Here is a 72,089-nt window from a genome sequence, read left to right as displayed (position 1 = left end):
ATAAAAAAAGAACAGTGTGAAATAGAGATCACTTTCTAGTGGTTTTACACAAAATGGGCGAATGACATGCTTTAATCTACAGATAGATACCTGTGATACAGTCCATTACATCATTTCAAAAACTGTTAAGCATCAAGCTCTACTTGTCATTTTTTGTTTTTTTACCATTTCAAACTTTTACTAGTTTTTTTGCTGCAAACTGTGTTGAGTGTATAATATCTTATCTAGTTAAGGGAGAGAACTGTGAACTCTGACAAGCGATTTATAAACGTTGATTTTATCGGTGAGAACAATCGTTTGATTACAAAAAGTACAAATGCCACACTTTTCATTTCTGAATTTAGAATAATCATTCAGGAAATAGTGTAAACATGTCATTCTTGTTTTCTTAAGGAGCTAAGCAGTTGGGGGAAAGGCACCCTCAGGCCATCCTGAGAGTAAGGATCCTGTGTCTCTCACGGATACCAGTTTGAATCAACAAATTTGACAAATTCTACTGAGAAATGGCAGGTGGATTTTAATGCAAAATTAAACATTGGAATAGGAAACGTGTATATAGTGAGTATGTGTCCATTAACAAAGGAGGAGAAAAGAAAGATTTTAGCATGATTGCTGCTCATCCACTGAAGCTATGAGTCAAAGTAAAGCTGTTTTCAACAATGCAAAACACAAAGTTGCATCTTCAGGATATTTGAGCATGTGTCAAAACAAGTAACTCTATCCTTTCATGCCATATTTGGAGTATTTATCCAGAAAGGCATTTTGTAATGCTCGACTAGATGAAGTAACATCTATATTCAAGCAGCAGGGAGAGGGATTCCATCAAATGATTAAGTACTGGAATACTATATTGTACAGCGAGGTTTCACTTGTTGTATGTTGTTATTGTGTATCTTTGTGTCATTAGAACATTAATGCTCATGGATGAGACAAGGATAATTCAGTGAGATATTGATTTAATTGTGAAGGGATTTTCTTCCGACAGCAAAGTTGTTCCTCATTGGAGAAAAGACAAAAGAGAGATATTAAGACAACAGTGGATCATAAAAGATTCAGAAATCTCGATATAAGCAGATAATTTTTCATAAATCATGATCTTGTTTATAGGTTTACAGGTGCTCTTCGGTGCTTTACTGATGGAATAATATAAATTGTAAGGCTGACTTTTCCCATGTTTTCATTAATTGTCAAGTTCAGGCAGTTTCCTGGAGGGTTTCTCTCCATGCACCCTGGCAACATTGCTCGTGCAATTCTCTGCTGCATTTTAAGTATGCATGACTTCTGGTAAGATGGCGGTGGAGTAGGGCATCTGAGCCTGGAGCTCATCTACTTTTCATTTCATTTCTTTATTTTCTCCCTCCTCTTTTTTCCTCTTTTATTTCATTTCATTTACCTCTTGGTGAAGAACTCAGTCATGATGACAGCGGTGAGTAGACCCGGCAGTGAATTTGGTTTCCCAGCAGCTTCTGCATTGTTGAGGTGGCTGGCGCTGCCTCATGGCTGCTACTGAGATGGAGATGAGTTTGGGTTCTGGTGGCGTCTGTGTCCAGTGCAGATTCAAGATGACCACGACAAAGACGAGTTTTGGCCTTGTACAAGACCTGGCGACATCAGTGATGGCTGCATCGGTGAGGTGGGCCCGAAGCGGACTCATGACAATGGCAGAATCGAGTCTGGGCCAGTACAGTACCTGGCAGCTATGGTGACATCTGCATTGGCGAAGTCCTGCAAGGACTCAGTGGCAAGACCATTGGTGAAGGCAAGTGGGCACTGAAGTATGGGCGACCTTTGTTCCAGTGGTGAAGGGGAATCGTGCTTGGCCACTATGCCCATGGCGGAGCACTTAACAAGAAGAACTATAAAGCTGGACACTTTTCTTTTATTCCTTCATTTTTCTGCCTTTATATTCTGGTTTATTTTTCTGTGTTTTAAGATGGCACCAGAGTGGCAACACTGCATTTTTCACTGTATTTTGTAACAGGATACTGTAACAATCAATAAATCAAATCAAATGTACCTCACCACCACAGTGTCACTCTTCTGCAATCTTGCATTCAGCAGAGAGTTCAACAGTGCCAGGACTTTGTGGTTTTCATGCCTTAAGTGCCTCATTTGAATCCTGCCATGCACCATTTCAAATGTTGCAAGCCAGGAACTGCCCTTGACAGTGTGTTGCTGTCCATTACCATGACTAAGAAAGACAAATTATCACTCCAATTTGCTGACAGTGGACCAGAGGTCCTGGTTGGTGTGGCAGTTAAAAGCAGAGCTGTCCTCTCTCTCTCCAGGACTACCAGAGGAGTTCACAGTACCAAACCTTGCCAGGCTGGTCTAAACCCCAGGTCAATGCAGGATCCACTAGCTGGAGGAATAAGCCACAAAAATGTTATTGAGCTTCTGCATTTTACAAGGATAAGTGCCACCCTCCTCATTCTTAAAAATCACACAACACCAGGTTATAGTCCAACAGGTTTATTTGGAAGCACTAGCTTTTGGAGCACTACTCCTTCATCAGGATTGTGGAGAATAAGTTTGTAAGACACAGAATTGATAACAGATGTTTACAGTGTGATGTAACTGAAATTATATATTGAAAAAGACCCGGCTTGTTTGTTAAGTCTCTCATTTTTTAGAATGACCATGTTCATTTCAGTTCCATCTCCTCATTCTGCCTCCTTGCACTCACTCAAACACGGCAGTTGTACCCAGCCCCCACACCAAGTTTACAAATCACACTATTACAGGAAGTATTTTCATTCAATGGCCACTATCCACTCCAGCTGCCCCAGTTCCTCAGCCCCAGACAGAAGAGGACCTAGTGGTGTCAGCCATTGATAACCTAATGAAAACATCCAGACACAGGAGCAGCACACAGGTTTATCAGAGACACTGGAATAAAGGTAGGAGGAGTTCACCAAAGTCACCGTGACAATGCTGCCTCCAAACCTGTATGTTTCTGGTTATCTCCATGGCCAGATTGTTGGATCTCCTGGAGAGCCAGGTCCAGCAGAACCTTCAGTGGCTGCTCATGATATAAACAGACCTGTATTCATTACTTTGGCATTGGTGTCCAATATCAATGGCAGGTTGACGGGAGACCTCAATAGGTCTGGCAAAGAAGATCTGCTGCAAAAATCTGAACAGTTAAGAGCTAAACTAAGAAGCAAATGCTCCACAGTAATAAAATCTGACTACCTTAGTGATGGGCAAACTGGCATAGGGCAAAGAAAGTCAAAGAGTTAAATGGCTGACTTAAAGATTGTTGTGGGTTTCAGTTTGTGGAGCACCAGAACTAGAGAAGAGAAGCGTATTCTGGTGGATGGGCTTCACCCGAGCCTACTGGGAGCGGTGGCCTGGCGAATCAAATAACTAGGGCTGTAGACAAGGACTTTAAATTATATAAAGGGGAACGGGTTTAGGAGGAGATCATGTAATGGAGCTGAGGTGGAGAGTGTCAAGTTTGTCAGAATGACAATAACCGACTTGTCCTGGACTTCCCATGTAGATTGATACTCAAGAAGACACAATAACACCTCTTCTTCGTCAGGTGGCTCAGGAAATTTGGTATGGCCATAAGGACCATCACCAACTTCTACAGATGCACCACTGAAACATGCTGTCTGGGTGCATAACAGCCTGATACGGCAACTGCTCTGCCCAGGACCGTAAGAAACTACAGATGGTTCTGAGCACACCCCAGATCATCACAGAAGCCAAAGTTCCATCCATGGATTCCATTTACACAGCTCGCTGCTGCGGAAAGGCTGCCAACATCTTCGAAGACCCATCACATCTCCGTAATGATCTCCCATGACCTCTTCCGTCAGAAAGAAGATACAGAAGCTTGAACACATGCACCAGCAGTTTCAGGAACAGCTTCTTCCTGGCCATTATTATACTGATGAATGGACTCTCTAGATTCAAATAATGCAGATCTTTCTAACATTGATCTCCCCTATTGCACGCCCTGTGCAATTTAACTTGTATGCCTTTGTCTAAGTCTTTTTGATCTGTACATCCTTGCTTACTGTGATCTGCTTGTACTGCTCATAAACAAAGCTTTTCACTGTACCGTGGTACATGTGACAATAAATCAATCAATCAATATAGGTTTAGAAAGCAAGAGGGAAATGGTGATATTCCTGAGCATTTACTTTGCTAATGAAACCCAGAGTGAGACGGAACAAGCATTTAGAAAAGCAGTGAATGGGATTAAAGAGGGGGAAGATAGTAAGCAGGCAAAATTCATGGTTCTCTTTATGTATTTATATGTGCATAGTTTTTGGACTAAATAGAGTTAATGGTATGATCATCTAGTTTTTTTGGAGACATCAGTACAAGGAGATCAGAGCTGAGAACAAAATATTTGGGAATGTTTAACTATTAGAAAGGAAAGGCATGAATGGAAGGATGGTGGGGCAATTTTGTTAGTACAAGATGGAAGACTACGATAACAAGAAATGATCTTGACTTGGGTGACGCAAAATCTGTATGAGTGGAGATAAGAATTAACAAGGAGAAGTCATCACTGTGAGAGTAATCTATGGGCCTCCTGACAGTAGCTGTTCTGTAGGGCACAGAATAAATCAAAATATAATGATGGAATGCTAAAAAGGCAGTACATCAATCATGGATGACTTTAATCTTCATGTAGATAAGGAAAATCCAATAGGCGAATGTAATCACAGCAAAGAATTCATTGAGTGTATCTGGGACCATTTCCTGAAAAAAACATATTGTGGATCAGGTGACTTTGGATCTTTTAAGGTATAATAGGGCAGGTTTAATAAATGGTGTCAAAATAAAATATCCCTGATGGAATAGTGACTATACATGGTAGAAATTGGCATTGGGTTTGTGAATGAAAAACATAGATTGGAAGCAAGCATGTTAAAGTAAGGGTACTAGGGATAAGAGCAGTGAAAGATGGAATGGACCGGGAAATGTGTTTAGCAGCAAAGACAGTTGAGGAATAATAGCAGGTCTTTAAGAAAATAATCCAGCAAAGATATATCCCATTGAGGAAGGAGGATTCTAGGAGGTGAATAAACTGACCATAGTTAACTATTAAAGTTAAGGATAGTACCAAATTGTAAGAAAAAAAAACATTGTGGCAAAGAGTCATGGTAAACCAGAGGGTTGGGAAAGTTTTAAAAGTCAATAAAGATAACCAAAGAAAAGAAAATAAGCATACGGGAAAACTAGCAATTAGTAGAAAAACAGCCAGTAAGAGCTTGAGTAAGTGTATGAGATGATAAAGAGAGACCAAAGTGAATATAGTCCTTTAGAGATTAAGGCTAGGGAAATAATAATATTAACAGCAAACCAAGAATTAGCAGATGAATTGAATAAATACTTTGCATTGGTCTTCACGGTAGATGACACTGATAAAGTTACAAAAGTATTAAATAATCAAGGGGCTAAAGTTTGGGAAGGGATAAATTCAATAATTGTCACTAAGAAAATGTAACAGAGAAACTAATGGAGCTAAAAGTCATTATGTCATCTCTACCTGATGTGTTGTATACCAAGAGTTTAAAGGAAATAGCTACAGAGATAACGGAAGCACTGGTTCATTAGATTCTGGAAAAGTCTGAGCACTAACATTTCAAAGCAACATGGTGACTCCGTGGTTAGCACTGTTGCCTCACGGCGCCAGGGACCTGGGTTCGATTCCAGCCACGGGCAACTGTGTGGTGTTTGCACACTCTCCCTGTGTCTGCATGGGTTTCCTCCAGGTGCTCCGGTTTCCACTCATAATCCAAAAATGCGCAGGTCAGGTGAATTGGCCATACTAAATTGCCCGTAGTATTCAGGGATGTGTAAGTTAGGTGCATTAGTCAGGGTAAATGTATAGTAATAGGGTAGGGGAATGGGTCTTGGGTGGGTTACTCTTCGGAGAGTCGATGTGGACTTGTTGGGCCAAATGGCCCGTTTCCAGACTATAGGAATTCTATGATTAGGAAATTATCTATGTAACACCCTTAATTAAACAGGGAAAGAGACAACAAAAATAATTAATTGTCAACCAGTTGGCTTAACATCTGTCATTTGAAAAATATTAGCATCTACTCCAGAAGATATAATAGCAGAACATTTACAATTACAGTAGATGGTATGATCAAGCAGAGTCAGCAAGGCTTAATTAAAGGGAAATCATGTCTGACAAATTTATTACAGATCTTTGCGAAGATAACAAGGAGGGTAGCAAAATGGGAAAGTAGTAGATTTAATATGTTTAGATTTCTGAAAGGTGTTCAATAAGGTACGGCATGTAAAGGTACTTAATAAGAGCCCTCGCATCAGAGACAGTATATTACCACAGACAGAGGCTTGGTTAATTAATAGAAAGCAGAGATTTGGGATAAAGGGGACATTTTCAGGACAACAACACCTAAGTAGTGGAGTGCCACAGGGATCAGTGCTGGGGCCATACTTATTTCCAATATATATTAATGACTTGGATGAGAAAGGTGAATGTACTATGGATAGGTTTGTGGGTGACACAAAAATAGGTGGGAAGGCAAGTGGTGAAGATGATACAAAGAGTCTACAGAAGGATATAGAGAGGTTTAGTGAATGGACAAAGATTTGGCAAAAGACCCATAATATGGTAAACTGTGAGGTTATGCGCTTTGGCAGAAAGTAAAGAGGAGCTGAATATTGTTTAAATGGAGGACAACTGCAGAAAACTGCAGCACAGAGGGATTTGTAAGTCGTCATGCATACATCCCAAAAAGCTAGCATCTCGGTTCAGTTGGTAAAAGGGAAAGCAAATGGAATAGAGTGGAAAAGTAGGTCAGTGTTGTTAAAACTGTACCATGCACTAGTTAGACCACAGTTGGCATACTGTGAACAGTTTTGGTCCCATTATCTAAGGAAAGATATACTCGCATTGGAGGCAGTTCTCTAGGCTAACTCCAGATATGGAGGGATTATCTTATGAGGAGAGGTTGAAGAGGTTGTGCATGTACTGATTGAAGAATGAGAGGACAACTTATTGAAACAAGAAAGATTATTAGAGGCAAAGATGAGAATGCCGGAGAAACTTAGCAGGTCTGACAGCATCTATGTAGAGAGAAACAGAGCTAACATTACAAGTCTGATGGAAGTGTGACACTGTGCCAGGTCTACAAGGGTCTTCTATTTCCAATCATTTCCAAGGTCATCTCCTGACTGCAGCAAATGTTATTGCCATTAACCATGATGATTGGGCAGGTTATGCCAGTAAGGGGTCTTCTCCAGTTTCCACCATGTAGTGAAATCATACTGAAGATGTAGAGTGAGATGAGTCTGTCCTCATACTCATGATTCGAGCTCTTTATTAATGATTTATAAATATGTGAGTAAGAGAGAACATTCCTCGAACAATACTGGCTTGGTTTTAGTTCCAAGTGTATCTATATTGGTGACGACCACTGACATATAATATTCAACCATATAATAGGAGTAAACTATTATTCTACACTCTACCAAGGGCATTGTTGCTATGTTTGTGGATGACACACAGATAGAAGGAGGAGCAGGAAGCATTGAGGAGATGGGAGGCTTCAGAAATATTTGGGTAAGCTAGGAGAATGGACAAAGAAGTAGTTGATGGAATACAATGTGGGAGTGTGTGAGGTTAGGCACTTTGATAGGAAGAATAGAGCCATAGATTATTTTCTAAGTGGGGAAAAGCCTCAGAAATCTGAAGCACAATTAGTGTTGGGAGTCCTGGTTCAGGATTCTCTTAAGGTTAACATGTAAGTTCATTTGGCAGTTGGGAAAACAACTGTAATGCTAGCATTCATCTTAAAAAGCCTAGAACACAAGAGCTGCACTTTTATCAGGCTCATTCAGACCACATTTGAAACACTATAAGCGGTTTTGGGCCCTGTACTTAAGGCTGGCTTTGAAAGGGGGTCTAGAGAAGGTTTACAGAAATGATCCTGGGGATGAAGGGCTTACCATATGAGGAGCAGGTGAGGACTCTTGGTCTGTCCTCGATTAGAGTTTAGAAGAATGAAGAGGGATCTGATTGAAATTTGCAGAACATTGAGAGGCCTGGATTGAGTGGATGTGGAGAAGATGTTTCCACTAGTAGGAGAGACTGGAACTAAGGGCACAGCTTCAGAGTGAAGGATGACCCTTTAGAACTGAGATGAAGAGGAATTCCTTCAGCCAGAGGGTGGGTTAGTCTGTGTAACTCATTTCCACGAAATGCTGTTGAGGCCAAATCATTCAATGTATTTCAGACAGAGATAAATTAGGATCTTGATTGGTAAGGGGATCGGGGTTATGGGGAGAAGGCAAGTGAATGGCATTGAGAAATAGATCAGTCATGATTGAATGGTGGAACAGAATCAAGAGGCTGAATGGCCTAATTCTGCCCATATACCTTATTGTCTTACTGCTACTGGAAAGAACTACTTTCAGGCTCCATCAGGGCAAGGAAGAGACATGTTAGTGCCTGGCTCCTATGGAGGTGAAATGTTTGAAGAGGTTGAAGATGGATCCACAAATAGTCAGATGCTACCCTCTCCTTGGACCATTTTTGCCAAGTATCGGAGAGCTTTCAGATCTGATGGCAGGAATGCTATTGAGAAAGGCAGTCATTAATTCCCTCCATGTTTAATCCAGTTCCTCAGTGAGCCTCTTCATTGAGGCAAATACAACATCTGGCAGGTTAGCAACAGTCTGAACGTTCATGAGAAAATGTAAGGCTTGCAAACGAGTTTCAGCTGTAAGGGATAGCATGAAGAATGGACCTTGTACTGTCACTCAGTCAGACACATTTGTGTGCCTTTGATGTTGTGCAGCACAGCAACCAGGATGTGGACTCCTCCTAAACTGTCATCATCTCTCATAAACTGCTGGATAATGCTCCCAAATTACTGCACCTGTCCATCACACTTCAGCAAATTTCTTATGTTGGGAAAAAGGCCATAGAGGTTACTAACTGCACAGAATTCTGCTCACCTGAGCACTTTCTCCCTCTATATTAATCACCTTTTCTTGCCCATCCACTTTCTGTGAGTCAGCAGCTTCTTGGTATTTATGACCTACATCTGATACCATGTCACTTGTAAAGACCTGTAAAAGCTGACGTATGGCATAGGGTCACATATCTATTGCATTAATGAAGTGTGAAGCAATCTCACAGGATATGAATTTTACACAATGCATTCTTCTTTTATTTTAGCTGGGCAACACCTTTGAACACCTTTATTAATTTAACAAAGACAGAAATCGTTGGAAAAACTCAGCAAGTCGGGCAGCATCGATGGAGAGAAAGCAGAGTTAATGCTGTGTTCGGCAGAAGCGTCACTGGACCAGAAACATTAACTCTGTTTTCTCTCCACAGATGCTGCCAGATATGCTGCGTTTTTCCAGCAATTACCATTTTTTTGAAGCCCAGTGCGGACTTCCGGCCTCAAGGTGAGGCCCAGCACAGACTCCTGGGTTCAGGGTTAGGCCCAGTGCAGACTCCAGAGTTCAGGGTTAGGCCCAGCACAGACACCTCGGTTTGAGGTGAAGCTCAGCATGGACTTCCAGCTTTAGAACGTTAGGACTGATTTGCTGAACCTGTATCTTTATTTCTTCATTTTTCTAAGTTATACCTAGATCTCTTTTTACTTAAGATGGTGCTTGGAGTGGTGACTTTTACACTTTTCGCTGTAGTTATGTATCCCTATACTTGAGTACGTGTGACAATAAATCCAGTTCTGTTTCTGTTTCTGATTTCAACATCCACAGTTCTTTCAGTTTTTTGTTTTATTAATTTAACATCTTGCTGCATTTTGAGTTTTTAATTTGGATGATTTTCTAAACCCAGGGGTCTGTGCTGGGCCTCCACTCAATGCCAGGTTTCTGTGCTGGACCTCACCTCGAACCTGGTAGTCTGCGTTGGGTCTCACCTCGAACCTAGAAGTCTGCACTGGGCCTCACTTGAACCCAGGAGTCTGCACTGGGCCTCATCTCAAACCCAGGGGTCTGCACTGGCCTCACCTCGAACCCAGGAGTCTGCACTGGGCCTCACCTCGAACCCAAGAGTCTGCACTGGGCCTCACCTTGAACCCAGGAGACTGCACTGGGCCTCATCCCGAACCCAGGAGTCTTCCCTGGGCCTTACCTCGAACCCAGGAGTCTGCACTGGGCCTCACCTCAAACCAAGGAGTCTGCACTGGCCCTCACCTTGAACCCAGGAGTCTGCACTGGGCCTCATCCCGAACCCAGGAGTCTGCAGTGGGCCTCACCTCAAACCCAGGAGTCGCATTGGGCCTCACCTTGAACCCACGAGTCTGCACTGGGCCTCACCTTTAACCCAGGAATCTGCACTGGGCCTCATCTCAAAACCAGGAGTCTGCACTAGGCCTCATCTCAAACCCAGGAGTCTGCACTAGGCTGCACCTTGAACCCAATGCTTCTATTTCTACAGTTGTGTCCTTCCTCCATTTGCGCCTTTATTTTCCTCTCCTCTGGACAAAACAGCAATCCCAGAGAATGAACAGAAAATCCTCTTCACTGTATTTTTGCTATTGGATATGTATTTGCACTGTCGTGTGATTGACTTCAGAAGATAGTAAAATAAACACATGACTAGACTGCAAGCTACAAGAAAAAATTCCAAAACAAATTACTGAACCGTTTTCCTTGAAGAAGAGAAGGTTGAGAGGAGATTTGGAAGCAGTACATATTCCAAATTAATGAGGGGTCTGAACAGAATAGGTAGGAGGGGAGCATTCCTCCCACTGGTGAATTGAAACAAGAAGGTAAAGATTGAAAGTAATTAGCAAATGAGGCAATGGAGACACTTACACTTGCACAGACAGCGAGTGATTAAGGTCTGGAATGCACTGCCTGAGAATATGGTGGTGGTCAGTTCAGTTAGGGAATGCCCGAGGGAATTAGATTATTATCTGAAAGGAAGAATATGCAGGACTGCAGAGAGAAGGTGGGGAAGGGCACATGGGCAGTGTTCATTCAGAGAGCTGATGCTGATAAAATAGGCTGAATGGCCTCCTTCTGGGCTGTAATAATTCTATTAAAGCAACAAAGGCATAAATCGATAGAGGCCATAACACCCTGCAGATTTACATTAATTTCTGGCTTAATTGTTCTTGCATGGAAGCTGGAAACCATAAATGTGGAGGGATTGTTTTTATTGCACTCGGTCATACTGTGAACTGGACCAGAATCAAAGACATTAATACAAACCTTTACATAGTTCTCTGTTACTAACTGATTGCATCTCTCTGGCCTATTTATTGCTTTTGGATAGTTTCAGACTGACTGCCTAACTGGAACAGTGTAAACTGAGAATTTATTTTAGATTTCCCTTTTGAGTTATTTGAAAGTTATATTTAAATTTAGCTCCATCATTGATGTGTTGCACTTCTTGGAAGCCCAAAGACTGTGGCCTGTACTGTCATTGTCTCTCTCTTCTATTGGCAAGAGTGAGGAGAGGCTTTTGTCCTGAGAAAGCAGGCCTCTCTTTCATGTTTGAGGCATTAGTGAACGGAAGGTTAACTGCTTTTTAGAAGACAGCGCTCTCACTGTGATGGGAGTTCTCAGCAGGAACGGTCAAACTTAAGAAGGTGGCAAGGCAGGTCTTTCATTCCACAGGAAGCACAAAGGTAGGTCTCTCATCACAAAGCCACGGGGCTGTGCCTCAGTCCCAACTTGCAGCGGGACACAACGAGGGAATATATCTCAGGCGTAACTGCAGCTACCTACCTTCGATTCCTCTTGCATCCTGAAACAGAGGGGTGTTGCGACGAATTCCCGCACTGCAAAATTGACTTGTTGAAAGTGAACTGGCTGCTATTTGCAAAGGATGGGAAAGTCAGTCCTACAACCCAAAAAGTAAATGACATGAATGGCAGGGGGAAGCAATACATTAAGAAGGCAGATAAAGATAACAAAACAAAAGCAAATGGAAACAAGCAAACTATAAATCAAATAATAAACCAATTAATACATATTTAAGAAACAAACTCCCAAAAGCCAAACAGAGAATCCCAGCAATGTCTGATATTTATGGGCAAGCAGCAGGTTTTGAGTAGCTGGATAAAAATTGTCAAGAACTTTAATGTGGGGCTACTATACAGGCCTCTAGTTGCACAGTGATAGTGTCCTTACCTCTGAACCAGGAAGTACAGGGTCACATCCCACCTGCTCCAGAGGTGGTAGTAACATCTCTGAACATGTTGACAATTGAGATCCACAGCAAGAGTGAAAGTCCTGCTTTCAAAACATCTGAAAAACTCCTGGCTGTTGAATTGAACACTTCATCAATCAAGCACTGCCGCATGTGTGGGTGTGCCACAACATGTACTGATGCTGCATCAGCCATAGAATAAAGAAGATATTAAAGGTGAACAATAATTTAAAATGATAGAACCAGACTCCAGTCACAAGGGGATAATATACCATTATCAGAATGTGTGCATTATAGACTCTGAAAACCAACAGGTCTTTTGGCTGAAACTGTTTTCCCTGTTGACAGGCTATAAAGATGATTTATTGCATACTGACAAGATCCAGTTTGGACAGTATTGTTGGCGCAACCATCTACAGGAAAATTTCACAATGTACATAGATAATGCTAACAAGCAATCACTCACAACATTGGTTTCCTGCATATGAAAGTGCACCTGTAACATTCATCTCCATTCTGCCCAGAACAAAACAACCTCAGTTTGAATAATTTCCAAATTAATTATTTTTGTTTCCAATTAATAATACAACTCATTTCCTCCATGTGAACTTTAACCCTGCTATAATAACAGAATTTTACCTATATGTATTACTGTACTAAACGGGTTAATGTTCATGCTTCACCAGCTCCACTCATTCGGTTGCTGTCACACACACAGTTTGGATGGTGATAAGGAGTGTTATTCTACAGCAGATGTATCTGTACAAGCACTCTAAGATACTAATAATTAAGCCTAATCAGATGTAGTTCTACTTATTACATTATGCCAATAAATCTGCTTCACACTGAGGAATAGTATCTCTGCTGTAGGTACACCAGATTCATAGAGACATACAACATGGAAACAGACCCTTTGGTCCAACCCGTCCATGCTGACCCAGATATCCCAACCCAATCACGTCCCACCTGCCAGCACCTGGCCCATATTCCTCCAAACCCTTCCTGTTCATATACCCATCCAATACCTTTTAAATGTTGCAATTGTGCTAGCCTCCACCAGTTCCTCAGGCAGCCCATCCCACATGTGCACCACCCTCTGCATGAAAAAGTTGCCCCTTGAGTCTCTTTTATATCTTTCCTCTCGCACCCTAAACCTATGCCCTCTAGTTTGGACTCCCCACCCCAGGGAAAAGACCTTGTCCATTTACCCCATCTATGTCCCTGATGATTTTATAAACCTCTATGAGGTCACCCCTCAACCTCCGACCCTCCAGGGAAAACAGCCCCAGCCTATTCAATGTCTCCCTATAGCTCAAATCCTCCAATCCTGGCAACATCCTTGTAAATATTTTTTGAACCCTTTCAAGTTTCACAACATCCTTCCGAAAGGAAGGAGACCAGAATCACATATAATATTCCAAAAGTTGCCTCACCAATGTCCTGTACAGCTGCAACATGACCTCTCAACTCCTTTACTCAATACTCTGACCATCAAAGGAAAGCATACCAAACACCTTCTTCACTATCCTATCTACCTGCAACTGCACTTTCAAGGAGCTATGAACTTGCACTCCAAGGTCTCTTTGTTTAGCAACACTCCTTAGGACCATACCATTAAATGTGTAATTGCTGCGAAGATTTGCTTTCCCAAAATGCAGTACCTCGCATTTATCGAAATTAAACTCCATCTGCCACTTCTCAGCCCATTGCTCCATCTGATCAAGATCCTGTTGTAATCTGAGGTAAGCTTCTTCGCTGTCCACTACACCTCTAATTTTGGTGTCATCTGCAAACTTACCAACTATACCTCTTATGTTCATATCCAAATCATTTATATAAATGATGAAAAGTAGTGGATCCAGCACCAATCCTTGTGGCACTCCACTGGTCACAGACGTCCAGTCTGAAACACAACCCTCCACCACCACCTCTGTCTTCTACCTTTGAGCTAGTTCTGTATCCAAATGGCTAGTTCTCCCTGTATTCCATGAGATCTAACCTTGCTAACCAGTTTCCCATGGGGAACCTTGTCGAACACCTTACTGAAGTCTATATAGATCATGTCCACCACTCTGCCCTCATCAATCCACATCATCTATCATTAATCACTAGATATGCCCAAGACAAAGCACAAAGAAGGAAAGGTGATAGTAAGCGACATGAAACAATCTTACAGAGCATTACATCCAGGCGGAGGTGGTAAATACCACAAGCAGTCATCAACTGGGAAAATGCCCCATTGAAGCAGCTGTGCCGATCTGACCCCAACCATGAGACAAAATTCAGATGATTAGGCAAAAAAAATCAAGCAAGTGAATTCACCACTATAAGAGATTAGGGCTTCAAGAAAACACCATCAGTCAGCAGCTGAAACTTACATTCCAACAGAGAGTTAACAGCAGCCATGGAAACAGCAAAAAGCAAAACACATTCCAAATGCAAAACTTCATTTTGAAGCTGGTAAGAATTGCTGGGACAGGAGTATGGGTGAGGAGCTAAACTCCCTCTGATATCCCCGGACATGCAACAACAGATTGGCGGTTCCAATTGACATGTTGACACATTGGCTTCCCCTCCCAGAAGCTGCTGCCACATACTTACCTTGGGAGGCCCTGAAGCAGAAAAAAATACCACAGGGAACATTGGCTAGAAGAAGAAAACGATGCTTAGAAAATACAGGAGCCTTAATGAAGGAGGATCTGTAAGGAATAACTGAAAGCTATAGCAGATAAAGTTAGAGATGCCTAAGGGAAAAATGAGTAACTTTATGCAAAACAGCACAAAATCTAGAATGAGAAGGCAAGGGATTGTAAACATGAGTTTCCTCCCCTCACAAGAACCTGACCACCGTCAACATTAGACTCCATCGGGTGTAACTACAAGGACCAGTGAAAGGGGCAGAGAAGAAATTTTGACTGGGGCTACATAATGAGGAAAGTCTCAATTTATTTATTAAAAAATTAGCAAAATAGTGTAAGAATTTAGCAGAAGAAAAATCAAGAAAAGCAAATTCAAGAATTTAAAAGGACCAGTATTCCATCATCAAGGTGCAATTTCAGCAGGAAGATTTACAAAGACTGCAACCTGAAAACTTAATTTTAAAAAAATGTATATAGAAGCAAGTGTTTCATATTTTAGACTGGAAAAGGCAGGGAAGCATGCATTTCACCTGGGAATAACCTGGAAAACTCCATCTTGGTTGCTGAAGATGGGAAAATCCTGGATGAAGTAGGTAGCCACTATTTTGATTGTTACACAGAGCTGGAAATTCTTTGAAAAGGCCAGAAAATCTAATGAGCATTACAAAGATATGGCATTAAAAGAAACAGATGTATCAAACTTGAAAGCATAAATTATGACAAAACTGTCAGATAATACATTTTAAAATAGAAATTGCTGGAGAAACTCAGCAGGTCTAGAGGCATCTTTGGGAAGAAAGCAGAGTTAACATTTTTCATCTATTGACTCTTCATCAGAACTGAGAGCTGCTGGAAAAACTGGTACTTATGCTGAAGACATGGTTGGGGGAAGGTGGTGTGGAAAGGGAGAGATAAGTGGTAGGTGGAGATGAAGCCCAGAGAGATGTAGATATGAATGGGGTAGGTAAACAAAGGGATTGTGGATGGCAGGCCAGGACAGAGAAGAAGCTGAATAAGTGACAATGAAGCTGAGGGTGGTGGAGAATGGGTAATCTGTGCTAAAAGCAATTCATTTCAGAACTGAACTCGGTATAAGGATGGGTAAAGAAACATGGAAGGACCTAAAGTTATTGAACTCAGTGTTGAGTCCTAGCGGCTGCAGGATACCCAAGTGGAAAATGAGAGCTGGTCCTTTTAAATTCTTGAATTTGCTTTGAGCTCACACTGAGGATCGCTGGAACACTGTAGCGCTGGAACACTGTAGCAGACTGCGATAGAAATGTTGGGAACAAGAACACAATGGTGTGTTGAAGTGGCAGATGCCTGCAAGTTGATTATTGATTATTGATTACATTACAGTGTGGAAACAGGCCCTTCGGCCCAACAAGTCCACACCGACCCGCCGAAGCGCAACCCACCTATGCCCCTACATTTACCCCCTACCTAACACTATGGGCAATTTAGCATGGCCAATTCACCTGACCTGCACATCTTTGGACAGTGGGAGGAAACCGGAGCACCCGGAGGAAACCCACGCAGACACGGGGAGAATGTGCAAACTCCACACAGTCGCCTGAGGCGGGAATTGAACCCGGGTCTCTCCACTGTGCCACCGTGCCGCCCACAAAGTTCTGGGTAATTTTTACAGATAGAGTGTAGATGTTCTGTAAAATGGTAACCCAGTCTATGTTTTGCGTTTCCAATGGAGAGAAGACCACATGGCAAACAATCAACACAGTGAACTAGATTGAATTAAGTATTCTACTTCAGTACAATTTAAAGTTTTATTGCGGAATTCTATACAGTATCACAGAAATGCAGCTTGGAAGAGTGGCTGGTTAAAACAGGGTAATGTGGCTGTAGTACAGAGTCTAGCAGGCTTCAAAGCTATTCAGTTCCAAACAGCAGGGGTTAATACAAGAATACCAGCTAAAAGAACAGCATTTTATAACAACATTGAAATGACACAGATTTAAAACTGATTTCCATTAATAAGATGAATTAATAAGATGAATCTTGAGATGAAATAGAATGCTAGATAATACTTCCTAGCAGATTCTAATCAGAAAAGGAACATACAGAACACAAGATTGGACTTCATAGAGGTGAGAGGTTTTAATAACTGTATGGTTCTGCATGGATCAGTGTTGGGGCCCTTGCTTTATACATAAAAGACTTAGACTTGAGGATGTAGGTTTGCTCGCTGAGCTGGAGAATTCATTTCCAGACATTTCATCACCCTACTAGGTAACATCTTCAGTTGGCCTCAGGCTAAAAAAGCACTGCTGAAAATTCCTGCTTTCTATTTATATGTTTGGGTTTCTTTGGGTTGGTGATGTCATTTCCTGTGGTGAAGTCACTTCCTGTTCTTTTTCTCAGGGGGCGGTAGATGGGGTCTAACTCAATATGTTTGTTGATAGCAGTGCTTTGCCTGAGGCCCACTGAAGACTTTACCTAGTAAGGTGACGAAACATCTGGAAATGAATCCTCCAGCTCAGCGAGCAAACCTACATCCAAAACCTCAACCTGAGCTACAAATATTCTCAAAATTTAGACTTGACTATAAAAATTGGTGGTGTGGTAAATAGTGGGGAGGATAGCCTTACATTACAGGAGGATATAGACAGGCTGAATCATGGCAAATGAAATTCAGTCTGGATAAATGTGATACACTTGAGCAGGGCAAACAAGGTAAAGGAATAAATGATGAACGTTAAGGCCTTGAGAAGCACCAAGGGTGCCTTTATTAGCAGGGACATAGAGTTTAAGAGCAGGGGTGTTATGCTAGAACTGTATAAAAGGTTGGTTAGGCCACAGCGAAAGTATTGTGTGCAATTCTGGAATTCACATTATAGGAGGGATGTGATTGCACTGGAGAGGCTGCCAGGAGATTCACCAGGATGTTGCCTGAGGTGGAGAATTTTAGTTATGAAGAGAGATTGCATAAACTTGGGGTTATTTTCCTTATAGCAGCAGAGACATAATTGAGATATCTGGAATGATAAGGGTCATTGACAGGTTGGACAGGAAGAAACTGTTTCCCTTGGTATCAATGACGTATTTTTCAGATAAGGCGAAAAATGTGAAGAAAAACCTTTTCACTCAGAGGGTGGTAGGAATCTGGAGCTCACTGCCTGTAAGGATGTTAGATGCAGAAAACTGTCCTAACATTCAGGAAATATTTAGACTACACTTGTAATGCTAATGCATACAAGGCTATGGGTCAAGGGCTAGAAAATGGGATTAGAGTAGTTAGGTGGTTGTTTTTGACCGGCACAGATTTGATGGACCAAAGGGCCTTTTTCTGCACCAAAGACTTTTATGACTCTCAGAATCGAAGATACAACTTTGCCTCAAAATCAAACAATAAGACTAAAACTGAGCAAACTAATACACTATTATATTCAGTGCAGCTGATAGCACATGGTCTTATTGACATTATTAACAAACAAAATATCAAAGAGAGTATAAACATTTTTGATTACTGGTGGCCCCACTGGGGGTCAGACACTTAAAAAGTTTTGCTCAGTAGGACATCTATTACTAATTGAAAGAAGTAACTGCAAGAAATGAAATACCTTAATTGGAGAAGATACTCGAGGCATTATTTGGAGAATGAGCTGAACCAGATGAACCAGAAGAGACAGAACCTATCTACATGAATGGACATCCTGTTGATTTTCTGCTTGACTCAGGAGTATACGTCAATGTCCTATCAGACCAGTTACCATGGCTGAAGAAGCAGCCTACAGAAGTAAGACTGTAATGTATAGGTTGAATAACCGTCTGGAGCCATAAGAATGATAGAAGTTATATTATAATGTAATGCACATAAAATAACAGAAAATGCATAGATTATTATTTCTAATCAACTTTTGACTTTTTTTTAAGTCTGCAGACATATCTCATCCTCAACTTCATCTGAAGAGTCGGAAGGGATTGACAAACTCCCAGAGAACAACTGATTCAGAAGCAAACAGTAGTCTAAACACTGATCCAGGAACAAGCATATTGATGACCACATCCAAGGCAACCAGAAGAAGACATCATTGGGCTTCCCAGACTCATGATAGAACCCAAACTGAAGAAAGAATTTAGTGAGATTTCTTATGTTGGTATAGAGTTGACTTAACATTGTCAGCACAGAGGTAGTGAACAGACTTCACCAGACCTGCTGGAAACATTCAATCCTCTGAAACAGTCAAGTACCAGTGAGGAGATAATGCTGGGTGACTGACATGACTGAAAGTCTGAAAAACATTTACTTCACCAGTGAAACAACCACAATGGGTGACTGAAGGTGTAAAGACTGATCATGTATGTGTGGGAGATGAGCTGCTTGTGAGCCAGAGCAATGTCCACTGATTCAGCAAATGGTCAAGATGAAGAAACTGCCAAGATCTAAGTATCCAGGAGACCACTAAACAACACCACCTCCTGCAATTAGAAAGTAATTGTCTGATCCAGAAATCCAGGATGGCGAGAGAAACAGAGCAGCTGTCTACCCAGCAGGAAACTCAGGAGATTGACTGGTCCTCCAGACATTGTAACCAACCAACAACATCTACAAAGAACAACATCCTCTATGAAGGATGTCCAAGAGCTTACAAAAAGAAGTCATCCACTGATCAGAACCAGGGACCACAGAAGTTTAGACAGATACCTAGCATCTTTCCAAGTCCAAAGAGAGTGCATTTTGAGCAAAGTGTGAAACATCCATTCTGTCTGCATTTGTTTAGTGAGAGACTGGGAAAGATGGCATGGTGTTAAATGTAATATAGTTTTGTACATGATTGCATATTGATTTAACTATAGGGAAATACAGTTTGGAGGGAGTTATTGTGCAAGGTAATGTTTCTGAAGGATTAACTGTACATATTACATGAACTCAACCCATCCTACTTTTGTCACAAAGTGTATGAGACAATGAGTTCTACTTTAGCTTTCTCGGGAAGTAGATGTATCTGTACCAGTCCCCTTAGGTTCTTGTAATTCAGCCTGACCAAAAGTAGTTGTTCTTATTGCTGTCATGCAATAAACCTGCTTCTCACCTAATAGCATTGCCTCTCCTGTAGCTAGACAATGGTGGAGTATCCTCTATCACTAATAACTGGGCCCAAACTGAAGCAAAGGAGGATTAGTGACAGTGAGATGCTCAGACAACCCATGCCTGATTCCATATTCTGGTAGAGGTAGCAAATGCCATAAGATGCTGGGAGTCATCATCTGGGAACTTATCAAAGGATCATTAATGCAGAAATTTTAAAAAGGGGTGATTGAAAATAACAGAAACACAATCTTCTTCCTGTGAATCCTACTGTCCAGAGCTCCAGTGAGAGGAATCCCCCTGCCCAGGAGGGTAACACCCTCAAAAATAATCTTGCTTTTCATCCACATCTCAGCAAGAGTTACTGAATAGTCATTGATATTTTTGACCCCTTTTTTTATTATCATACTGTAGTGACCAACTCTAGTATTCCCACCATTGCTGTAACTGAGGTCTTCCAAGAACTGAAACCAAACATGGGATTATTAACGTCCAGCTGAAAATACAGACCAGCCTTAGTGACACGTCACATGAAAGTCAGTATTACTAAAACTGAAGTGCTCCTTCAGTGTAGCATAGCTGCGGTGCAACACAGTTTCAACTGGATGTTTTGTCACTTAGCTCTTTTTGAATGGAAATTTATTGCACCAAACCAACTTTTCGGCACAATTTAGGTGTCCTAAAATGTCATGCTGAAGACTGCAGTGTGATGGGGAACTATCTGATTTCAATGTCAAGATTGCAGCAAGCTGAAAGCACTCGCCTCACATCACATCTATTGGCTGTGTATGAAAGTTTTTTGCTATTAGTTGCAGAAACGCAATCGGAAGATGCTGACATTTACCTTTATCTGCAAACTCTCAGTGCCACCCTGCCCTCCCCCTCCCCCATGACCTGCAGCTGGGGGCCTTGACTCAGCAACTGAGGAGGCTTGCTACAAACTGAACCCATGCCAGATGTCACACAAGTGCTAAAAGATGAAGACACTCTTTTGTTATTGAGACAAGGCAATAGTGAGACTCCAGTAACAAACAGTTTTGGGATATTGAGAGAAAGAGGTAACTTGAGACAACATCAAATTTATCTTCCTCAGCTCTGCCTGAATCATTTATGAAGAGGACAATGCCAGCACAAGGCAATGTGTCTCTCACAAAACCCTGGCTGTCACTCAGAATGTCTAGCTAATAATACAGTTTTTATCTGCTCTTACTGAAGCTAGGATGAGAGAGAAACATAAGCTTGCTCTCTTTCTCACAGGATATTCTCAAACCCGCAGGCACTACCAACTGAGATGGAAACATAAGAACAGAAGAAAAGCCAAGAACATGAAAAGATCTTTAGCTCATCAAAGCTCATTCCTCCGAAACACTGTCATTTTAGTATTCTGAGTATCCCTAACAATCATTACTGGCAGATTCTTCCAAACATTTATCATCTGTTGAGTTATTCCCAATACTTGCTGTAAGTTTTCTTTTCAAAAATTTAAGTTTACATCTTTGAGTCTTATTTATTTGTTAGTCAACTTTGAAATGTTAATCTAACTTTCTGTTCTCTGGGCCATTTAATATTGTTATATCTTAGTAAGATATCCAACTTCCTTATTTCTACAATATGGAGTTTATCTAATCTCTCTTTGTGGTTTATTCGCTTGCCATTAATTGTGTTACTTTTCTGTAAACTCTCAAATGCTTGTAGCTTTTTGCGGTGTTGTAGCTAGAACAGATTAAAGCTGCGTGCTGTGTTTTACAAAGACTTAACCTTCTCTCTCCCTTACATGCTATTCAAAATTTGCCCTTTGCAGAGTCTCAATCTTTTTGATTCCACCCCTCCAACCAACCTCAATATCCCCTAATACAGGAGAGGAGAAGACCATATGCCTACTCTGTCCTTCAGTATAATCTTAGGTTTCTTAAGCTCCACTCCTCTGCCTGTTCCCCACATCTTTGATTTACTGATGGAGCCAATATCTGTCTTTTTCATACTTAAATATTCTTGAAAGCACCATTATTTTTCTTTTATTTTTCTCATTTTTATTTTAGATCTGGAAGTTGAAGTTGACAATTGAACTTTGAACAGCAGCTTAGTGTTTATTTAAAAAAAAAGAGACAGAGAACAAAAATCAAGAACAAAAGACAGATGTTTGCTTTTGAGAACTGACCTGGAAAGATAGTGCAGGTTAATTACTGCTCTAAGAACACCGTGGATGATTCAGCACTGTTGTTATGCTCAGAAACTGTCAGTTAGTTGGATATTGAGTTGGTCAGTTAAAGGAGGACCAGTCAACCACAGAGAATGTTGAAAAAGTTTTAAAAAAAGAGTGAACTCATTCAAACTGAGTTTTGGGGAAGAAGCAGTTTTTGTTTTAGAAGCTTGAGAAACTGGGCAACTGGTTTAGGCTTTGGTCTCTCTCATTATTATCCAGTTATTGACTTGTTAAAAGTTCTAATAAAAGAATCCCAGTTGTAGGAAATAAGAAAAGTCTCCAGAGGTCTGCAGAACCTGTACGCATTCTCTGTTAATTTTGGAATTCAAGAAAGAATCAGTCTTACATGCCTATAATATCACCGACTGTCCAAAGATTTCATGAAGGTCTGGCATTTATCATTGAAACAGTTATTGAGCTGGCAAATTAGAAGGCTTTTATTTATTAAAAATTTGCCCCTTAACTGTGTTAGTCTGTCTGCCAGTATGAGAGTGAGGGGTTTGTGATTGAAGATTATTGAGCTTAGATTATAAATATTAATTAGATTGCCATTTTCTTCTTCATTTTACTAAAGTTACATCATTAACATTACATTGGTTTTGCTTAAGTAATAAACTTGGTGTACAAGATCTGTTATTTATAAAGTCTGTTTAGGAACAATTGGGAATCTTTGAGGGTCATTGAATGTTTTAATTTCATTGTGTTTCGAATTCCGTGATAGTGAGGCTGATTTGGTTTGGTTTGCTATCCCTGTGTTGTAGCAATATATTCAATGGTAGCACACCAGAACTCTGCGTTAGAGAACCAGTAAAGAAATTTCTTCTTAACTCAATCCTAAATGATCCCCTATCCTGAGATAGTGTTCCCTTGTTCTAGATTCCCCAGTCATGTGAAACTATGTCTCAGTATCCACACTTGCTCAATTCTTCATAATCTTGAAAACTTCAATGAGATCACCTTTCATTTTTCTGAACTTCAGAGAATACAGGCTCAATTTACTCAGCCTATAGGACAATCGTCTCACTCCAGGGACCAGTCTAGTAAACTTTTGCCGTACTGTCACCAAGTTCTTCCTTAAACATGGGGAATACTGAAACTGCACACTGTATTTCAGGTGTGGTTTCACCAAAGTTACATCAGTTGTACCAAGGCATCTAATATTCTTGTATTCCAATTCCCTGCAATAATGGCCAATACATCATTTTATTTTCCTAATTGTTTTCTGTACCCAGATGTTATTTTTTGTATTCTTCATGAATATACGCAAGTTACTCTAAACATCAACATTTACAAGCTTCATATTTTTAAAATTTGCCACTGTTCTATTTTTCTGACTAAAGTGTATAATCTCAGGCTTCACTATATTATATTCAATCTGTTGTTGTGCTGCCATTCACGTATCCTGTCTATATCACTTTGCAGTCTCTCTGAGTCCTCCCTGCGGTTTGTGATCCCACCCAGCTTTGCATTATCAGCATATTGAGATGTGTCGAGGCCTGTTGCACAGCAGATATACAACACATCTTTTATGAACGTATTCATGATTTCATCACTGTATTATAGATTGTGACCTAATAGTATCAATCTCTCAGTCTCCAGTTTACTGAGCTCTCTCCTCTTTCGGTATGACATGCTGTGGAAGTTGATGGAGCACATCTAATTTGCTTAGCTTGAACGCGGACGTGCAAGTGCTTGTCATTACAGTGCACATATGCAAATACACAGGTGTTCTAAGAAACGTTCAATGAATTCTTCAATACGACATGACCCATATCTCATCCTTATGTTACAAGAGTTAACACAGCACGATAGTGGCTGGTCTTCAGTAGTATATCACACCACATCATGTCAAGACATATTATGCTCTATCTCTGTGACCCATTGCACTGAGTCTCTTTAATTAACTTATAGATTGTAAATTGTTGAGACACAGCACTAAGGTTTGCGGATTCCATTAGTTACAGCCGCCAATTGAAAATGCCTGATTTATCCTTATTCTCTGCTAACAAATCCCCTATTCATTTGATATATCACTGACTGCCGCCCCCTCACCCCCCCCAACTGTGTCATGAGTCCTTATCTTGTTTATTAAACATTTGTGCAACACCTTATTGAACATCTTTAGGGAAATCTAAATCTATCACGTCTATTGATTCCCTTTACTTGGTTGTCCCTACATCCTTAAAAAATTCTAATTAATCTAACAAACATGAGTTTCCAAAATCTCATCAATTCATCCAAGTTATAATATGCTTTCCTAATATTGTTAGGACATCTTTAATGTAGGTTCCAAATTTTCCCAATGACTTATGTAAAGCTAATTGACCAGTAATTCCCCATTTTCTCTCTCCTTCTTTTCTTCAATGACATTTGCTAAAGTAAAGGCAAAATACTGTGGATACTGAAAATCTGAAATAATACAAGATGCAGGAGAAACTCAGCAGGTCTGGCAACATCTGGGGTCATGGGCAGGAATATCTCAACTGTAGTAAAAATATTTTGTTGACAACCAGGCTACCACGCCTCAGAGTGATTTTCTCACCCATTCTCCTGCTCTTCGTCTCATTAATTATCTAGCAGATTGTTCTGTGCCCTTGTCAAATTTGGCAATGCAAGAAGTGTAAGTGTTTGCCAGTGCTGGGACCATCCCGTGTTTACCTTGTTGGCACCATATAGGCAGCCAGCTGCACATCACTTCAGATGCTGCAGACTAGGAACTGCCCCTCACATTGTGGAGCTCAATCATTATAATTAAGTTCATGGTCCAGAAAGGAAAACTCACACCCGCCTTCAAGGACAGGTACCAAGAGATACTAGTGCATGGAGTGGTAGAGGGGAGGCTAGTAATTTTTCTTTTGGCCATAATAAAAGTACACACATACAAGATACTGCCAGCCTGGATTCGGTTAACGGCCCACGCTAGTGTTGTGTACCAGTTCACAATGTAGGAAGAAGGTCAATGATCATCTGCACGCAGCAAGGGTAAGTGGCACCATCTTCTCCCTGCGACCTCACACCTGCCGCACCACCACCCACTCTAACTCTGCCACTGCACACACCTCTCACCAAAGCTCGTGGGCTACAGCTCTCAGTATGGCATGCATCATGTAACAGCTCTCCCTTACTGGATTCTTCCAAATTACTAACCCTTCCTGCTCCCTGCATTTCCTACTCACTCACTGGGAACACCTCAGCGCCTCTCCTGATCCTGCATCCCCCCCTAACTGCTCTTCCATCTATCATTCTCAGTCCCTCCCTTCGTCTCTTTGCAGGAAAAGTGGCCCACAGCCTGGACTGACATCTCTACAGCACCCCAACTGACCTATCTGTAACCCTTAGACTGGCTGCATTGGACTGACCACAATCCCTGGATTGCAAGGACACGGATCCCTGGAGTGTGGTAGGACCAAGCTCCTGACTGATGAGGGCCAATTGGAATTGAGAGAGCCCTTTGATTGACTAGTGCTATTCTCAGACTGTAGACCTGTTCACCCCACAACAGACTGCTTCATTTATGAGATGAGGGCATCACTGGCTAGGCAGCATTTATTGCCCATCCCTAATTGCCTAAAGGCAATTTGAAGTGTAAGGGAAAAATTGGGAATGTTTTTCTCAGTGTAAAAATTCTAATCTTTGTCATTCCATCTGCAGTTTTCCACATTTCTCCTCTTGGCCTGTGCCACAGCAGGGTAAGTTCTATCCATTGTTTCCAGTCCATTCTGAGTCTTCTTTAGAATGTTTCTCCTCATGACCTGTGCCACAGTGGGGTCAGTTCTATCCATTGTTTCCAGTCCATTCTGAGTCTTCTTTAGAATGTTTCTCCTCATGACCTGTGCCACAGTGGGGTCAGTTCTATCCATTGTTTCCAGTCCATTCTGAGTCTTCTTCAGACCAAGATGAGGGTTGAAAAGAAGAATCATAACAGACTTGAAGTGTTACCTCTATCTCTCTCTTCTCCACAGATGCTGCCAGACCTGCTGAGTTAATTTTTGAGAACTTGCTGTTCTTGTACTACATTTGCTAACTGGCCTGGTGTTACTGGACCTCACAGCTATGAGTCCTTCTAAGCTGATTTGTGACAGTTATTGAAACATTGTTTCACAACAGTAATTCAGAGTCCAACTTGAGCAAGGGAGAAGTACATAGAAAGAATTGGCCATCCCTGTTTAATAAATATAAGAATGACCTATCAGTGACCATGTCCCGCAGGTTTGTCCACACTGATACATCTGCCATTATCATTCTCTGCACCCTGGACCAGATCTTAACAAACATGTTACAATGTTGACAAACTGCTGCAGCACATGATATCTCACATATCCCTCAAAAACAATATCTAGCTTATTCTAACTCCTCAATGATAGTGTCCAAAAAGAATTGCAGGTCTACATGGGTGGCCAGAGTTTTAAAGTATGATTCTAATCCCACATACTTGAGAGTACAACTGATGAAAATCCATAAGCTGGTTGAAACCAATGGGAGTCCGTGATGAATGGTAGGACCCTGGATAGCACTGCGGATCAGTGAGAACTTGCTGTGCATTTACATAGAGTCAATATAGTGTGGTGCTGGAAGAAAAGGAGCAGGAGAGCGAACCCTTCCCAAAACATCGACTCTCCTGCTCCTCGGACACTGCTTGACTTGCTGTGTTTTTTCCAGTGCAACACTTTATTAAGTCTGACTCTCCAGCATCTGCAGTCTTCATTATCTCCTAGTGCATGTATATAGATCCTTGAAGGCAATAGGACATTTGGACAGCATGGTTAAGGCGGCTTATGGGATGTTTGCGTTTATTAGTGGGCGGCACGGTGGGACAGTGGTTAGCACTGCTGCCTCACAACGCCAGAGACCCGGGTTCAATTCCCGCCTCAGGCGACTGACTGTGTGGAGTTTGCACATTCTCCCCGTGTCTGCGTGGGTTTCCTCCGGGTGCTCCGGTTTCCTCCCACAGTCCAAAGATGTGCAGGTCAGGTGAATTGGCCATGCTAAATTGCCGTAGTGTTAGGTAAGGGGTAAATGTAGGGGTATGGGTGGGTTGCGCTTCGGCGGGTCGGTGTGGACATGTTGGGCCGAAGGGCCTGTTTCCACACTGTAATGTAATGTAATCTAATCTAATCTAATTATTCGAGGCATTGAATGCAAGAGCTGAGAGGCTATGATGGAACTGCATAGGCATTGGTTTGATCATAGCTGGAGTAGTGTGTGCAGCACTGTAGCAAGGATGTGATTGCCCTGGAGAGGGTGCAGAGGATATTCACCATGATGTTACTGAAGCTGAAGCATTTTAGTTATGAAGCAAGACTACATGGGCTAGGGTTGATTTCCCCAAACTGGAGAAGGCTGACAGGGACATTATTGAAGTCTACAAAATTATGACGGATGGAGATAGTGTCCATAGGAATAAACATTTTCCCTTAGTGGAGGGCTAATTACCGTGGGGCATAGATATAAAGTTAGGAGCAAGACGTTGAGGGGATTTAAAGTGGCATTGTTTCCCCCAGAGGGTGGTGATTTTCTGGAACTCACTGTCTGAAAGGGTGATAGAGAAGGAACCAGTACAACATGAAAGAAACATTTAGATGAACACTTGAAACACCACAGCATATAAGGCTATGGACCAAGTGAAGGAAAATGGGACTAGAATAGATAGATGCTTAATGAGTGGTATGGACTCAATGGGCCAAAGGGCCTCTTTCGATCCTGAAATACTTTCTGATTCAGAACTGCATTCCATACGTATTTGTTCAACCCAAACCCTGCACACCTTCTGTCTTAGCACTTCATATGGAGCAGCTCCCTGAGCAAGATCTGTCACACAATTGGCTAATCACCTCATAGAATCCCCACAGTGCAAAAAGAAGCCATCCAGCCTATCAAGTCTGCATGGATACTTCAAAAAACGTCACACCCAGACCCAGCCTTCCATCCTATCCCCATAACTTTGCATTACCATGACTGATCCCCTTAACCTTTAGATTGTGGGATGAAATCAGAGCACCTGGAGGAAACCTATACAGACAGGGGGAAAATATGTGCAAACTCCACACAGTCACCCAACGCTGGAATCAAACCCAGGTCCCTGGAGTTGAGAGATAGCAGTGCTAACCACAGTGCCACCCAAGATATTAACCGGGAAAGACAGGGTATGTAAAGATAAGCCATTTCCACTGGTTGTAGATTCTACAACCAGGGGACATACTCTAAGAATGAGGGCAGGCCATTCAGGGGGGGTGTTAGAAAGCACTTCTACATGCAAAGTGTGATGGAGGTTTGGGACTCTCTTCTTCAAATGCTAACCAATTCTGATTCAACTGTTAAATTTAAATCTGAGGTTGGCAAGTTTTTATTCAGCAAGGGTGTCAAGGCTTATGGGCTCAAAGCAAGCATATGGACTAAGGTCACAGATCAGCCATGATCATATTGAATGATGGAGCAGGCTTGAAGGGCTGAATGGCCTATTCCTGTTCTTATGATCCTTTGTTATTAGGTTCTCTTTTATTATCAGGATTGCCCCAGCTTGTTTACTATTTGATTGTCTTTTTCAAATGTTGTTTGCTCTCGAATATTCATTTCCCAACCTTGATCACTTTGTAACCGTGTTTCTGTAATGGTGATCCGATTGAAATCATTTATCTCTATTCAGGTTTGAATCACTCTTCTTGTCAAAACCATGATGTTTTCTGCTCCAACTATGGTATCCTGTATGGTAGACTCTCCACTTGTCCCTGAAACATGCCATCTCATCTGAGGTTTCAATCACTCACATGACCAATTATTTATCCTCAATAAACACACATAACTTTATCCTGGTTTTCTGTTAAACTTTGCACCCAGTTCCTTCATTCTCAAGATCTGAACTTCCCACCTTTTGGTCTCCCACCCATTATGGCATTATTATGGTTATTAACCTGCTGTTGATCTTCTTCTTCAGCCTATTTATCACCATTAAATAAACCATCATCCCTAATGCTGGTTCTCTGGTAGCATTCCCATTCCAACACTGTCTAGCTTATGATGCCATTAACTTCACACAATTATTCTTAGGTTGAATATTATTACCAGGTCTTCCTCAGCACAGCCAAAACCTCCTGGAGGCCAAAGACATGACTCTGATAGAACATAGAACATAGAACTTTGAACAGTACAGCACAGGACAGGCCCTTTGGCCCTCAGTGTTGTGCCAAACAATTATCCTATTCTAAGATCAAACTAACCTACATACTTTTCATTTTACTATTATCCATCTGCCTATCCAAGAATCACTTAATGTCCCTAATGTATTTGACCCTACTGCCACTGCTGACAGCGCATTCCACACACCCATGACTCTCTATGTAAAGAATCTATCTTTGACGTCTCCAATCATCTTAAATTTATGCTCCTTCATGATAGCCAATTCTGTCCTGGAAAAAAGTCTCTGGCTAACCATTATATCTATGCCTCTCATTGTTTTACTGACCTGTAACCTGCAACTCAAGCAATGTGCTGTATTTCAATTCCCATATTCTTCTCATGACTTTACCTGACGAGAGAGTAGTGCTCCAAAAGCTTGTGATTTCAAATAGATCTGTTGCACTATAACCTGGTGTCATGTGACTTCTGACTTTACCCATCCAGTCCAACACTGGCACCTTCACATCAATTCCCATACTACACTAGATCCTTCTCATTCTCGCTCCTTAGCCTGTCCTTACTGATCCATGCCAGATCTCTACCCACCAATGCTTGGCTCTACCACACTTAACAATGTTTTCCTGTTTTGCAAACCTTCTTATGACTTCTAATATGCTTTCTATGTGTGATACTATAAACCTTAAAACTTTAATAACTTTAGGGTGTAGGTTTGCTCGCTGAGATGTAGGTTTGATATCCAGACGTTTCATTACCTGGCTAGGTAACATCATCAGTGGCGACCTCCAAGTGAAGCGAAGCTGTTGTCTCCTGCTTTCTATTTATATGTTTGTCCTGGATGGGGTTCCTGGGGTTTGTGGTGATGTCATTGTGGAATTCACCACAAACCCCAGGAACCCCATCCACGACAAACATATAAATAGAAAGCAGGAGACAACAGCTTCGCTTCACTTGGAGGTCGCCACTGATGATGTTACCTAGCCAGGTAATGAAACGTCTGGATATCAAACCTACAGCTCAGCGAACAAACCTACACCCTAAATCTCAACCTGAGCTACAAACCTTCACAAACCTTGCAAAAAACTTTACTAACTGTTCAGAGATCAAAAGAATCATCAATAACTCTCTCTCTCTGGAATAAACTTCTTCCTGAGATGAAAGGGACAAAGAGAAACTGTGATAAAGGAATGAGAAGCAACATGCTAAATAACTGTACCTAGGAAGAAGGAGTCAAAGTAACATAAACAAGCTGTTTCCTGGGAGAGAGGAAGATAACATTGCTTGATAACCTGTTGTCTCGTGACAAATTAGCAATTAAAACTGGGTGCACAGGAGTGACCTGCGGTAAATGGATTCATTTCAGGAAAGTCATGTTTTGAACAGACAGTTAACGCCAAATGTGATAAGGAACAGGAAAGCTAAATCTCATAAGAAAGCAAGCCCAAGACTTGAGGACTCCAGAAGTGTTGTGAATGATGGAACTAAAGGATCATTAATGATGTCACATCAGAAATTTTACACGATAGGAATTTCATAAGAATTCAGCCTCAGGATTCTTCAGTTTCAGAACATTATACAAGGATGGAACCTGGACATCCAGTGACAGGCATTGTTGTCTGGAGCCATAGGTAAATCCCACCATTAATCAGGTAATAGCTAAGTTGAATTGTGAGACTTAACCTGCTTACTTGAGGAGTCTTACTTTGGTTGCTACATGCAATAAAGTTTAAGTAATTATTTCAGTATTTGTGACATTTCTTAATGAATAGCTGTTAAAGATAGCTTGTAGTAACTTACACACAACATATGCATAACCCCCTCCCTCAGCTCTGCCATGGGTGGAGAACTTTCAGCTGAATTGATGCTTCAATTATCTCACTCAAACCATCTGTCTTTAAAAACATTCTGGTAACCCAAATCTTTAGTAAAGCTTTCAGTCACCTCTCCTGACTCTCTTAGAGATGTTCACCATCTGTTTATCTCTTCCTTTCTCTGCCATTTGTCTGTCCAATTGTACAACTGATTTAAATCCTTCTGCCAATTTTAGCTGTATAAAAACATTTGGTTTTTATACAGGGGATATCCATAAAGCTGAAGAAGATCAGCAATCCACTTGCCTCCCCCAGTCACTAATGAATACTCCTTGTTCCTAACTTATTTAGACAACCTCTTATCCATTAAACAGATTTCTTTTGGACTCCTGTGGGTTTTAGTCTCTTTACAATCCTTTTGTTTAAACTCTTTCTATAAATATTTGAAAGTCTAAATACATGACCCCACAGGAAGTCTGTTGAGAAGGGTTAGAGATAAATCCACTTACTTTTTTTCTATGATATTGTCAAAGAACATGAAGTCGACGGAGGTTACCTGTTTTCAAAATGGAGAACTTTCCAAACTTCAAATCACTCCCTCACACATTGAAATGCTCAATGAAATGCTCCAGCTGATATTAATCCAGAATCATCTCTAAGGTTTTCAAGGCTACAAAACACCCACAATGTTCCCAACCCTTCCAATGGAAAGGAGAGCTGGAATGTAAGCATATCCCGTACATGAAAATCTCATTTGGTCTTATCTGGACAAAGCCACCTCCACCCAACCCAAATAAGGTCAGTGGCACAGGAGAGCTGGCACTCCTAGTAACAATCAGATCAATAGTGGCCTGAATGCTTGATGAAATCACCAAATGGTATTCTGGACATGAAGGGGTCAGTTTGTGATCATGGCCTAGATCGTCCAAGGCTTGAGGTGAGAATTTATTAATAACATGTCTCCAAAGGTCAGGAGGGATTGAGCAGGCCAGAACTGGCAACAGACACCACTCTGTGTAACCTGTTCTGTTGATGCCCAAGCCGTGTCCCTAACAGTGCAGGAAACCACATTGGAATCGAAAACAGTGAATCCATTTCTGGTTGAGTAATTTCTAAGTTGCAGAGATTCTACACCTCACCAGCATGAATGGATGTTCAACCTCAGAGATTTTAACCATTGAGCAGATGCTGTAACAATCTTTTGCTTTCTGGTTTGTTTTCATAAACTTGTAGAACAACAGAAAGTGAGATACTTGATGGAACCCAGAGAATAAAATATAATTTGAAAAATGAAAGCAGTTCCATTCAATTATCCACAAAGAAAAAGTTCCATGTATTCTCCTCTCCATTTCAATTTGGTTCTTTCATTCAGTTCCACGTCACTTACTTCTCTCTTCATTCAGCCTAATGACTAATCACAGGAACAAAGGACCAGGAGCACTTGCTGAACAAAGAAACCTTGGAGTGCAGGTTCATAGTTCCTTGGAAGTGGAGTTGCAGGTAGATAGGATAGTAACAAAGGTTTTTGGTATGCTTTCCCTTATTGGTCAAAACATTGTGTATACAAGAATGTTGCCAGGGTTGAAGGATTTGAGCTATAGGGAGAGGCTGAATAGGCTAGGGCTGTTTTCGCTGGACCGTCAGAGGCTGAGCGGTGACCTTATAGAGGTTTATAAAATCATGGGGGCATGGATAGGGTAAATAGACATAGTCTTTTTCCTGGGCTGGGGGAGTCTGGAACTAGAGGGCATAGATTTAGGATGATAGGGGAAAGATTTAAAATGGACCTAAGGGACAACTCTTTCACGCAGAGGGTGGTGTGTGTTTGGAATGAGCTGCCAGAGGAAGTGGTGGAGGCTAGTACAAATGCAACATTTAAAAGGCATCTGGATGGGTATATGAATAGGAAGGGGTTGGAGGGATATGGGCCAAGTACTGAAAAATGGGACTAGATTAATTTAGGATATCTGGTCGTCACAGACGCGTTGGACCGAAGGGTCTGTTTCCATGCTGGACATCCCTATGACTCTGTGACTCTTCTGCTATTTGTTGAGATCCTTGCTGATCTATGTTTTAAATCCAAATCCACTCTTGCTCATTTCTATCGATGTCATTATCTAATAAAAATTATTTAAAATAACAACATCTATTGCTGATTGTGGAAAAGAAGCTTCTATTAGCTTACCATGATGAATGTTTCCCTAATTTCACTGCTGTTAGGTCTGGATGTAATTTTCTCCTACTCTTTTACTCTCCCACTTTTGGGAGTAGTTTATGCCAACTTCTGTATCTGTTCCCCTTAATTCCTTTGGACTTTCAATCTCCAAAACAGATACTAATGAGGTAAATATTGAGAGCAGAATTGCTCATTCTTTAGGCACAAGGAGAGATTTCATTTCTGTGTGAGCTAACATCAGGTTGTAAACCTCTCCCACATAAATAGGTTTAGATTTTGCAACAACAGCACACAGCTCTTGTGCTGGCCAGAATGACAGCTGCTCAGTGAAACAAGGACTACAGCAGCATCTTCTACCAAAAGAAGGAATTCCATCAAGGAAAACAATTTATTTATATGACAGAAAATGTGCATATTGTTTTCAATCTTTAGTTAACATGCCTCTGGAACAAGCACATACAGTTTTACCAAAGAGAACACCATTAAAGACTGGATGTTGCTTTCTGCTCCACTGACCTTGGCTGACGCACCCATTCCATCTGAGCATGCAGCGACACATGCTCTTTGTAGGAAGGACTTTATACTTAACTATTTCCGACACATAAGTGCACTGTTTTTATACAGACCACAAGCACGCTAACCATTGTTAGCCATCATTTAGAAGTTCCAGCATATGGGTTTCTGGCAGGATTCAAGAGGGTTCTGTGGTACTATGCTCATGTCTAATCTCTGTACCAGAAGGTTTGAATATTGGACTTGAAACTCCAACTCTGTTTCCCTCTCCACTGCCACATCTGTTGAGTTTCTCCAGCATTTTCTGCTTTTAGTTCAGATCTCCAGCATCTGCAGAATTGTGTTTCCATTGGACTATTTCATAAAACTCTTGTTAGTAATACAATAAACTGTCCAATATAAGTGTGTATTATTGAAGTCATTACATACAATTGTGCGACTTGTTGCTGTGAAGAGTACCACTTTTATTATGGAGCCTAATCCACCCTGCACCATACATGCACTCCAAGTCCTTGCAAGATCAGGTATGTTGCACCTGACAGACTTTCAGCTAGGGCTCAAAGGAGACCTACTCAAGTGTCTTTTGGTTGAGATGCACATCTGCCTGTTTGGGTGAATACTAAAGCTCCTGTGAAATTATTTGAATGAGTTTTCATGCTCTCCTGTTCAGTATTCCAGTCTCAATGAAAAGCACCAAAGAAATCAGTTCAATTGTTCATTTATCTAATTTACTGACTGTGGAATTGCACTGTGCACAAATGCACTGATCTACATAAAAATAGTGACTGCATTTACCAGAAATTCCTTGATTGAGGACTTTGAAATGAACTGAGGACATGATTAGCTGCTACATAAACTATATTAATCCAAGTTATTATTTCTAATCAAAGATATAATTTCAGTGGGTGAATTATTTTTTGACTTGCTTGAATAACCTAAGAATAATATTAAAACTTTCTAAACTATACAATGTAACACTTTATGAATAAATAAAGGAGTTATTTCTCAACAAATTGATTTACCAATTCATCACCACTATTGTTACACAAACAGTTCAGCAGATAATTCATGCACAGCATATCTCAAGAACACAAACTGAATGAGCGACCATCTAAGCTGCTTCTTGCAGTCTTGGTTGAAGGAATGCTGCTTTGGAGAGCACTCAGCTCTTTTCTCAGCCCTGTCTCAATAATAACTCTCCCACTTCTCAGTCAGAAAGGTGTAGGCTCAAGTCCCACTCTAGAGACTTGGGTGAACAATCTACACTGACATTTCAGTGTCACGTCTTGAAGAAGTGTTGGGAGGTGCCATCTTGTGGATAAGATATTAAACTAAGGACTTGTCTAAACTTCTCTATGTTACAAGCCATGTTAGGGAATTCATTTCAGGGCATCCTGGAATTGTCCTTCCTAACTTGGGAATTCTGATGCATCGTACCATTGGCATTTGTCAGCTATCATTATAAAGCTGTTTGTTCCGTCCTTTTGGTGAAATTAATTATCTTATTTAGGCTATTTCTGGTTGCCTTATATTACCCTGTTTGTTTGGAATGGAACGCTATTGTCTTAGAATAAGTGGTCATCCTGTGTTCTGTACATTAGCAAATACCTGCCTTATCTCAAGTCCACACAACACAAGATATCCATCAACTGTGGTTTCCCATTGGTGCTTGTTCCCATGATATCCCATTCTTGCTTGGCTTGGTTGTCTGGCTGTATGAGCTGCTGTTCATAATGAAAGTTGCTGCCACCATCCTCTTTACTGAAGAAGGGCTTATGCCCGAAACGTCGATTCTCCTGCTCCTTTGATGCTGCCTGACCTGCTGCGCTTTTCCAGCAACACATTTTTCAGCTCTGATCTCCAGCATCTGCAGTCCTCACTTTCTCCCACCATCCTCTTTAAGACCTACTTGGTGAGTGGTAGAAGAAACTATGTCCTGGTCTAACTAGAAGAGTTTCTTGTAGCAAATAAGATACCGTTTACAATAAAAGCAAGATACTGTGGATACTGGAGATTGAAAAAAAGCAAAATCATTATCTCTGTTTCTCGCCTCACTGATGCTGTCGAGTTTCTCCAGCACTTCCTGTTTATTAGAACTTATTGCATGTTAGCAACTTGTTACAGGTTGCCTTGATATAAGAGACATTAACAAATAGATTTTCAGGAAGACGAGATGTTAGATCTCACTCTGAATCATACAGTTTGGAAACAACTATGTTCCCAACTAGATTAGATACACCTGCCTGTGCTTGGCCCATATCCCTCCAAACAGTTCTTATTCATGTACTTATCCAAATGTCTTTTAAATGTTGTAACTATCCCTGTGCCATCACTTCTTCTTGTAAGTACACTATTTACTCTCAGTGTAAAAACAAATTGCCACTCCTTCCAGATTCTGCCTGCCATTCCAAATGACATTGTCCATAGTGGTACTTATGGCATTCCTCAGTATTAACCCATTCAAGACCCATAACAACAAAAGGAGGATGCACATCAGACTGAGAATGCAACAGCACCAAAGAAGTGAGGGAACTGCAAAGAGTGCAGGGCTCTTTCCTCAGCGTTCCAGGAGTAAAAATGTACTGACACCAACATTGCAGTCAATGTTGAATATTAACTGTCACTTCCAGATTTGTTTCAAAGCAACATTCTGCTAACTCTACTTACCTCATCATTTATATGTGGTGATCCAATATGTTTTTGTCAGTAATGCATTCCATTTATCTGTTCAATTATATAACAGTTTCAGGTTTATGGAAGTTTGTCAAAAAGCATTTTTGGAAATCCAAATAAACTTTATTTTAAGAACTGTGATTATCTGTTTATTTGCAATGTCACCTAAGAAATGAAAGGGTTGGATCAAGCTAAACTGAACCAAACTAGCTGACATATTTAACTATCATTAAGCAGGTAATCCTGTAGTCTAGTTATTATGGTTTCTGTTATTTTATCCAAGTTGATGTAAGGCTGTGGGACTGTAGTTATCTGATCTGATTATATAAACCTGGTGAAACCAGATTAGGTTTTGTGGAGTGTGTCCATTTTGCATAGGAAATCTATTTCAGATCTTTATTCTTGTAACTGATGTTTTCTCGGTCATGTATGGTTCAGTCATTCCTCTAGGATGAATTTGCATTCCTTATAATCCATTGCCTTGTATCTTCTCTTCCCATTATTATCTAGGGACACAATAGTGTATCCAGGGATCACAACAGGAACCCAGGATGTATCAGATAGCATGAATTCACCTTTCTACAAAAGATAGACTGGATAAACACAAATTTTCACAGAATCTTCATGAAGTTTTTTTAGAAATCTTGTCAAAAAACAGTATGAGTGGCTGTTTTATGTTACTTTTCTGGGGATTCTGCTGAAGTTACATCTCACATTACCTAAGAAAATTCCAATGAAAGCAAAACAGTGCAGCTACTAGAAACAGAGATAACATTTCAAATGTGGAAGAAGTTATAACTCTGTTTGTTTCTCCAAGGATGCTACCAGACCTGTTGAGTTTCTCTAGCATCTTTTATTTCTATTTAAGGAAGTTCCAACAGCTGACAAAATCAGGACGTAAGCTTTCAGGCAACAATTTATCTTTACTTTTGGTACATGAACAAATGCAATGCATGGTTTCACATAATTAGAAATAAATTTCTGTGCACTCTTGGTATTAAAACAGCATAGGCACAATTTGCCTTCTTATTTGACAGGGACCTTTAAATGCAAATGCATTTACTGCAAACTCACTGTATCTCAATTCCCCGTATTTCAATTCCCCTCAGTTTCTGCAAGTACAATTAGCTTTACCGTTGTATTCCAAAACACTGAATACTGACTGACATACTGTCTGAAATGAGCTACTGAATGCCAATTTACCTGTAAAATGAACACTCTGCTCACTAAACTGTCAACCACAGAAGACTTTGTTCAACTTAAGGCCTTCCATCTTCTCAACTCTCTTAGAAGTAGCTGTGAGTAAAAATCGCCACTCCACACAAGAGTCCTATCTTTTTGATGAGTGATCATTGGTTGGGTGGGAGGGGGCTAGGCTTCTTATTGTGATGGGCCAAGTGAATGAAATGACATCTGAAGGAGAATAACATTCGAGAGAAGATCTTAGGAAAAAACGTAGACTGTAAAATGTATAGGAGTGCAAATTGTGGGTTCCGAGAATGATTGACAAATTAAAATTACAAAATGTGTGTCCCAAACAAGCAGATTCTTCGACACCTCCTTTCTGAAATGATTGCTGTGGGTTGTGCTGATAGTCTTCTGCAGATAAGATATTGTGTGACCTTGGCTAGTAATTCTAGGTGCATGTCAATTCCAGCAATACATATATCCATCTAAGATACATTAAAAGCCGGCATGCTAACTTTCCCATTGTCCACATTTGTAATTAAATCTTCCAGAGCAAATTTTTCACCCATGTTACCAATGCAGGCTGAGGAAACTGTAGTTACACTATGGTAAAGATTGTAATTGCTGTAGCCCAGTGCATGGAGTCTTGGGGTATGCATATTGTCACAATCACATAAGAAGGGGCACTCTATCTCCCATCCTTCTAATCCTTTCTCAGTTGTTTACAACAAATATTTTAATTTATTGTTAACATGCAACTATCACTCTTACATCAAATTAGTACTGTACTCAGTATTTGTGGATGTCACTGGAGGTGTAAAACATCTTGGTGTTATAATGGTTGCACTTCACACATACCAGCACGCATTATTATCCATCCTGTACCTGCTCCACCTGATGCCCCAGACTGTATAATCTAATCCTGGAAAAAGCCTGTAGGTAAGAATGATTTGAGGGAAAGGCTGAGAGGTGGGTAAATGAGGTGGAGAAGATGGATCAGAAATTGAGTTGTTAGAAATATGAGTGAAGGTAGGCAGATTTTAGGAATAAGAGTCAAGATTAGAGTGGTGCTGGAAAAGCACAGCAGGTCAGGCAGCATCCGAGGAGCAGGAAAATCGACGTTTCAGGCAGGAGCCTTTCATCAGGAATGGTGAAGGGCTCCTGCCTTAAACGCCGATTTTCCTGCTCCTGGGATGCTGCCTGACCTGCTGTGCTTTTCCAGCACTACTCTAATCTTGACTCTGACCTCCAGCATCTGCAATCCTCACTTTCCCCTAGATTTTAGAAATAAGAAAGGAAAGAAGGTAGTTGAGGGTGGCAGATGTGGTGAAATGATGATTAGATGGAGCTGAGTGAAATGGTAAGATGGTAATTAAGTAGAAGAGAGATGATTGGGTCTTTTATTGTTCCGATCAGTTCTTGCCACCTTGCATGTTCCCTGAAACTGTCTGGGTTTCAATCAACCAGAACATACATTACATACTTAAATAAAGATACCGATGTGCAAGTTTCTGTTGATACCACTCAAGTAAGCGAAGAAACTGCAGAGGAACATGAAGAATTTGAATGAACAAAGCAAGGTGGAATACAATGTGGCAAAGTGTAAAGTTATCCGCTTGTGTAGATTTTTTTTAAAAAGCAGCATATCGTTTGAAAGGTGAGAGAATGGGAAATGTTTGCATTTCTGGATGCCCATTGTGCGTGAATCAGAAAAAGATGAGATGCAGATACAGAAAGCAATTAAGGGACAAATGTCAGATTTTCTCATGAGTGGGTTGGTGTAAAAGGGATAATAATTATAGAGGGCATTGGTGAAACTGCACCTGAAATGGTGTGTGCAGTTATAATTTCTTTATCTAATAAAGGGTATGTTTACTTCAGAGGGAATTTAATACAAATTTTGCATTCTGGTTCCTGGGAGAAGGGGATGGCTACATGAGGAAAGATTGAGTAGGTTAGGTCCATCCTCCCTGGAACAAAAATGAAAATAGCTGGAGAAGCTCAGCAGGTCTGCCAACATGTGTGGGAAGAAAGCAAAGTTAACGTTTCAGGTCCAGTGACTCTTCATCAGAATCATTCAGATGAAGAGCCACCCGACCTGAAATGTTAACTTTGCTTTCTTCCCACACATGCTGCCAGACCTGCTGAGCTTCTCCAGCAATTTCTATTTCTATTCCAGATCTCCAGCATTGGCAGATCTTTATTTCACTATATTGCCTGGAGTATGGAGGAAAGAAAGACAATCATATATCGTGCTATAACATTCTGAAGATAGGGTTATAGCCCTATAGGTTAGGTTTGACAGGACATATGCTGAGACAATTGCCAAGAAAATTAGACCAAGGGTTTACAGTATCAAAACTTAAAAATGTGTTGCTGGAAAAGCGCAGCAGGTCAGGTAGCATCAAAGGAGAAGGAGAATCGATGTTTCGGGCATAAGCCCTTCTTTGGCTTATGCCCGAAACGTCGATTCTCCTTCTCCTCTGATGCTGCCTGACCTGCTACACTTTTCCAGCAACACATTTTTAAGCTCTGATCCCCAGCATCTGCAGTCCTCACTTTCTCCTTTACAGTATCAAAAGGTTGGCCACTTAAATTTCATGTAGCAAGAAATTGTTTTGCTTAAAGAGTGTGTATTTTTGGCATTATCTCACCTCGAAAACTGTAGATGCTTAATCCTTGCAAATATTCAAATTCAAGGTTGAGAACTTTTGCTTCCAAAGGGAATTAAGGGATACGGGGATAATGCAGCAAGTTGGAGTTGGTTTTGCAGATCTTGTTGAATGGCCTACTCCAATTCCTTTTTCTTATGTTTTTATATTACAAGAATTGACCTTAATAACTTCATGACTCTTTATAGAGGGCAAGGTGAGCTTTAACGTTTCATTCCTATTTATTCCACACATTTAAGCTTTGATCTAATTCTTTCTGGACTGATCAAACAGTTTAATCTTCTGCTCCTTTAATGGAAAACACTCTCTTTTTCTAGAGGTATCTGATGTCAACTCTGTTCAGTCGCTGGACTTGTGAATCTCCCTGTCAACTGAAGCCACCACGGTTTGAGTATTGGACCCCTATCCTCCATTTGTCTCTTAGCAACCCAAAAGAAAATACTGGCATATTTAGAAACTATATTCACAAGCCAGTACTTTTAATCAATGCAGCATCCTTCCTGTCTGTTGCTGGCAGAAAAACACAGTCATTATTAACGTTGTTCCATCAAGTGATTCTAGCATTCAAACTCCTGTTCTTTGGGCTCTTGTACATTGTTTATTGTAAAAATGCATTAATAGGAATCATCGTGATCTTGTCTGTCAATATTTGATGGATTCAAACCTGTAATAGGCTTTGTGGTTAAAGCAAATATTATTTCTCTATAATACAGAATGAATCAGATGGTTTTTGAATGATTCTGGTGTTCATGATACCTGGTTTTAGTAAATGTGTGTGCTAATGGGAGATTCTGATGTACCTTACAAGGCAGGTTCACAAAAGGCCTAGGATTGAGGGAGTTCAGAAGGTCATCTGATTTCTACATTATGGGCATCGGATTGCTGTTTTATTTTGGTATTGCTACATTGATATTGTTTCCCTTGCGTCAAGACACGAGTTCCATTGCTGCATAACTTTCCATGTGCAGCTACTGAAGCCTCACAATGTATTGTGCACACGAGGCTAGATTTCCCTTCATCAAAACAGTTGCAGCCTACACCCCCTAAACAGTAAGCTCAGGCTTACCTCCCTGCATTTGCCATCCACATGCAGGGAGTTGGTTCAATACTTTGATGCTGACCAGGTAACTTGAGCAGAATTCAACACTCACAGTCAGCCCTGTGTCATTATTTGCAAAGGATAGCCAATAATGGAACATTTTATACAAATTTCTCAAGGATTGTATGCCCACAGAGGCTCTTAGGAGTGTGTCAATATTGGCATGATACCCATTCAGAAAATCTTGATAGTTACGGATTCAGTTCTGAATGCTTGACCAACCCCAGCTCCCATTGCTCCACTATTGGTTATCATATCCTCAACTGGCTATTATCTGGGCTCTACAGTTCCACTCCTAACCTTCTCCATCTTCTCTCCTCCCTTAAGAGGCTGCCAAACCTCTGGCTTTGACAAAGTTTTTGGTCACCTCTTTATCTGGCTCATTATCAAATTCTGTTTTATTATTCCTTAGCACTTTTATTGCATTAAAAGATGCTTTATAAATACAAGCTACTGTTATTAGTTCCAACTAATTAGTAAATTTGGCGAAACAGCACAATGCTTGTTTGAAGCATAGATGATCTGCCAAATAAGAAGGTCATCTTCAGCACATTTCACAGAACAAGTCCCTTCATTTGAACAAACACCCTGTGCATAGATTGCATAAGATGGTGAAGAAACATTTCAGGAACTTCAGGTCCTTCAGTCTAGATTGAAAGTAGTTCAAGGAGGTCTCGCAAAATTATCTAATGTCTTAAATTACATTTGACAGATTAGAAAAAACCCAATTATTACTTTAAAGGAACTTTGAATCAAAGAACATTGGTGTGAATATCCAGCCCAATTCACTTCCTCACTTCCTAGCCTTACTCATTAAAGAAACAATTTGCTCACCAACTCCTGCCCTAAACCAGTCCCTTTGCCTATCAGAAGTTTTCAGTGAAAGAAGCACTTTACCTAACAGTCTTCTTCAGTGCTACTGAGATGAACAGTACTGCAAGTATAGTGTAATGTGGCAGAGCTCAAGAAAATATGCACATTTTATAAAATTTAATGGCAATTCAACAAAAATTGTCAAAATCTGTAGCACAGGGAAGAGATCTGCATTAATGCTTTGCAAGTAAACTGATGACAATACCTGAACCACATCTGAACTGATTTTGAAATCAGTTGACCTGTAAGATTTCTTAATAATCCCTAAGAAATTATCACACATTTGCTCCAAGTTTGTGGATGATGATATTACATATGCAGTTGTACAGAGTCTCAGACTACTTAATACTTCTGCTTTAGGCTTTATATGTCCTAATAAATCAGACTAATTTAATTTCTTAAAATGTTTTTATCTTAGTAATATGTCAAGCTTTGTTTATGTTATCTATTTATAAATAGAAAGTGCCAATCAGTGAAACAATTTAGAATCACAGTTCTGCTTTCCGCCATTTTCCTACTCAGAATCTCCTGCTCAGTAAGGTTTTTTAAAATGCAATTTGATTGAGAATGCACTGGCTATCTGTACAAAAACACAGAACTCATAGAATATAGTATCACTGAGCATCAAGAGGCTCAAACCTAACCCTAGTTTTCTGATTACTATGCAACTTTAGTGTCAGCAGATCTATAAGACTTTCACACAAATGTTTGATGTTACACCCTGTTACCCTCCCTAAAATAAACTTGATTCATTCTGGGACTGTAATGTATCATTCAACAAGAGTGTACTGAGAACACCATTGTGCCAGGAAGGAGTGTTTGTGATGTGATGATATTGATAGAGACACATAAATTTTGCCAAGAAAAATTAACTCAGTAAAGAGCTAACTTCTACAAGGAGCTCATTTGATAATCACAAGGCAATAGACTTGTGACAAAGGTGTCTACCAGTTTTTACCTTGTACTATGCCAACAGCAACATTCCAATAACATTATTCTTTGAAAACAACTTAGACACAGTGTAAATAAATGGTGTTTTATTAATGTTATTAAGCTTTTAGGTGCTATTGTTTAATACAAAATGAAAACAGTTTTAAAAACTGTTAACAGAAAAGAAAATTCATAGAACACACAACTTACACAGTCTCCGTTAACTATTTTGGTACTTATCTGCCTTTTGAGCTTCCTATGTTTCACACCTTTCCAAAAGCACAGTGTAGAGATTCATTTCCAGCTAATACTGTGTGGCTGTTCACTGGGAGATGCATATGTGAGGAGTAACTAACTGCCTTTGCCTTCTCCTCCCTTCCCGTGGGGTTATGTCTGGATTCCATTTTGCAGTTGAGACTTGCTGAAGACGGCAGGTATGAAGGCAATAAGACAAGTGGTTGAGCTCGCTAACCAGCCTGAACTTAGCCCCAAGATATAAGAAATGTTCAACAGTTCAACCATGTCTTGTCATTTCTCTTTGAACAGACTTATTAATCATCAAATCACTGACATGCTATGTATCTTGTACTGGACTGTTTCCTCATCTGGTAGTGAGACCACTGTCAAGGAAAGAATCTTAATTTTCACAGCCCATTATTATTTCCCTCAGAACAGGATACCAATATTCCTTCAAGATAATTTAGAGAGTGATTTGTAATAGCATTTTTTAAATGTATAATTATTTCATTTAAGTAAACAGTAGTAACTTGCATTCAGCGAATCATAAATAGCATATGAATTGCTTTGGTCTTAGTTCACTGAGGGACACTGACCCATACAGCAGAAAAATCACAAGTCTTACAGCGCAGAAGAGGCCATTCAGCCCATCGTGCCTGTACAGGCTCTTCACATGAGCATCATTATCTACTGTCAATCTCCAGCTTTATCCCCAGATCTTTGCTCATTATTTTATCCAAATAATTGTCCAATGCCCTCTTGCATGCCTCAGTTGAACCTGCCTCCACCACTTATAGGCAGTGCATTCTATAACCCAATTAGTTGCTGAATGAAGTTTTTTCCTCATATAACCATTGCTTCTTTTGCATGTTATTTCAAATCTATGCCCTCGTGTTCTTGTTCCCTTTATGAGTGGGAACAGTTTCTCCTTATCTACTCTATTTAGCCTGCTCATGATTTGGAAAACCTCTATGAGATCTTCTCCTAACCTTCTTCCTTCCAAGGAGTTTAGTCCCAACTTCTTCAATCTCTTCTCACAACTGAAGCTTCTCATCCTTGGAACCATTCTTGTAAATTTCATCTGTACTCTCTCCAATGCATTCAGATTCATGTTTTTCTTCATACTCTAAGTAAATTCCTGTAGTATCTCTAAAACTGCAACAGTCCCACATTCATGTCAGCTAAAATTATGAAGTGCTTGAATCCATAGCGATCAAAGCCAAGGTGCTATCATGTCCACCAAATTCATTTTGATTTAAGCCTGAAAGCAGCAGACATGAGGTGGTGCCAGATTCCAAATGAATGAGCAACCCGTGTGGGCGGCACGGTGGCAAGCACTGCTGCCTCACAGCGCCAGGGACCCGGGTTCAATTCCCACTGCAGGCGACTGACTGTGTGGAGTTTGCACATTCTCCCCGTGTCTGCGTGGGTTTCCTCCGGGTGCTCCGGTTTCCTCCCACAGTCCAAAAAATGTTCAGGTTAGGTGAATTGGCCATACTAAATTGCCTGTAGTGTTAGGTGCAGGGGTAAATGTAGGGGAATGGGTCTGGGTGGGTGCGCTTCGGCGGGTCGATGTGGACTTGTTGGGCCGAAGGGCCTGTTTCCACACTGTAAGTAATCTAATCTCAGCATGGCGGCACAAGTCTCTAGGCACACGACTGAGCAGCTCAGAGTTGACACTGCTTGTTGGATGCTGAAATGGGAAGGTGCTGCATGAGGTGGTTGTGTAATGGTTGCCCCTATGTGTCATTTCAAGGCACCATGAACATAGACCATCTTCAGCTAACCAAAGAGAAATTTCAGGTCACAACTCAGCATTATGGCCCCTGGATGTGCTAACTCCTGGCTGTATAGTAATTACAGTTTTACCTGCAGAAGAAAACAAACCTGTGATTGGGACATAATCCAATGATCCAGACTGTCAGAAAACAGCACTTTAAGATGGATTCCATGTATGTATGTCAGAATGTGCAGGTGTGGATAGTAGTATCTTGGCATGAATGGTCAATCATGGCTCACTAGCTGTAGCCAACCCTTGGCATTCAGTGACAGGGCTTTTCTGAAGAAATTACTCAGGCCCTGGTGACTTAGTGCTGTCATTCTGGGGATAGAGCCTCTGAATGCATTAAATATTTGCCAAAGAGATGTATGTTCACCTGTACATAGAAACAGTGTGATCACCAGGATAGCAGAAGTCAAATATTTCAGTCCTTCATTTGCTTAGTTTCCTGTATCCTAATCTTCCAAATATCTCATGTAGGGGTAATTGAAATGAAAATTCTTTTACAGCAATAATGGCCTGATTGCAATATATTGAATTAAGTGTTTTTCATTACTTCCTCACTGATTTTAAGGAAGGGAATTTATCTTCAAATATTTGCTTTCTGCTCCTTGCTCTTTTGTACATGAACAGAGGTTGATGTAGAGAGCTGGTCTGCATGCAAATATTGCACAGCACAATCCCAGAAAATAGTTGTGTCAAAAGAAAAATGTCATATATTATCAACTGCTAACATTCCGTATCAGTAAATATTGTTAGTAAAACCCATCAGGTTCACTAATGTCCTTTAGGGAAGACACCTTTACCTGGTTTGATCCATATGTGAATTCAGACCCCCAGTAATGTGGTTGCCTCTCGACAGGCCTCATTAATCCTACTGACACTCTTAATTCAAGTGTGATTAGGGATAGGCAACAAATGCTGGCCTTCATAGCAATGCTTACATCCCATGAAAGAATTAAAAATGTATTTTGGGGAGGTTGGGTCTCCCATCATGTTTCTCCACAGTGAACAGCCCATTTACAGACTAAAGAGCTAAGAATAAACATTGCAGAAAACTTAGCACAAAGATTGTCCTGTGACTAAAACTGGCTTCGCTAATCTTCAATCATATGACTAATGACCTAGCACAAATATTCTCAACACCATATTTATAACTGTAAAGGCAAATATATGAAAATATTTTTTAATATAAAAACCTTCTAAAAACTGCACAGAACTGAAGCTGTGAGTAATTCATTCTTGAAAGTCTCAGATATTAGGCAACAACTCTCTCTGGATTTTATGAATAACTGAAAGCAACGTACAAAAATAGAATGCGCTATAACTTGCAGTGTACACAAAAATTAAATGTTTTGAAATTCAATAATGTTAAAAAAGTTTGGAGGACTGTTTGATTGCTAGGTGCAGTTACCTCATAAATACTTAAAATCCAACTTGTTCACAACCTTGTTAGAATTAGCAGGAGCAGTTCATTCTCTGCTGCTTTGAGGTCGGAATAGTCTGCTATCCCAAGCAACATACAGTCTACAGGGCAGCCCACATGGGATGAACAGTGAACGCAGGTTAATTCCTGAGTGAGGAAGATATGGGTGACTTACAACTGGTCCCCACACAAGCAAAACATTGCAGGCATTATGTTATTAATTACTATATTTTCACCTGTAGGAAAGAAACAAGATTTGTTGTCCCTTTTTCCTGAAATGACTTGTTCCAATAGCTCCTGGCTTTATCGTGCAGATGATGCGGGGTTAAGTGCAGGCTCTCATTTCAGCTGGCTGAGTTCTCCTAGCGGAAAGCTGGATACATTTGTTTAGTTTATCAGGAGTCAGACAGGAAGCAGACCAGGAGATGAGACACCATGGATCCACACTGATCATAGCGAAAACTTTCAGAATGAATATCTTACAGAGCCCATTCATTCCTGCTCCTATAATATAGGGAACAACAAACTACCCAAATTTCATTCAGGCTGTCCAAACAACATTTAAAGCATTACTTTGGGACAAATTTGGTCAATCTTTCACTGGATTTTCATCTGTGTGGGGAAAATGACTGCAGATGCGGGAATCTTACTGGAAACAAAAAATGTTGGAGATCACAGAGCTCTGATGAAAAGTCATCTAGACTCAAGACATTAGCCTGATTTCTCTCCATGGATGCTGCCTGACCCGCTGTGATCTCCAGTATTTTTGGCTTTTAGCGTGGGGAAAGCCTGGTCTTTCTGATGATCTGCGGAACATGAGATTAGACAGAAAGAATGTTCTAAAATTTTATGGGGTCATTGGAAATGCACTAATTTTGATGTTTATGACTGGTTTTGGTCAGAAAAGGTCAAAAGTCACATTAGACCAGGCTATAGACCAACAGGTTTACTTCAAAACACAAACTCTCGCATTGCTGCTTCTTCGAAGATGGAGCGCTGCTCCTTCAAATAAACCCCCTGTTGGACTATAACCTGGTGTCGTGTGACTTTTGACTTTGTTCACCCCAGTCCAACACTGGCACATCACGGCTTTAGTCAGAAAGGCAAGATTGAAAGTTTTATGCTACAGCAGCAGTGCACATCCTTCTAACTGCACGACTAAGGACAGAGGTATCAGAGCAAATCAACAGGTTCAATTTTTCAGTTTGAAGCTTAAACCTGAGATGTCGACCCAAGCCATAAACATGGTTAAAAAAGTAAGGGATGTCAGTCGTATGAATCAGTATTTACGGTGCTAGAGTTTTGTGACTTATACAGAATTGAAAGTAGCTGGTGCAGCCCGTCACTCTGTAATACCTTCATTGTTTTTCCACAGTAAACTCAGACACTGTAATTACAAACAAAATCACTGGAGCTTGAAGTGCCAAATGCATGCACTCGTTTTTAGAGTGTATTCTAGATTCTCTAACACCTCTGGAGAACATCATTTGAATTTTTCTCTGATGACATATGGCAAGTAGCACAGGGCCTTCACAAACTCAGAAAGGTTATTGTTTCCTTTAAAATGAGAATACTGCTAGTGCCTAGCATAGTAGAACCTAATTTATTTCAGGGGATGATGCAGAGAAAGGAGTTGAAAATCCATTCAGTTTGGTGGCTCTTCCAAGCTGCCTGTGTAACCACAGCTCTGGGGAAATTAGCAACATTAGATACTGCAACATCCTTTTACAAGACAACACCACCCTCTGCTGTTCAATCGACAGAATGCCTATCAAGTGTTTTTTGCACAATAAAGAAAATCTAAGTATCAGGTCACCAATGTTCCTCTAAGTGAGTTAAAATAACATCGTTTTGTTCCCGTTCACTCTGCGTGTATAGCCAGAAGGTTCCTATCAGTATTAACCCAGTGTCTGACCAGTCATTATTTTGGTTGACGAATTTAATATTTTGCTTCACTGTTTGCCTCCTCAGCTGTAGGTGCTGGCTGCTTGCAGAGATTGTTTCCATAAATCACTTCACAATACCTCTCTCAAGTGCCGATATTAGTATCAGGAGGGTTTTTACTACATGGGATATAGCAACACTGACTTGCTAATCCTGTTTAAGGATATTCACAGAACCAGGTCTCAGTCCGACTGCCTTATCCTTTTCCAACTCTGGAAACTGAAGCCAACTTTGGGTCCTTAGTGAATGTGATCCAGTTGATATCTACTAATTCAGCACACACAGGCAATCAAACTGGGGCTTTCCTGTTAGGTCCACTGAATAAAATCCACCAGCATATCCTAATGGTCTCCAAAATTCAACAATCTTACAGACCTCTCCCCTAACAGGAACCACACGGCCAATTTTTTTTCTCCTCAAACCTCTTAATCATTCTGTCTACATTTAAAACTAACCCATTGAAATATATCTCAAAAAGTAAGGCTTTAAGCATAACTCTGAAATAAAATCAGCTTGAAATCTGGAATTAGACCTGAAAACATTTGATAAACTCAGCAGGTCTTGCAGCATCTGTGGAGAGAAACAGAGCTAATGGCGAGTCTCTGTAAACTCCACTGCTACCAGCCTCCAGATACAAACACTTCAGCTGTCCCTCTGCTTCCTCTCATGGCTAATTTTGGATCCAATTTGCTATTTTCATGTGGGACGTAACGAGGAATTAACAAAGCACAGACATAGGGTAGCTGAAAATGTGTTGCTGGAAAAGCGCAGCAGGTCAGGCAGCATCCAGGGAACAGGAGAATCGACGTTTCGGGCATAAGCCCTTCTTCAGGAATGAGGAAAGTTTGTCCAGCAGTCTAAGATAAAAGGTAGGGAGGAGGGACTTGGGGGAGGGGCGTCGGAAATGCGATAGGTGGAAAGAGGTCAAGGTGAGGGTGATAGGTCAGACTGGGGTGGGGGCGGAGAGGTCAGGAAGAAGATTGCAGGTTAGGAAGGCGGTGCTGAGTTCGATGGATTTGACTGAGACAAGGTGGGGGGAGGAGAAATGAGGAAACTGGTGAAATCCGAGTTCATCCCTTGTGGTTGGAGGGTTCCTAGGCGGAAGATGAGGCGCTCTTCCTCCAACCGTCGTGTTGTTGTGGTCTGGGGATGGAGGAGTCCAAAGACCTGCATATCCTTGGTGGAGTGGGAGGGGGAGTTGAAATGTTGAGCCACAGGGTGGTTGGGTTGGTTGGTCCAGGTGTCCCAGAGGTGTTCTCTGAAACGCTCCGCAAGTAGGCAGCCTGTCTCCCCAATATAGAGGAGGCCACATCGGGTGCAGAGGATGCAATAGATGATGTGTGTGGAGGTGCAGGTGAATCTGTGGCAGATATGGAAGGCTTCCAGCAACACATTTTCAGCTCTGATCTCCAGCATCTGCAGACCTCACTTTCTCCACAGACATAGGGTACCCTGTATTTCCCAGACCCTGCATTTCCCTTAATGGGCTTTGCATGTAAATTAATCAACTGGAAAACAGGGGTGATTTTTGTTGGTGGTTAATAGGTTTAAAAAAAAAAATCACAGGTAATTTGATAATGAGAAAAACACATTGTTGTATGTAACAACATTTCTGGATTTGGAGAGAAAAACGCATAGAGGAAGCCATTTGACGCATCGTATCTAACCCAGCCCTCAGAATGAGAAAGTAATGAAAGTTAAGCTGGATAAATAATAGTGCAGAAAAACCTTCTTTACTACAATCAGCATCAAAAAGAATCCACAATCCACGCGTAATAGAAACAGACTGGGTGAGTGATGGATAAGGATAGTGATAGGAAAGGGTACTTCAACAGAAACTTGACATTGCTGGTGATATTTCAAATACCTCTTCAGGTTACAGAAAACGGTACTTCATTTGTAACTAAAATTTGTGGTAATGAGAGTCCAAAGCAACACTCAAGTTCTCTGGGCAATCTCCACTGTGCCTCCTCTGCATGAAATGGGAGAGGTGAATGGAATAGAAAACTGTGGTCGTGGAATGAGAGGATTTAATTAATGCTTATTCTTCTCTGCCACCCAAAATAAATTCCACCCCCACTTGTGCACTTCTTTCTGCCAAAGTTGAGATATTTAGCTGGATTTTGGTTCTTGAATACAGTGGACCATTTTTGGTATATTTTCCTAATTTCTTCTCTAACTTTTCCTGGAGCATTACTGATTGTGTGGCTTTCTAGACGGTGGGAACCTATCTTAAGTAGTCAGTGAACTAGTCCAGCAGAATTCAGCAAGGTCAGCCCATCATGCTACTGATTGGCCCCTCAAGATCCGAGGTATTTGGGGGTTATAATGTTAACGGGAACAACTTTGGTTCATTCCAACTGATGGTCTTCCTTTTTTATAAGGGAACTATTAAAAGAATAAAAGCTTAATAAAAGTTGAGAAAGGAATCAGGTGAGAGAGCACAGAGTCAGAGAGGTGCTCCAGTCACCAACTTTCAGAGCTGGGTAGAGAGTCTCTGAGAATGACTGCTGCTGGAAAGTACATATCAAGCTTAGTTTGTTGCCTGATACACTGTAAAAGGAGATTATTCCAGCATCAAAATCCACAAACACTCCCACTTTAGAGGATATTTTGACAGCTAGGTCTGTGATATTACCATTATGCTGGGCTGAAACAGAGGTGGACCTTGATAAGTAACTCCACAGATTACTGTTACTCTCGGAGCATACAATCCACGACTTACTGCTCTCCCCCAGCACACACTCTTTATCCCGGCCCTTTCGCTTTATGCTTCCATAACATACACCAATTGCCCATTTGCCACGGACTCCAGCAATCTCCACCTCCCAGTAGGAGCGGCCACTGTTGACTCCCTCGGAGCACAGCACCTGGCCCCAGGTGTCAAACCTCTTCCGGTTGGCGGGGTAGGGTTGTCTGTACTGGGTTCCAGTTGCGACCCTCTTATCATCTGACAGAATGACACTGCGATGAGCGGTCTCCACATCCAGAGTCGGTGTCTGTCCATCTGTGAATAAAGCAATGTTAGAGGATCACAGCTCTGATCTGTGAACTTCATTCTTCATCAATGCTATTAACGTTCGTGTTGAGGAGTAGGTACACCTCTTTATGAAAGTGGGACTACAAAGTATGTGGTGCTGGCATTATGGGCACCAGGCAGGCACAAGGGTGTGTCACTTAATAGCTGCCCAAATCATTAGGGGAAATATCTCAGGAAATCCAATGGCATCAAAAGGCCCCAAATATGGAAAAGTATGCCAAATTAGTGAAGGGAGCGACTGAGCTCCTTCCCCAGAAAGGGGATGGGTTTTTTCTCAATACCTTGTGCAGCACAGTGGCTCAGTGGTTAGTACTGCTACCTCACAGCACCAGGGACCCAGGTTCGATTCCAGCCTCGGGTGACTGTCTGTGTGGAGTTTGGACATTCTCCCCATGTCTGTGTGAGTTTCCTCCGGGTGCTCCAGTTTTCTCCCACAATCCAAAGGTCAGGTGAATTGGCCATGCTAAACTGCCCGTAGTGTCCAGGGATGTGTAGGTTAGGGGCATTAATCAGGGTAAATGTAGGCTAATAGGGAAGGGGAATGGGTCTGGGTGGGTTACTCTTCGGAGGGTCGGTGTGGTGTTATTGGGCTGAAGGGCCAGTTTCCACACTGTAGGGATTCTATGATCTTAGTTAAGGAATGAAAAGTAACTGTCAACCTCTTACACCTTCAGTTCCGAGTGAAATGCCAGGCCTGGATGCCCAGATGGCTCCCGCTGGATGCCTACTCCCACTTCTCACAATGACCCAATGCCCCCCCGACCCCGGCCAACTCCAGCTTTGGCAATGCCACATCCTACACCTGTTTGGGCTTCTCCCGCAAAGGCCCCAGTAGAAACCTCAGAGAAAGGCCGGGTCCTAGCTTCAATTGCAACCCATTACTAGTGTAGCCAGTTTCACAGCTAGACTGGAATGGAGGTGCAGTGGCCCTGAGGTCTTCAATGCAGTGGACTATGTCAGGTGAATTGTCTCAATTTTAAATGCATCCAGACTTTTACAGGAAAGCCTCGATGCAAAGCAGATAAGTGGCACAGTGCAGTACACAAGATGAGCAGGGATGTACTTACACACAGTTGCCATTATGTCGCGATCTCTCTCGAGCTGGGAGACCGCTTCATACTGTTTCTGTACCCAGTTGATCTTATCCGCTGTTATTTTGTTGACATCAGGTGGAGGTGGCTGTGGGGCTAGTGGTTCAGATGCTTCTTTTATTCTAAAGAACAAGTGTAGGCGACATTAAAATGCATTCAGTGTGCAATGTAAAAAGATGAAGCATATCTACTGAAGAGAATATGAGGAATTCTTCTGAAAAATGATTCAATTGCAATTATTGGCAGGCTGGCGGATGTCATGAGCTGACACATTTTAAATGTAAGGGTCCACAATAAAGTAAAAGCCAACCTGCAGCTAAGGCTGGAGTTCAAAACAGAGCTCCACCAATATCTGCAATACAACTACTCAAACAAACTTGGAACTGAAATATTAAAATATTCAACTGACATATTCAAGACAGGAACTATTCTTAAAAGATCCGACCCAAATTTGGAATGGTTAGCAGTGAGAAAGAAAGAGGAAGTGGGAGATGAAATCTTCTACTTCACTGCTTCAATCTCCAATTCCCTCCTCCTGCCCCTCTCAGGAGTATCATTGCTGCTCCCAGAAAAAGCACAGCAGGTCAGGCAGCATCTGAGGAGCAAGACAATCAGTACTGATGAAGGGTTAAGCCCAAATGTTGACTCTCCTGCTCCTCAGATGCTGCCTGACCTGCTGTGCTTTTTCCAGCGCCACACTTTATTGACTCTGACTTCTCCGGCATCTGCAGTCCTCGCTATCTCCTCACTGCTGCTCCTTCCATGGTTGCCATTTCCAAACTCAGCTAAGGCATTCAGTGGATGTCTAGGTCCAGTCTTTGCTCCAGTGACCTTTGGGAGTTCTTTTCAGCAAAGTCCTGAAGGCACGTGTGAAAGAATAGCTGGTAAATTCTTTTGGTGTCTTCACCAAAACCATCAGGAAACAGAGTCAAGGGATCAGTTGGAAATCAGGTTCTAACCTCCAGTAAGGCAGGTAATTGCAATACAGGAAAAGCACTTATGAGGCCAAATATACAAACCTCCAGTGCAAATCACATTGTGAAGTTATTGCTACACCATCAGGTTATGTAACTGAATGGTTCAAAATGAATATAGAGTGTGCATTCCTGACATAAGATACGGGGACCACTTACAAAATGACATATAATACAAAAACAGAGAGAATATTGGGAAGGTCTGAAATTTGTAAAAGACTAATCAAACATACATTAAGATACTTGATTAATGAAGTGACGATGTGCACACTCTAGATGACTAAACACACGTTCATGTCTGGGTTAATGGTGCAACCCTAAACACTCAGGGGTCAAATGGTACTGTGTTCAGCAGAGAGAAATGTTCCAAATGACCATCCATTTCCTGTTTGATGGTCTTGCTTAATGGGGTGAATTTTAGATTTCTCCAGGTGCTCAGTAAATGGAGTGCTTATGCATACACTCAGATCCATGGATAATGTTCCGAATGTAAACTCAATTACTCAGTTTATGAATTATTTATACTCACAATCAGTTACTTATTTAATGGATCATTTATACACACTCAGTTTCTCATTTAATGGACTATTTATAGTTATGCACAATTATTTATTGGCACAGCAGATAGCGAGAAGCAGCAAAGCTAAATCTGACAGTGTGACTGCTTCATCACAGTCACAGATATTTTCCAGATGCAGAACAGTTACAGATGACTGCCAGAATTTCCTGTTCCACATTCTCCATGGCACAATCACCATCATTTCCATTTCAATGAATGTGAGTAAAACAGCACGTTAGCAAGTGCACAAATGGCGATTCCCAGCATACATCCTGTTTGCTAATCGGGAAGTTCCAATATTTTAACAGGCGTTCAAAACACCTCAGAAAGAATCTATTTGCTTAACAGAGACTATAATGAATATTTTATATAATCAGAGGAGATTTATATTCAGTTATTCGTTAATGAAATAAAGAATTTGCATTTAGATTGTGCTTATTGTATTAATGCCTCCTTGTAGCTTGTAGCCAATAAATTACTTTTGAGATGCAATTGGCATTGTCAGATGGAAAACTGTAGCAGCCAAATTGTACACAACAAGCTCCTATTAACAGTGATCAGATAAACCACAACTTAATCAATTTAATGAGGTTGGTTAGGGACAAATATTAGCCAGAGCATGATAGAAACCGACTGGTCCTCTTTATATCAAACCATTGCACTCTCATATCCATCTCATTGGCAGCTCATTTAAATATCTAATCTAAAGGACAGTTTATAAACAATGCAGCACTTTGTAGGGACTGTGCTGAAATGTGAACATTGAGCTAACTCCCATCACCTGATTCAACAACAATAAAAATTTCCCATTTATTTTGCATCTTTCCCATTGACAAAACGTTAAGTCAATCCAGAATTCAGAATGTGGCCACTGAGCTAAGCTGATGGCTCTGTTTAGAAAAACTAACACATGACGTAGGACATTAAAGAACAAAAATGCCTAAATTTAAAAACAAAGTGATCATTTTGTTGTCTACACAGTGAAGATTTATATAGAATGAATCAATTTTAGTGAATTATAAGTGAATTTCCCTTACCTCAATGCCATTGAATTAAATCCCTGAAATAGTGAGATAAAATGATTAATGTTTAAAATCACTAAAAGTAATAAACATATCAGATATACATTCATCCTGTGCATTAAAAGCATTACTGTAAAATATACATAACTAAATTAATTGAAATTCTATAAGAAAATTAATCATAATTTCTTGTCGATCTCTCAGAAAATAAAGTAAACTTTATCCCATTGCTACCTGCTGTTTGTGAAACATAAACAACTATATGAACCAATTACAGCAGAATCCGATTAACAAGCAACAAAGACATTTTTGACCCATACATGAACTCCCTCTCTGCTACTGTCATGACTAATGATTGGAAATTAAGGAGTCAACAAGGCCTGAAAAAAATAGACAAGGGTTCAGAATGTATGGTACCTTGAGTTGAGGATGACCTGATCAGCCATTGCCTCACTGAATGGCACAGCAGACTTGATGGGTTGAATGGCCTACTTCTGGTCCTTCATTTTTTTTTAGATTAGACTCCCTACAGTGTGGAAACAGGCCCTTTGGCCTAACCAATCCACACTGACCCTCCGAAGAATAACCCACCCAGACCCATTTCCCTCTGACTGATGCACCTCACACTATGGGCAATTTAGCATGGCCAATTCACCTGACCTGCACATCTTTGGACTGTGGGAGGAAACCGGGCACCCGGAGGAAACCCACGCAGACACGGGGAGAATGTGCAAACTCCACACAGACAGTCACCCAAAGCTGGAATTGGACCCTTATGTGAGATAAGATTGTGTTTAGGAATACAGTAACTTCAGCTGCGTTGCCAAGTCATGAGCTATTGGTGTGGTTGATCCTTTACATCAAATTCCAAAATTCTCCATAATCACCAATGAAAGCTTTATCTCAACTGGGAGGACATGTCTGTTACAAGGTTGTGAATTCAAGTCTCTTTAATAGATAGCGCCACAGTCCTCGGGTATGTTCTGTCCCACTGAAATGACAGTCCCAGCACTGCTGGCAGCACAGTGGTGTATAGATGGCCTGGCAGTCCTTGACATTGTTTTCATAAAGTCTCATAGTGTCAGGTGAAATATGGGTAAGAAAACCTCCTGCTGACTACCACCCAAGCAATCCCCACCCTTCCTCCACTCACCAACCGCCCTGATGAATCAGCAACTCCCCATATTGAACACCAGTTGAAGGAAGCACCAAGGATGGCAAGGGTATAAAAAGCATCCTGGGTGGATGTCTATGTATTAACGTCTATGACAAAGCAGTGTTCAGCAGTACTACTACTGACCGAGCTGGTCAAATCTTAAAGAACCTAACTACTAGACAGCAAGTCAACAGGACAGTGACTCCTGGTTAATAGTTATCTTTCAATCAACATCAGTAAGTGAGATAATCTGATCTCTGTCACACTGCAGCCAGCTATGCACAAATCAGCCACCATATTTTCTACATTCCAATCCAATTACAAATACACTTCAAAAGTGCTTCTTGCCTGAAAGTACTTTGGAGTGTTTTAACGTCAAGAAAGTCACTAAAAGGTGCAAGTTCACTTTTTCTTATTTCTCTTATTATATTTTTCCTCAGGTCAGCTTTTGTATTGCTTTTTAAACAATACATTGGTTTTGTGTTTGTAACCTTCTGGAGGAGGTCATTCATATTTTTCCCACAAAAAATTATCTTGGGTATTGTTTGCTAAAATAATTTAGGTTAGCATTTCAATCTGTGAAATCATACCTCTTGCTTTGTATTCCCCTTCCAGAGGGGATACATTCCCAGTTAGTCTTCTACATTTTATTTTCCGTAAACAAGAGGCCATTCTTAAGCTCATAACTTGCAGCTGGTTCCATTGCCCCACCAGTCCCTGCGCTCACTGACCAACACTGACTCCTGCTCAAACAAGGTGATAATTTTAAAATTCTCATCCTTGTTTTCATATCTCTCAAGGACCTTATTGCTCTCTATCTCTGTAACCTCCTCCAGCCCCTACACCTCTCCCTATCTCTGTAACCTCCTCCAGCCCCTACACCTCTCCCTATCTCTGTAACCTCCTCCAGCCCCTACACCTCTCCCTATCTCTGTAACCTCCTCCAGCCCCAACACCTCTCCCTATCTCTGTAACCTCCTCCAGCCCCTACACCTCTCCCTATCTCTGTAACCTCCTCTAGCCCCTACACCTCTCCCTATCTCTGTAACCTCCTCCAGCCCCTATCTCTGTAACCTCCTCCAGCCCCATCACCCTGTGTTCCTTTAGTTTTGGCAATTTGTGCATCCTGAATTTTATGTGCTCCATCATTGGTGGTTGCCAAGGCCCCATGCTGTGGAAAATCCTATCTATACCTCTCCGCCTCTCAACTTGCTTTACTCTTTTAAAACTGTCCTTAAAACCTACCTTCTGACCACATTTCTGGTCATCTGACCTAATGTCTCCTTACGTGGCTCAGTGTCATTCTTTATAAGACTTCACAATATAAGTTGTCGTTGTTGAAGTTATAAACCATTTCTTGATGTCCCCACTGATCTGCAAACCAAAGCTCTGTCCCACGACTCCCAAACTCCACAAGTTCTCAGTAACGAAGTTGTTGTATAAAATGTTTTGGTTCTGTAAGGGTTAAATGCTGAGGAGTGCATTAAGCTCTACCCAACACTTTTGAAGGCCTGGATGGGAGAACGACTCTGGACCTCAAAGAGATAGACTTACCATCATATTCTTAGTAACAAGGGATATCTTGTTAAAGAGAAGACACTCATCTCTTTAGATTTTTTTTTCTCAACTATGCTGGACAAGCTGGCCCTGATGATCCCAATCTCAAATGAGGATGGTGCAGCAAAGTTACAAACAGTCCAGTGAGCTCATACAACATGGCAAGCTATGGTGAGATTCAGACATGACATGGTGCCATTGTTGGGCAATGCTTAGTCTAACAACAGACCATATTAGATTTAGTGGCCCCTCTCTAATTCTCAAAAACCTCAACACCTCCTCTCTCTTCTCCAATACTCAAACCACATGACTCATATCTCCCCATCCCAATCCCTACCCTCCTACAACATGGAACATTTAGATTAGATTACTTACAGCGTGGAAACAGGCCCTTTGGCCCAACAAGTCCACACCGACCCTCCGAAGAGCAACCCACCCAGACCCATGCCCCTACCTTTACCCCTTCATCTAACACTACGGTCAATTTAGCATGGCCAATTCACCAAACCTGCACATTTTTGGACTGTGGGAGGAAACTGGAGCACCCGGAGAAGACACGGGGAGAATGTGAAAACTCCACACAGCCTGAGGCGGGAATTGAACCCAGATATCTGACGCTGTGAGGCAGCAGTGCTAACCACTGTGCCACCGTGCCGCCCGTTTCTTCTTCATTTCAGACATTGGCTTTTAAAAAAAGGATTAAGAATCCCCTGCTTTTCCTTTATTTATTGGTGTCATGTTGGCATCATTAGCAAGGCCAACATCTGCTTCTCATCCCTAATTGCCCTTGAACTAAATGGCAGGCCCAGCCATTTCAGAGGGCAGTTAAGAGCCAAGCACAGTCACACGCAGGTCAGGGATGGCAGATTTCCTTCCCACACTAGTGAACCAGATGAGCTTTTACAATCATCATTGATCGCATCATGGGCATCATTCCTGAGACAAGATTTCAAATCCTGAATTCTTTTTTCAATCAACTGAATTTAAATTCCACCAGCAACCATGCTGAGATTTGAACTCATATCCCCTGAGCCCCTGGAATGCTAGAATAGTGACATTCACTCCATCACTGTCCCCACCATTCAGTGTTTTAAAATAATCTGCTCAATAGAAAAGGCAGTAACGTAGACCACATTACCTGTATAAAAATCAGCTTTTCATTCTTGGTTAAAAGGTCACTGAAATCAGACAAATTCTTCTCAAAGTCTTCCATTTTGTTTTCCAGTTCAAGTATCCGTGCATCAATTTCCCCAGTCACATGCCTCTGAACCCTGTCGAGATATTTACATGCTTCTTTCTCTTCATTCTCAAAATACTTCCGCACTGCGTTACACTTCTCCTGAATCTGGAGCTTGGTTTCTCTGATCAGAGTCTATGGAGTGGAAATACACCATAGGTCACTTGACAGCACGTAACGTTTCTGACTGAATTTGTGCATAAACATTATCCAGACTGTGCTTACGAGAGCATGTTCCTTACATGTACTGCAATCAAACAAGTTTGTGAATCGGAGAAGAAATTGCGGATACCAAATTTTGCAGTGGGTGTCTCTTTGGGCTGAATTTAGAGGAGCCTGCCAGGAGTGGCATGTTGGGGGTAGTTGCTGAGCAGGTGTACCCACCTGCAATTCTTAGCATTGGGAAAACAGTCTCCAGTTAAGTCCCAGTGCAGGAATCCTATTCACTGGCAGCAGGATACCAGCAAGGCTCATAAACTGCTTAAAGCCCAATTATCATTGAATACACAAGGGTTTATGCTGTCCAAACAAGCAAGGTGGCGGTGATGATGATGGGGGTTGGAGGGGGGAGAGGTGGAGAGCTGGAGCCAACCCTTTGTCCTTGACTCCTTCTCCACTCTCTCTGCCCTGTCCATCCTGCCTCACTCACCTCACTCCATGGATCTGCTGTCGATCCTCTGGACAGGCCTTGGCAGCAGCTGCTGATAATGGACAGCTGACAACCTCTGATGGTACAAGGTCTGATGGGATTGTCCACAACTCTGTGCAAGTCTGGCACTATCCAATCATGGGCCTGATTCTGTTTAAACTGCACAAAGAGAAGCAATGCAGGGCTCCTACAAGTTATCCCAGCCAGCAGGGGCAGCATCACTGCAACATACCCCTGTCCCTCATGTTGGACCTCAATCCAACTGGAGCCAGATGCATTTATTTGCTCCAAAGTTTAGCTAAATTCAAGTGAACAGTAGCAGTGAGACAACTTTTACATGTGCATTTATAGCATTGCACAGGGTGTTAATCCCTCCAAAAATAGAGAAATAAAAATCTTTGCTAACATGAGGGATGAGAGTTATGAACCTGTTGCAGTCATGTAAAACCCCATTGTCAATTCTCTGATTGTAATGATCAGCAAGGCAATCAGAGGCATCAGCAGTGCCCATTGCCAGGTTTATCTTCCTGCAGGAGGGAAAGGAGAAGGCAGGCTGGGAGCAGAGAGGATGTAGAAAGTGTACAATTTCCATCAGAACCCACTTCAGGCTTCTACCACAGAAACCACACAGGCATGATGGTGTAGGTGTCTGTAGGAAGGCTCAGCCTCCCAATGTGCTGGGGTGGAGGAAGGAGAGGGAGACTACAGTGATAGGGAGTGGTGTGACCTGGGCTCTAAGGGTCTCTCTATGTTCTGGTTAAGGACTAGGCCCTGTGATTTCTGTCCCTTTTATTATACCATCTTGCCCAGAAGCCTAGCAGGACACTTGATCATCTGCATTGCTTCTCCAGTAGCAATAAAAATTGCCCCTTCTCTCAAGTGTCACAGGGCATCTACAGGCAACAGTGCTGGATAATCTGATATGTACATTTTCATTAAGAGATGGCTGAAACTTTGCTTGTCCCACCTATGCACTGCCATATCCTTCAGAAGTACATTTTTATTAAACTTTCCATCACCTGAACATGTTTTTGCGTTTTACTTTATAGAAATATTCAGACACTGCTTTTTAACTTATGCAATTTTCCTCATTCCATGTACAGTACTCCTGTAACCAATGTTCAGAATACCTGGGCAGTTTGAGTTCCCAGCTTACCTCTTTCTCATATCCACATTACCATTGTTATGCATTCTATTAAACTGTATACGGATGCTTTTAATACTGCATCAATGAAATAGGATTCTCTTTAACATGAACCATTCCCCAGTACAAGCAGCCACACAACAGACTGCTGTAACCACAGATGGGAGATTTCCATCACCAAACTACCTCATTAACTATTTTGAGAAGTGTCAAAGGATCATTGAAATGTATGGTTTGATTGTCCATGTTTCCACTAATTAATTTTCTCTTGCAGAAATTTGACTTATCAATTTTACAGCTTTCACTTTTTAAATCAAACTCCCTGCAATTTTCAAGACAAACAATTCTGGTGCCACTCACAAGTTTAACTCCCTGTGTGACTTGTGTTATATTAGATCCAACAGTGCTCGAGGATGGGAAATTTTACTCTCCACCGAATCAATGTTCTATCTGACCCAAAAATATTTGGTGGAACTGTGGAGATTGAGTTTAACTTTGTCTTTGCACTTGACAATGCATTACCTATCTTGAAATTTAAAATAACTCATATCCAACAAAGAAGTGCCGGACAGTGACACTTGGTACAAAGTCCTAGAACTGAAAACTCTCATTTGATAATCAGCAAGTCCTAACTAAACATAAGGAGAAAGTGAGGTCTGCTGATGCTGGAGATCAGAGCTGAAAATGTGTTGCTGGAACAGCGCAGCAGGTCAGGCAGCATCCAGGGAACAGGAGAATCGACGTTTCGCTCAGTCAAATCCATCAAACTCAGCACTGCCTTCCTAACCTGCAATCTTCTTCCTGACCTCTCCGCCCCCACCCCAGTCTGACCTATCACCCTCACCTTGACCTCTTTCCATCTATCGCATTTCCAACACCCCTCCCCCAAGTCCCTCCTCCCTACCTTTTATCTTAGCCTGCTGGACACACTTTCCTCATTCCTGAAGAAGGGCTTATGCCTGAAACGTCGATTCTCCTGTTCCCTGGATGCTGCCTGACCTGCTGCGCTGTTCCAGCAACACATTTTCAGCTAACTAAACATAAGCCAATGTGAACGAAACATGCCTTGTCGGTTTTGGTGATGATGATAATCATGTTAAGCATTCCAGGGGAAGGTATCAGTTCTTGTGTCATTCAAACTAACCTGGGTACTTTCCTTCTGTGTTTGGAGATGGTCAAGGGCAGCTTGGATTGAGGTTGTATTTGTTCGGACTTTTTCGATTTGCTGCTGCAAGTGGTCCTTGAAATAAATCAAACAGTTACTTCCATGTGGCAACTGAAACAGAAGGAGAGATTCTAAACAGAAAAAGATATCAGTGATACTGAATGGCAGACACAGAGGCAGCCAAGTAAGACAGATGAAGTGAGAGAGAGAGATAGAGAGAGAAAGAATTAGTGAGAGAGAGAGAGAATGAGAGAAGTGAAGACAAACAAATTGAGGAAGCAAAATGGTGTAGCCAACTAGAGATATAATTAAACCAATAGACAAAGCAGTAATGAGATGCATATTGAGTTATGGAGAGATGAAAATTGAAGAGATAAGATTTGAAAGAAGCAGCAGTTCCATACAATGTTAACTATGTCATCACAAAATGATAGCTCTCATCAGCAAGATGGTGACTCTGACCACTACAATTCTGGTCAAATTCATTACAACCCAAAAAATAACTGTTAATCTTCTGATAGTTCACGAGCTGGTCATCACTGAGGAATAAAACCCCGGGAACAATTTACATTTCATGAACTTTTAAAAAATCATTCAAGGTATTTGGCTGTCGATAACTAAGTCAGGATTTATTTCCATTCCTAATTTCTCCAGAGAAGGTGATGGCGAGCTACATTCTTGAACCACCGCAGTCCATGGGGTGTCTCTGTTAAAGAGGGAGTTCCAGAATTTTGATCCAGTCACACTAAAGGACAATAATACAATTCCAAGTCAAGGTGGTGTGTGACTTGGATGGGAACTTACAGATGGTGTTCCCATGTATTTGTTGTACTAGTTGGTGGGGGTTAGGGGTTTTGGAAGGTGCTGTCAGAAGAGCCTTCGTGAGTTACTATAATGTATGCTGAAGATAGCACACATTGTTGCTGTTGTTCATGGTGCTCAAGGAAGTGAATGTTGATGGGTCAAGTCAAGTGCTTCGTCCTAGATGGTGTCAAGCTTCTTAGATGTTGTTGGAGTTATACTCATCTGGGTAAGTGGCCAATATTCAATCATACTTCTGATTTGTGCCTTCTAGATGGTGGACAAAATTTGAGGAGAAAGCAGGTGAGCTACTGGCCATAGAATCCCTAGTCTCTGACCTGCTGTTGTAGCAACAGTAGTGATATGGCCGGTCCAGTTTGGTTTCTGGTCAATGGTAAACCCCAGGGAGAATTTGGGAGAGGGAGAGTATTGTAGAGAGTTAGCATGGGATGTTTACGTGAGTGAGTGAGAGACAGGGAGAGAGTGTCGTGTAAGTGGTTGACAAAGGGAGAATGTGGGATCAGTGACCAAGAGAGGGAGAAGGTGTGAAAGTAATTATGTGGGAGAGGGAATGGGTGAGCGTGTGGGGGAGTGGAAGAGTGTGTGTGAGCCAACACATAATCATCCTCCTTTCCTTCAGACTCCGCAAGAACTTATCCACATAAAAGCTGACTGAGCAGGATATCCCAGGCGGAAAGGCAACCCTCTTCTGACCCTCACTAGCAGGTGAATTCTGCTGAAGCCAACTCCGATGATGACCACCAGAGGCAAACCAAGGTCTAATTTGTTTCGACCCAACTTCTTACCTTGATCCAGCTTCACTGGTAGGTGGTGATCAGAACTTGGGACCTCATCTCTCTTTCTTTAGGTTTGTTTCTTTCCCAAAAACGCAAAAAAATAAGGTTTTCTTACTTGTCAGTGTTTATCATCAATACCATCTATAGCTGGGTGGCACGCTAATCAGGCATGTGCACAAACAGCATTACAGTGCTTCATCACGTAAACTGACAGATTGGCAACTATCTGTCACAAAGAGGACATTGTCCATATATTAACACGGCAAGGCAGAAATAAATTCAGAAGGGTTCTGGTTATCTTGATTCTTTCTCCCGATACTATCAGACATTTTTCTCACTGCACTCTGTCAGAATGTTACAAAGTGAGGAAGCTGAACTAACCTGACTGAAGCTTGGGATCATAAAAATGCTAACTGGAGGAACTAAACAACATTGATTGCTATTGAGTTGTGACTGATTTAACAAACGCGGTTTGGTTTTCAATTTAAACATAGGGCAGGTAAATCTGTCCAATTAGTGCTAACATTTATCCCAAAATCACCAGCTCACCACCACTGCTGACATATCTTCATCCATGCATGCACATGTTCTGTAGAGCTCACCAATATGTGCTTGGGTGGGTGCTGATGTCATCCACACATGTGCAGATACGTACTAAAGGTCCTGTTGTGTCTGACGGACACACAGGGGTTACCTGAACATGGTGCTGGCTCCAGCCATTACCTATACCATTGGGTCACATACTCTGCTATTAGTTTGCTCTGCTGCTGGCACTTTTTTAGTGGCAATTTTGCAGTTGTGCCAAACGCTATCTTTACATTTTACATTTAAAACGCCAGCCACCAAAGTTCTAAATTGGAGAAAGGCCAATTGTGACGGTGTTAGGCAAGAACTTTTGAAAGCTGATTGGAGGCAGATGTTCACAGGTAAAGGGACGGCTGGAAAATGGGAAGCCTTCAGAAATAAGATAACAAGAATCCAGAGAAAGTATATTCCTGTCAGGGTGAAAGGGAAGGCTGGTAGGTATAGGGAATGCTGGATGACTAAAGAAATTGAGGGTTTGATTAAGAAAAAGAAGGAAGCATATGACAGGTATAGACAGGATAGATCGAGTGAATCCTTAGAAGAGTACAAAGAAAGTAGGAGTATACTTAAGAGGGAAATCAGGAGGGCAAAACGGGGACATGAGATAGCTTTGGCAAATAGAATTAAGGTGAATCCAAAGGGGTTTTACAAATTAAGGACAAAAGGGTAACTAGGGAGAGAATAGGGCCCCTCAAAGATCAGCAAGGTGGCATTGGTATGGTGCCACAAAAAATGGGGGAGATACTAAATGAATATTTTGCATCAGTATTTACTGTGGAAAAGGGTATGGAAGCCATAGACCGTAGGGAAATAGATGGTGACATCTTGCAAAATGTCCAAATTACATAGGAGGAAGTGCTGGATGTCTTGAAACGGTTAAAGGCGGATAAATCCCCAGGACCTGATCAGGTGTATCCGAGAACTCTGTGGTTGCTGGGCCTCTTGCTGAGATACTTGTATCATCGATAGTCACAGGTGAGATGCCGGAAGACTGGAGGTTGGCAAACGTGGTGCCACTGTTAAAGAAGGGCGGTAAAGACAAGCCAGGGAACTATAGACCCGTGAGCCTGACCTCAGTGGTGGGCAAGTTGTTGGAGGGAATCCTGAGGGACAAGATGTACATGTATTTGGAAAGGCAAGGACTGATTCGGGATAGTCAACATGGCTTTGTGTGTGGGAAATCATGTCTCACAAACTTGATTGAGTTTTTTGAAGAAGTAACAAAGAAGATTGATGAGGGAAGAGCAGTAGATGTGATTTATATGGACTTCAGTAAGGCGTTCGACAAGGTTCCCCATGGGAGACTGATTAGCAAGGTTAGATCTAATGGAATACAGGGAGAACTAGCCATTTGGATATTGAACTGGCTCAAAGGTAGAAGACAGAGGGTGGTGGTAGAGGGTTGTTTTTCAGACTGGAGGCCTGTGACCAGTGGAGTGCCACAAGGATCGGTGCTGGGCCCTATACTTTTTGTCATTTACATAAATGATTTGGATGCGAGCATAAGAGGTACAGTTAGTAAGTTTACAGATGACACTAACATTGGAGGTGTAGTGGACAGCAAAGAAGGTTACCTCAGATTACAACAGGATCTGGACCAGATGGGCCAATGGGCTGAGAAGTGGCAGATGGAGTTTAATTGAGTTAAATGCGAGGTGCTGCATTTTGGGAAAGCAAATCTTAGAAGGACTTATACACTTAATGGTAAGGTCCTAGGGAGTGTTGCTGAACAAAGAGACCTTGGAGTGCAGGTCCTTAGCTCCTTGAAAGTGGAGTCGCAGGTAGATAGGATAGTGAAGACGGCATTTGGTATGCTTTCCTTTATTGGTCAGAGTATTGAGTACAGGAGTTGGGAGGTCATGTTGCAGCTGTACAGGACATTGGTTAGGCCACTGTTGGAATATTTCGTGCAATTCTGGTCTCCTTCCTATCGGAAAGATGTTGTGAAACTTGAAAGGGTTCAGAAAAGATTTACAAGGATGTTGCCAGGGTTGGAGGATCTGAGCTACAGGGAGAGGCTGAACAGGCTGGGGCTGTTTTCCCTGGAGCGTCGAAGGCTGAGGGGTGACCTTACAGATGTTTACAAAATTATGAGGGTTATGGATAGGATAAATGGAATGAGCTGCCAGAGGATGTGGTGGAGGCTGGTACAATTGCAACATTTAAGAGGCATTTGGATGAGTATATGAATAGGAAGGGTTTGGAGGGATGTGGGCCGGGTGCTGGCAGGTGGGACTAGATTGGGTTGGGATATCTGGTCAGCATGGACGGTTGGACCGAAGGGTCTGTTTCCATGCTGTACATCTCTATGGCTCTATGACTCTAAGTGACAGAGAAACTGAAATGGACCACCTTAACCTCATGCAAAAAGGTTAGACAACCTTGTTGTCGAGGGTAAACAAAAGTGCCACTACCCGCATTGACAGAGGGAGTGAATTCTGAATGCAGTGGATGGAGTGCCAATCGAACCAACTGCTTTCTCCAGGCTGGTGTTGAGCTTCCTGAGTATTGTCGGAGTGATAATCATCCAGGAACGTGGATAGTATTCAATCACACTTCTCGCTGTGCCTTGTAGAGGGTGGGCAGACTTTATGGAACCAGGAGGTGAAATACCAACCTTAGAATTCCCAGCTTCTGAGTTGCTTTAGGAGCTACAGTATATGCATGGCTGCTCCAAGTCAGTGTCTGGTCAATAGCAACCCCTAGCATGAAATCAGGATCCTAGCACAAGCAACTAATAGCTACTAATAGCTTTAAAATATTTTTTCAGTTTTTTTTCTGCATCTGTGGTATTCATGTTTATAAAGGACTTATTTAAGTATTTTGTTAGTGATGTAATTGGCAAGTCACAAGGAACACATATGACGATTGAGTACCTTGGGGAATATGATCGCTCAGAAGCTGCTGGAATATTGGAAGCAACGTGTTAAATAAATGATGATGTTCCTAGTAGGATGCATAGCTTATAAAGTCTGCTTGAATTTACCTTTGGCCAGCAAGGAACATTGCACCTTTGGCTGAGGGATTTGGGAAGAAAGAAGTTTGCCAGATCAGACACCTTTGAAAAATCTACTTCACCATTTTTGGGGGAACAGATTTAATAGGCTGGAGAATAAGCATTTGGCCTTCTAAAGAAAAATGAATGCCATTGTTCTCAGGGTCATAGGGTCGCAGCAGGGAAAGAGGCCCTTTGGCCAATTGTGTCATTTCGGACATGAAGCACCTATCAAGACTCTTATTCCATCATGTGGAACGTAGTCCTGTTGTGCTCTGGTACTTCAAGTGTTCAGCTAAATACTTCTTATAAGTTGTAATGGTCCCTGCCATGACCACACTTTCAGGCAGTGATTTTCAGAGACCTATAACCTTCTGGGGAAAAAGGTTATCCTTAAAACCCCTCCAAACTCCTGCACTTCCCTTAAATCTCGGCCCCTAGTTATGGATGCCTCTGTTAAGCAGAATGGTTTATTCCTATGTACTCTATCTTTGCCCCTCATAATTTTGAACACTTCGATCACGTCCTCTGTCAGTCTTCTCTGCTCTAAGCAATACAACTCCAGTCTATCTAGCCTCTTCATAGCTGAAAGACTCCAGTCCAGACAACGTCTGGTGAACTCCTGTGAACCCTCTCTAAATACAATCACAACTTTCCAGAAATCACAAAGTACTCCAATCCTGGTCTAACTAACATTTTATACAGCTCCATCATAACTTCCCTGCTGTTGTGTTTAATGCTTCAACTAATAAGTGCAAATATTCTATATGCCTTCTTAACCACTTTATCCTCCTGTCCAATTGCCTTCAAATATCTGTGGTCATCCACACCAAGGTCCCTCCGATCCTCTGTACTCCTTACAGTACAGTACATTCAACCATTCATTGTGTATTAATTTGTGTGTTCAACCTCCCAAAATGCATCACCTCACACTTTTCAGGATTAAATTCCATTTGTCCAGCTGACCAGCCCATCATAACATCCTGCAGTCTCAGGCTTTCTTCATTATTTACCACAGCATCATTTTTCTTTGTTATTTGTGAACTTGCTGATCAAACTTCCTACATCTATATTTAGATCATTAATGTACTCTACAACAGAAAGGGGCGCAGCACCAAAGCCTGTGGCATGACACTGGACACAAACTTCCAGTCATAAAAACAACCTCTGACTATCCCCTCCACTCTCTGCCTTTAAGCCAATTTTGGATCCAATTTGCTAAATTGCCTTGGATCCAATGGGCCAGGCTCCTTTGTGAGACAGTATCAAAAGCCTTATTGAAGCCTATATTCGTTACATTACCCTCATCTACAATTAGACACTTGAAAAACTCAATCAAATCTGTCAGATATGATCTTCCCCTGACATAGTCATGCTGACTATCATTGATTAATCCTTGCCTCTCCAAGTGGAGATTAACTCTGTCCCTCAATTATTTTTTCCAAAGGTTTCCCTAACACTGAAATTAGACTTACTGGCCTGCGGTTTGCTGGTGTATCTCTACCACTCACTTTGGAAACACTAACTGTCTTCTTGTCCTCTGGCACATCTGCCCGAGCCAGAGAGGATTTGAAAATGAATGTCGAGACCCCTAGATCATCTCCCTTACTTCCCACAGCAGGTTGGGATACATCTCATCTCAGCCTGGGGACCCATATAATTTGAAGCTCACTCAAATACCTGCTCCTGTCTCAATTGTAATTTGTTCAACTATATTATGGATCTCTGCTGACTTCCATACTTACATCATTCTTCTTAACTGTGGATGGCTGTGACTGCTACTACAGGAAAAGGATCACCTGGACCGCAGAAAGGTCCAGCTAGAGAACACAAACCAGTTCATGCTCAGAACCTTCTCCCCCTGCCCTGGTGACAACAGGAAAGATGTCACAGAGATGTACAGCATGGGAACAGACCCTTCTGTCCAACTCGTCTATGCTGACCAGATATCCTAACCTAATCTAGTCCCATTTGCCAGTGCTTGGCCCATATCCCTCTAAACCCTTTGTATTCATATACCCATCCAGATGCCTTTTAAATGTTGTAATTGTACCAGCATCCACCACTTCCCCAGGCAGCTCATTCCATACGAGAAAAAGTTGTCCCTTAGCTCTCTTTCAAATTTTTCCCCTCTGACCCTAAACCTATGGCCTCTAGTTCTGGACGCCCCCACCCAGGGAAAACAATGGTAGCGAACACTTAGTTTTGTTTTGTCATGGAAATGTTCAAGTGCTGATGGGATGCGTGTGGTCTAATTTGGAACAAATTGAGACAGTGCTTGTAATGTGATAAATGAAGGGATACCACCACGGGAAATAATACCAAAACTATTGGATAAGCAGAGCTGCAAAAACGTATTTGTCTTGGTACCGACCTAGCAATCAACAGCTCCTCTTGAACACAGGATTTGTAGGCGATTTACGAGTGAGGAGTGCAGCGCTGTCAGTGCCTTGTTTAATTACAGCTCGGGGGGAAGGCGCTACTTAAACGCAAATTGCTACTTTTACCAGGTCAAAACTTCCGACCGCAGAGTTAAAGAAATCATGAGACGCGAAAGGTCGTCCCAGGTACGTGTGAAATCGAGGTATTGAAACAAGATTTGACAGGTCCTTGAAATTTCATGCAGGAAATTCCTGCTCAATGTTGGGGTGCGGAAGGACTAACTCCTGCTAGCAACAATTGTTCAATTTTCAGGAATTAATATCTGCTTGCCTGATTTGGTCACTGGGTCACCCCAAGGGTTAGGATCACTAGGCACAGCGGCCAATCCGCGACAGAGTTATTAAGACTTTGATAATTCAGACCAATAAAACATACCCGCAGTTCCTGTTCCCCCTCACCGATACTGACACAATTATGGCTCTTGTGTTTCCCCACGACAGGGCAGAGACAGCAGATGCACACTTTGTCGTCCTTACAGTAAATCTCCAACAGTTTCTTGTGCTCTATGCACTTCCATGTAGACATGTCTGCAGTGGGATCAATGAGGGGATGGTTTTTAAAGACAGCGTTCTCTCTGTGATGTTTGAGATGTTTGGAGCACATGGAGGCCTCACATTTCAGGCAGGTTTTGACAGCTGTTAGTTTTTTCTTACTGCAGTAGTTACAGGGTAAAGCTACTGGGGTTCCATTCACTGCCTGGTATTTCAGAGCTATGTTTGCCAGTTTGAAATTCCTTTTCAGAGCAGGCCTCTCTCTGTAATTTGCTCTGCATTCTGGGCAGGAATAAGTGCCAGATTCTGGCTCTCTCCAGGACTCCTCAATACAAGTTCGGCAGAAGCTGTGCTTACAGTTCAGTATCACCGGGTCGGTGTAGATTTGGAGGCAGACGGGGCACGTTAACTCCTCTTCCAACCACTCGGGAGGTAAAGCAGCCGCCATTGGGAATGACAAAAACCGAAACTGAAACCGTGGCATTTGGATCACGGAACAAAACGGCTGGGGGAAGAGACCACTGCAAAATGAGGGATAGACTCTCTGTCATTTTAACTGTAATCTCATTAAACAGCTCAGACTGGGACATCTCCTGCAGCAGCCTGTACAACCAGAACATGGTTTGGTTTTGTTTAAAGCGACTGGGTGTTCCTGTACCTCTGCAGGGCCGTGGGTTAAGGTTGTGGCATTTCCAAGTCTCCCCTGTTTGTGTAGATCGAGCACTTCCAGTAAAGCAGACACTTCAGTCACTGGCTGTCCACCCTGGCTGTGTATTTTTGAAAAAGTTGTTGAGTCCCTGTTAGGTGGTAGCCGGGTAGCTATCACTAACTGAATCAACACTGAGCTGTTAGATCATTAACCGGCAGATACCTATTATCATTTATAAAAACTGAGCGGCCCAGCCTCTGATACGGGCGGCTGCAGTTTCAGAATATCTTGACTCCCCTCCGACTCCGGTGAAATTTTCTGGAGCGCCTTCATTGATTTTTATTTTAAATCAGACAGTCGACGGGATTGTTACCTGGTCGTTGCTGTTTTGCTCAATGAGCTTGAACAGCCAAACATTTCCAAGCGGAAAAAAAATACCTCGAGGTTGTGCAAACACTTGGCAAACCAGGCAGTGACCCAGAGCTGCGACATTAGACCGGGGGTGGGGGCAGAAAACAGCTCACTGAATAAAACATTCACGGAGCTACGCAGTAAATAAACTAGCTTCAAGCATTAAGAATATATGGTGTAGATCTCCTCATTTATATCTACATACATACAGATTCTACTTTGTCAATATTACACATTCTAATATCTAGGCTATTCCAAGAATACAAACAAGTAAATATTACATAAGCCCCATGCTTTCAGCTAACCTCTATTAAAAAAAATATCGGTGGTGTAACTTGTGCAGATGCTGGAGACACTGTGGCATACCCGCGAGGCGGAGAGTTATGTAGAATATAGGAACAGGAGTAGGCCGTACAGCCCCTTGATCCTGTTCCACCATTCAGTGGCTGATCTATGGTTTAACTCCACACACCTGCCTTTGTCCCATATCCCTTAACTTCTTTGCTGAACGAAAATGTATCTATCTCAGATTTAACATTAACTGATCCAGCATCCATCGCAGTTTGTGGAAGAAAATTCCAAACCTCTACCACCCTTTGTGTGTAGAAATGCTTTCTAACATCTCTCCTGAACTGTCTGAATTCTCAGACTATGCCTCCTGGTTGTAGATTCCTCAACGAATAGAGATAGTTGATATTTATTTTTTTTCCTGCTAATATTTTGAAGGCTTCTAGATTCTAGAGCAAACAGGCCTAATTTATATAATCTCTCCTCTGAACTTACCCCCTGAAGTTCAGGTGTCATTTTTGTAAACCCAAGCTGTACTCCTTCCAAGGCTGT

General features: G+C 41.6%; 1 protein-coding gene across 1 annotated transcript; it reads right to left on the bottom strand.

Annotated features, from left to right (window-relative positions):
* Positions 1–43,187: 43,187 nt before the first annotated feature.
* LOC122565288 (E3 ubiquitin/ISG15 ligase TRIM25-like) lies at positions 43,188–71,431 on the bottom strand. The gene is made up of 6 exons (XM_043721085.2): positions 70,074–71,431; positions 62,058–62,153; positions 59,022–59,255; positions 55,186–55,208; positions 52,592–52,737; positions 43,188–51,491 (listed from the first exon to the last, which is right to left on the bottom strand). The coding sequence occupies exons 1-6, from the start codon at positions 70,671–70,673 to the stop codon at positions 50,914–50,916; spliced, it is 1,677 nt and encodes a 558-aa protein (XP_043577020.1). The 5' UTR covers positions 70,674–71,431; the 3' UTR covers positions 43,188–50,913.
* Positions 71,432–72,089: the final 658 nt, after the last annotated feature.

The sequence above is a fragment of the Chiloscyllium plagiosum genome, unplaced genomic scaffold (assembly GCF_037043375.1).
Source record: "Chiloscyllium plagiosum isolate Xiang-an unplaced genomic scaffold, Cpla_swu_hap1 HiC_scaffold_28, whole genome shotgun sequence".
Lineage (NCBI taxonomy): Eukaryota > Metazoa > Chordata > Chondrichthyes > Orectolobiformes > Hemiscylliidae > Chiloscyllium > Chiloscyllium plagiosum.
Note: the sequence above shows the minus strand (reverse complement) of the source record. Positions and strands in the feature narration are given on the sequence as shown.

Bases quoted from the DNA above. Each gene is read 5' to 3' on its own strand.
- LOC122565288 (XM_043721085.2), bottom strand. From the start codon at position 70,673: ATGCCACGGTTTCAGTTTCGGTTTTTGTCATTCCCAATGGCGGCTGCT. The intron at 62,154-70,073 runs GTATGTTTTATT...ATTTATTTCAAG, and splicing joins AGGGGGAACAGGAACTGCGG to GACCACTTGCAGCAGCAAAT. The intron at 52,738-55,185 runs GTAAGGGAAATT...CTTGTTCTTTAG, and splicing joins TTTAATTCAATGGCATTGAG to AATAAAAGAAGCATCTGAAC.